This window comes from Dipteris shenzhenensis, chromosome 6 (genome assembly GCF_047967505.1).
Source record: "Dipteris shenzhenensis isolate YYH24624 ecotype China chromosome 6, Dip_SZ_1.0, whole genome shotgun sequence".
Lineage (NCBI taxonomy): Eukaryota > Viridiplantae > Streptophyta > Polypodiopsida > Gleicheniales > Dipteridaceae > Dipteris > Dipteris shenzhenensis.
In genome coordinates, this window is record NC_141601.1 from 57,984,280 (window position 1) to 58,056,368 (window position 72,089).

At 43.5% G+C, this 72,089-nt stretch overlaps 1 protein-coding gene across 1 annotated transcript; it reads right to left on the reverse strand.

Annotated features, from left to right (window-relative positions):
* Nucleotides 1-5,727: 5,727 nt before the first annotated feature.
* LOC147901410 (Transducin/WD40 repeat-like superfamily protein) lies at nucleotides 5,728-25,780 on the reverse strand. The gene is made up of 4 exons (XM_087375867.1): nucleotides 25,181-25,780; nucleotides 24,807-24,988; nucleotides 24,524-24,719; nucleotides 5,728-7,407 (listed from the first exon to the last, which is right to left on the reverse strand). Exons 1-4 carry the CDS (start codon nucleotides 25,301-25,303, stop codon nucleotides 6,385-6,387), a joined length of 1,524 nt encoding a protein of 507 aa, XP_087231993.1. The 5' UTR covers nucleotides 25,304-25,780; the 3' UTR covers nucleotides 5,728-6,384.
* Between the last annotated feature and the right edge of the window lie 46,309 nt (nucleotides 25,781-72,089).

Below are 72,089 nucleotides of genomic sequence, written 5' to 3' on the forward strand. Positions count from 1 at the left end.
GGGCCAGTAAGTTGGACGTGTGTTGTTGGGGTGGTCTGTTGCCTAAATGAGGGGAGTTCGATCGCATCGAAGGGGATGCCACTACGGTGCTTCTTTGTGATGTAGGTCTACCACCCCCTGTAGCTTGATATTTGATATTCATATTATGAATACTTTGCCAATAACTCGCAACCTGTATGCTGCCCTTACCATGTGGAGATTGAGGTGGTGCTTTGTAAGCTCCTCCTCCTTGTTCCAAATGAATGTAGTGTGTGTAGCCCCGTTATAGTTCTATAGGACTTCAGTGACAAGGGACATGTCAATGTAGCAGGGAAAAAGATTGGCCATCTCCTATAGGCCCAGCTCTTGCAAGCAAGGCTAGACTTCATGGCAACGTAGCAAGGCACAGTGTGATAGTGGAGTATGTACTCCTTAGTGGCGCTGAATTTGTACTTCGAATGAATGACCCTGCCCCTGAGTTCATTGAGTCACTGTGCTCCGAGAGGGGAATGTATGGTGCATGTAACTGTATATTCCGTGTCCATTTCTGGCTCTTCAAACTCCTCTGGCCTTCTTTGCTTGGCCCCTGCCATTTGTTGCTGAACCTCGAGGTTAGGATCTTCTTGGAGTTCAGGGTTGGGGTCTTCTCATAGTTCTTCTTTGGGTAGTCGGGAGGGCATTACGATTGAGGCAGGTTGAGAGATGGTGGTTTCCGATGTCTAGGCCGAGGCCATGAGATTAGTTGGGGAAGGGGAGGGAAGGGGATATCGGATTTGAACTCGAAGTCGATGTTAGGATCTTGCGGGATACAATCCTTCAAGCTAGTAACAAGAGAATCGATGGATGACGTGGGTACAGCTACCGATGGCATCCTTTTTATCCCTCTGGGTGCCTTTGTGAGAATGCCCGTCGTGGTACTAGCTTTTTTACCTGGAGTAATGGTTGCAGCAGGGGCGGATGATGAAGCTTAGACCTTGCTGGGTGGATTGTTTTGCATGCTGACCTAGGCAGGTGCTTTGTTGGACTTGGAGGTCGGGGAGATTTCTGACTCTGAGACTCCTGACCCGATTGGGATCACAGAGGTGCAACCGCCGCTGTCAAGGTCCCTGTAGGTTCTCGCCAGTCACAATTTGGCAATTGATGGCCGAACAAACAATCCCAAAAATTCATATGCTGTGAATTATATTGCACCAACAAAAGAACAATGTTCCACAAGCCAATACTTGGCTAGGCAAATAAAGCATGAATAGATGATCTTTGAACTGAAAAAGTTGACTGCTTGAGCAATCCAAGAACACTATTGTGCATCTTTGAACTAGATAACAAACATACCAAGAAAGTCTGCTCCAAATGAAGCTTGAAAGTATGAACAAAAATAGAGATTGTAACCTTTGTTAAAACAGCTTCGAAACAGCAGAATAGCTTCTAAAACAACACTAATGAAAAATCAAATCTATCCCAAAAATGCACTATTTGCAAAGATTTCTCAATAAGAGTGCAGCCTGCTTCAAAATAATAGTGCAACATGTCGTAGTTCTTCTGAATAGCTCCAAATATCTGCACACCTCAAAACCTGCAAAAAACTATAGAAATGCCCTCCAATAGCAAATAGGCTTATGAATGCAACATCTGATGTTTGTATAGGCACAGCTATACCGACAACAAACAGTATAGCTACACGCAATCTAAGAAACCTCTGAAAATGCTCGTGGCTAGTGCAGGGTTTCCAGAAGCAATAGATAGCCTATCAATAGCTGCAGTAGCTCAGAAACCCTTACAACGGGTCAAAAATAGCCAATAAACTATGAAAGCAGCTCCAAAAGTAGGTCGAAGTTGCAGCAGAAACTGTACAATAGCTATTGCACATATTTTAGCAGCAAAACAGATGTAAAATCCCTCAAATCTACAGTAGCACCTATGAAATAGCAATAGAACCTCTAAAACAGCAACAATGGTAGTATAGCTGCAAAACTTCTCCAAATGTGCACCAAAAAATGATGCACATGCCTGTACAGCGAGTAGGATGAAGCAGGTACAAGAAAACACCTCGAATGAAGTTGTTTAGGGTGTTTTTCACAATAGAACTCCTCTCCCAAAAATGCACTATTTGCAAAGATTTCTCAATAAGAGTGCAGCCTGCTTCAAAATAATAGTGCTACATGTCGTAGTTCTTCTGAATAGCTCCAAATATGCACACCTCAAAACCTGCAAAAAACCTATAGAAATGCCCTCCAATAGCAAATAGGCTTATGAATGCAACATCTGATGTTTGTATAGGCACAGCTATACGGACAAAAAACATGACTATACGAATAGTTTTGTATAGCTACACGCAATCTAAGAAACCTCTGAAAATGCTCGTGGCTAGTGCAGGGTTTCTAGAAGCTATAGATAGCCTATCAATAGCTGCAGTAGCTCAGAAACCCTTGAAACGGGTCAAAAATAGCCTATAAACTATGAAAGCAGCTCCAAAAGTAGGTCGAAGTTGCAGCAGAAGCTGTACAATAGCTATTGCACATATTTTAGCAGCAAAACAGATGTAAAATCCCTCAAATCTACAGTAGCACCTATGAAATAGCAATAGAACCTCTAAAACAGCAACAATGGTAGTATAGCTGCAAAACTTCTCCAAATGTGCACCAAAAAATGATGCACATGCCTGTACAGCGAGTAGGATGAAGCAGGTACAAGAAAACACCTCGAATGAAGTTGTTTTTCGCGATAGAACTCCTCTCCCAAGCTAAGAATGGAGTGCAATGCTAGGGACACAAGTAGGCTCTGATACTAATGTGAGTGGAGATGTGAAGCTCTGCTGAAGAGAAGCTGCAAGAATGAAAGTACAAGGGGATGTCAACATAGCAAGACCCTAAAATCTACAATATTTCCAACACAATGCATGTTTCAAAGCACTGGCATTGACCATCCTCAACTCCATTTGTCCATCTCATCCTCGTGCAAAACTTCATCATGTATGGAGTCTATAGAATTTGTCGGATCTTTCACACCATGAGAAACATCTGGTTCAACCTGAGCCCTAAATGCATTGATCACTTTTGCCTTTTGTTTTGCCTAGTTGAGGTACTAAGACATTATCTAGTTCAACCTAAATTATCATGTTCAGCCTTAAATGCATTGATCACTTTGGTCTCTTGTTTAGCCTAGTTGAGGTACTAAGCCATTATCTTCACAACATCAATTTCGAAAGCGGGTAGCAAAGACAGATTAGATTGCATGATTTCATCCTCATCATCATTCCCAATTCCTTCTAGCTAGTTTAGGGCTTCTACATAAACAGCTCTCACTACCTTTTCCAAGGTGGAAATTCGCATCTTCCTTTTCTTTTCTCCCTTTTTGATCGTAATCTGATCATTGGTACAGTTATGCTTAATCTTTGCCTGTTGAAGCCAAGGTTGACCCAAGAGCATCCTGTGTTATCTGAAAATATATTCCATCTTTAAGACGGTAAAGACTATGGGACATGTCATCTCTGCCACCTGGATGTCTAGTCCTCAAACCAGCCTCACAGGCTTAACCCTTGCTTGATCTACCATTTGATAGAAAACCTGACGGGTTCCATTTTAGCAGTGCCCAACTTTTTCAGGTCGCATCTAGTAGGATGTTCACATTGGATCCTCCGTCACGCACTACACCTAAAATATTTTGGCCCCGAATATAGATGCTAACTTCCAGAACCGTCTCGTCCAAATCTAGGCTCACCTACACCTGATAGGTGTTGTGCTACTCCACCACCACACCAATTTGAGATCCCTTAAATTTATACTTCTCTTGGGACTACTCATCAGAGTTGGGAACAAGCTCCCAACTGTCATCTTGTAGATGACATACCGACAACAACCTGATACTCAATACTATTGGCAATAATTTGCCTACTCTCACACTAATCGTCATTTCTCTAGAGATCATACTCTGCTTCCACGTGCCCGTTAAGCTGGCTCTAGGGTAACTCTGTAAACTTCAGCAAGAGTGATGTTTCTTTCACCAAGGCCTTGTGGGTTCTGGTCCAATTCTACCACCATTTCTTGTGGTATTCTGTACTCCCTAGTTCGAAGCTTTACGTTAACCTTTACCAATCACCTCAAATGTCACAGAAAACCACACCTTAGACTCTGCAAATGAGTCACGGCCCATACCGTTCACACCACTCCCTCCACTTGATGGCTAAGGTTATCCTCCAAGGGTTCTACCAATACCATGTTGCTCTCTAGTTCTTAGGATGATCCTTCTGGTTATTTCTTGGAACTTGCTGTACTCTTCTTGATGTTCTAACCAGAAAAGACACTCATTGCAGCGATGCCTCTTACCCAACAGTAACAACAAATTATCATTCAGGGGTCGACAAAACTCCTTCCAAGAGAGTCTCACGTCTACTTGAGAAGTCACTTGGACCACCACAACCATCGGTGTTGGAAGCGTTGGTGTACGCCCTTCGCCTTGCAATTTCACCATTATAATAGCAGTCTTTCGTAGTATGATTTCAAGTACTGACACACATAGCACACTGTTCGTCTTCAGCTGGCACTCGCGCCGAGTATGGTCATGATTATTACGCTGGTAGGGACTTGGTATACCTTCTGATAAGGTAGCCATTTTATCCAGGGCCCACTATCATCTTAGTGACCTACTTGTTAATACCCTTCTTCTGGGGTTTCTTATCTGGTCCCACCCTACTCTTGGACGTATCTTCACTTTTTTTCTTTTTCTTTTTCTCCTTCTGTGGTTCGGGGGCTTTCATGCACTCCGACCGAGCTACAGATTCATCCATCTTGTCGGTGTCAAGTGCTGCCAACACGCCTTTGAACGCTTTTTGCAACCCAAGAATGAACCAGTTTACTAACAGCTGCTCGTCTGGCCATGCCTCACCGAGCCAAAGTCCGAAGCCTACCTGCAAAATTTGCCACCAACTATGCTTACCATCAAGTGCACCATCATTTTTTCCTTCTGAAATCTTTCCAGAAAGGCTAGATTCAGTTCCCATTTGTGAAATAATCATAGCCATAGCAAACATACCATTGCATGGCACTCTGCTTGAGGACAGATCACTCCGTCCTTCATCACCATGGACATCATTGACTGTACAGACAGACTCAAACTCCATGAAATGGATGTCCGGATCTTCTTGGTTGCTTTTCCTTGTTGTCAAAGGGACCTTGCTTGTATCCAATGCCCTTAATGTCCATCTAAGCAGTTGGTATGGCTGGTGCTTCAGGAATATCTGACTCCATCAGATTCACCTCAGATTGCACTTTCAATGTTGGCTACGAGAAGTCCAGAATATCAAAGAAGTCCCTGCTTTCTCTCTGCAGGAGTCATAACAATGTGAATAATTCACACCCTGTGAGAGGTGCACCCAAATACTCTACTCCAACCTCTTCCTCCTTGGTGTTTTCCAAATCCAGTAAAAACCTCATAGACATGCCACTTAACCCCAACACAGAATATACTGCTCCATTCTGCTCAAACAATTGAGCAGTATCCCTCCTCAACAGAATCCAAAAAGTGTTGGTGTTATACACACACTCACTAAATTTTGTATCGAACTAAGAGGAACTAAATTACGCCAAATATCTTCACGCATTACAACACTCAAAAGATTGAGATTACGACAGTGGAAAAGCTCAAAGTATACAAAAGAATAGACATCTGCACTTTATTCTCCTTGTTTGACTGGCCTTACACAGCCTTACATCAACAATAGAATGAACAACGCAATGTGCTTTCACTATCCTCCATATAGGCTACAAATCCCGTAGCAACTAAACTATGATTCCAACAGACAGATCGCACTGGTTCAGATTAAAACGCAACTGTCTGAAACACCTCTTCATGGCTCCAGACTTAACATGGGTTGGCCTTTCCTCGATCCTGCATTGACCTGGAATCAGGGTTGGGAAACCGTTCCAACTCCACTAGGTAAACAGAATGTTTAGCAATTCCTCATTTTGATAGATGAGATTTCTCTTCTTCCGACTGACCAGACGGTAATGTTCTTGTTTGGTCTCCGTCTCAGTCGGAAGGTGATGATTGGTCTTAAATGTGAGTTGACGGTGCCATGTCTTACACTCATCATCATACCAGATTACAGGTAACCTATCCAATAGATGGTGGGCGGGTGGATTTGGTGTAAGGGAGAGACTTAAGAGCGGCATCATGAAGGAAGCGGGTGATCAAAGCGGCTCTCTGTAGCTATCTTTCAACACCATTTGACCATTAGCATGAAGATTACAAGCTTTGCAAAAAGCTACAGCACTACCGCAACATGCAAAGCAGCTTTTATTTTGTATTCCACTCACTGGTGAGAAGTGCCTGAACAATACTTTTCCCCAGTCAATGCCATAAACGTATAAATCAATGGTGAAGAATGTCTGAACAATACTTTTTCCACAGTCAATGCCATAGACAGATAAACCCATTTTTGTCTGTAGTAGCCAATGGTTTCCCAACATCACTCCATGCACAAGCTATCACAGGACTGGAATGCCCCTTCAGGACGCTCTCCACATCATTTTTCCTCTTGCCCCAAACAAGAACCGTACCATCAGCAGAACCAGAAGCGATATAATTTTCATCAGCACTTATGCATGATCTATTCCAGTATGTTGACACTCTGTAACCCTGAGCTTTGAATGTGGCACAAATCTCCATGGTGCGCACGTCAAACAGATTATGCACATTGTCTCTGCCACTTGTCAAAACCGTGTGGCCACTACGAGATATTGACACAGAAGTTATTCCCTGTGCATGTGCTGCTATTTCATTGGCTAGCTTCCCTGTGCGAGTGTCCCAGAAACGAAGATTACCATCCATATGGCCAGAACATATTAAAGATGCATCAATATTTAAACATCCAGCATTACAGTTACTATGACAAACAATAGTGTTGATCCCATAACCTTTCCGTAGGTCCCATATCTTTAAGGTCCTGTCATAAGCTGCACTAATAGCCCTACTATTTGATAGCTTGCTGACATCTACTGCAGAAACTTTCTCTGTGTGGCCTGTTAGTGTATGTTGAATTCTCCCTGAATGAATGTCCCATAAATAGAGCTTCTGATCACTACTAGCACCAAGGACAAATTTATTGTCTGAAGGAAGTGCCAAATCAAGAACAGAACCTAAGCAACCTGAAAGCATTCTTGTTAAGGTACCTAAATCTGTATCCCAGATTTTGACAAGTCGGTCATTTCCACCACTAACCAAAACCTTACTGTTATGCTCAAATTGGGCTGCACAACATCCTCCTTCATGCCCCTGTAATGTGTGTCTCAGTACCGTTGGGTTCTTTAATTCTACATAATCTTCAGCTCCAGTTTCACTGTGTCTTACAATGCCATCCACCTGTTGCCTTGCAAGCTCTTCCAATCTACCAGCTTTCACTCTCTCTATGAGATCCTCGTACATTGCATTTGCCTGCAAAACTCACCAAATGTCACTTCAAGTCATTGGCAATGTAATTTTCTGCAAACCTTAAGAAGTACCATTTTTGTACACTCACAAGAAATTATATAAATTTCATGCAAACAACATATGAACTGCTCTGATAGAAAAGTGGCTTGCACTTACAGTAGAAAAAAAGAGAAAAGACTTGCCTAGGATAGAGAGTTCACAACAAATGCACTCCACACATTCAACCAGAACTCAGAAAACACACAGTGAACTGAACTGCAAATTTATTGCAGCATACAAAATAGTGAACCTTGTTTACGACTGTCACAGTAGGGCTGCAATGAAGACAAGGACACCAGATCTCCACCTCCATGTGCCTCAAGGAGAGGCTTAGGTAAGCTTGGGTAGCCAGGAACGAGTTCAAATGAGGCATTGCAAGTCAGAAAAGCTGTACCTGAGAGGCTGGGCGGGAGAGGTTTATATAGGCAGGACTGCCAGTCTGTAGGCTCACCTGTGAGCTGACCAGACTGGTTGGCCGGTTGACTGGCTGCTGGTGAACTGGCCTGCAGCCTATATAAAGAACCCAAGGCAGGGTTTTTTCCATAACATGGGGGCCTGCTGTACTGCAGCCTCCTGCAGCTCATGCTGCACCAAAGCAGGGCTTGACAGCCCTATAAAACCTAATTACAAAGGATTCCCTCCCCCACGTGCCAGCCCTATAAAACCTAATTACAAAGGATTCCCTCCCCCAGGTGCCTGACCCAAAACAGGGTATAACATCTACATAAAACACCCTCCAGCAGGCCTATTTTCCCCAGATAGGGCTCACAAGAAGGCACTTCCCTATTTCAACACCCACTCTGTGTCCAGCTGTGAGCCTGTACCCATACGCTGAAGTAAATACTCCAGCTGCTCCCCGAGAAATTGCATTCATCAGCAGGACACTTACATTCTCCGTTGTTGAGCAATGAACAAGCTCCACCACACCATCCTCAATCAGCTTCTGGATGAAATGACAATCCACCTCAATACTGGAAGATTGTATGCTATAGCAATGCAACTTTGGCTATCACACTGGATCAATGATCATCCTATGTGTGTCCTAAATCTGCTAACACCTACCTAAGCCAGACAGCCTCACATGGAGCCACTCTTACTGCTGCTTCTATGAATGACACAGCCACCGTCTCCTGCTTCTTGCTTGACCAAGAAATCCAAGCAAGAAACAATTACTGCAGTAAATTGTTGTAATCAACATCTCCATGCCAATCTGAGTCAATATATCATACCCACTAAGACCCGGTATTCAGCATCACAGGTTGCTTGGCAATTCATTGAGCATGTCTTTAAGCATCATGGTTTCCTTCAAGAAATTGTCAGTGACACAGATGCAAAATTTGTGGGTCACTTTTGGCAAGAGTTATTTACAGTAGTGGGTACTTTACTCACACCTAGCACTGTTTACCATCCTGAGACTGATGGACAATCGGAAAAGGTGAACAATGAAAATCAGCGAGCACGGAATCTCTTGGAGAGGATCGATGCCCTTCTGCAGTTGGCAAAAAAGAATCTGCAGGATGCCCAAGCCAAGCAGAAGAAATATGCAAATGGACACAGGAGATATTTGTCTTTCAAAGAGGGAGATTATGTGCATTTGCGTCTCCATAAGAGCCATTATGCCTCACTGAAAGGTTATACCAACACAAAGCTTGCTCATAGGTATTACGGTCCTTACAGGATCATCCGCAAGGTTGGAGAGGTAGCACATCAGTTGGAGCTACCCAATACCCTCCAAGATCCATGATGTTTTCCATGTGTCTTTGCTGAAACCACATGTGGGACAGCATGTCCATGTTCTTCCTGAGTTGCCACCTATGGATGAATAGGGCCACATTTTCTATGTTCTGGAGCGCATCATGGGTTTTAGAGACCATGTACTCCGAAACAAGGCCTACGTAGAGTATCTTATCAAGTGGCGAGAACTCCCTGAGGATGAAAATTCCTGGCAGCCAAAAAGCATTGTCCAGGACCACCCCTATCTCCTACCGGGCTGATTAGTAGTTGCTGTTTGCTGCATTTTTGGACAGCCATACTATGAAATTTTAAGGGCAAAATTCTATGGGAAGAGATGGCTGTAATGAAGGGGGAAAAGGGCCAATTTAGAGGCCCTTTAAAGGCCTTTTAGATGGAAAATGTGGAGGGACTATATAAGTCCCCATCCACCCCCTATTGTACACCTTTGATGTGACATCTAATCCTATCTACTTGGCACTCACTTCCACTTGGCCACCACTCTCGTTCCCCCGGTAATTATTTATTCAGTTCAAGTTGGTACAAGAACATATCGTGTGCACTTAAAAACAAACGACTGGTGCTTCTCCGTGATGCCCACGACTCCCTCGCAAGTGGCTATTGAGGCATCAACAGTACATTGGAGAAGTCAAAACTCTAAGTTTATTGGCCCAAGATGCAGAGAATGTTTACATCTATCTACAAAGTCATCAAATCTGCCAAAAAGTCAAGGTCTCCCACAAGAAGGCAACTGGTTGGTCCTTTTCAAGACGATTTTGTGGAACCCCTTATCAAAAAAAGGTTGAAACAGGTGGGCAAGCGATGCCCCAAGTTATCCTTCACAAGCTTTACACCCTTACCGATTATTAAGAAGATCAATGACGTCTGCGGCTACTATGCATATTGTCTTCCACGTATCAAGGTTGAAGCCTTCCATCATACCAGCACTCAGCGACATCTCAGATGAGCCACAACCCGAAGTGATCGAGGACACGGAAATTATAGAGCCACAACACATTCTTCTCCATGAGTGAAAGCATGGGTCAGGACAAGGCATTCAAGAGTTCTACACCAAGTTCTTAGATCGAGGGACCAATGAGGCGGTATGGTTAGACGAAATGGACTACTTGGAAGTAATGCAGTTACCGCCAAGTTAGGAAGGACAGAATGTCACACGCACCCTTGCACTTACTTGGGTGCATTGTGACACACGGGCTACGTCATCAAGTGCTTAATAGATCCTTTTATAGGTGATGTCGTCGTATGCCGTGACCCCTTTGTGAGCGTAGTCCACGGACAGTCAGGCACGAGCTGCGTAGGTCAGTCTCTCCACCTTCAGTCAAGTCCTTGTTCAATGGTACCGACTAGAGAACTTAGTAGGTTAGTGTTTCTTCTTAGATTTAGTTGTCTAGGTCCTAGCCTAGGATAGGAGCTCCAAAGGGGCCCCCAAAGGCTAGCCTAATGACTAAGGAGGGGACTAGAATAGGCGCCTTTCTAGGCAGCCTTAGCCGCCCCCAAAGTCGGCCAGTAGGGCTGCTTTTAGGGCCCTACCAACCAACCAACCCAACCTATTGGTCAGCCTATTTGGCTGGCCAGATGGCTAGTTTGGGAGGTCTATATAAGGGGCCCTCACCCCCTTCTTTCCCCATTCAGTTCCCCTGCATCCAACCTCAGCTCCGGCCCGTTGTGAAGCATCTGCCCCTGCTCCAGAGATCACCATACAGCAGCAGCAAAATAGCCATACCAGCTCGCGATTCAAGAAGAGGTCTCCACACAGCACTTCAACCAGAGTTTGTCCAACAAACGGCGGAGATTTGGGTGTTTGGTTTCAGCAACTCTTTCAGTTTCTTTCGTAGCTCTTTTCAGTTTACCTTTCAGCTCTCATCTCTCAGCTTTCACTCAGCTCATCTCTCGTATTCTTAGCTCCATCTTTCAGCTCTCACACCTCGTAGTTCATCTCTCGCATGCAATAATGTTGCATGACCATGGACAGCACTAGCCTCATCATAAGCCTCGCACAGTGGTCGACAACGTAAATGTGGGTACCATTGAGGCCTTCGTTGTGGCTTGAACTGTTTCTCAGGCCTTTCGGATCAGCTCTATGTGTTCACAGGTGTCCTCATCAAAGTTGCATTCTGTGCACTCTAGAGGAGTGTTTTTTGTATTTCAAGTTCTCCAAGTTTGAAGCAGATTCTCCCTATATTGGGATAGGCCATTGCCCCTCTGGCAACGTTGGGATCTTGTCACCCGTCTTTTTTCGTACCGTCAAGAACTTGAAAATTCTTGACCCCTCCACATCAGAGTAGATTTTTATACTGATGATTAGGTCCCATGGGTCATTTTTGGCCCCCCAAGGATGATAATAAATTCTACTTCTCTCTCTCTCTCTCTCTCTCTCTCTCTCTCTCTCTCTCTCTCTCTCTCCCCCCCCCGCTCAGCCTCCCCGCCGCTCAGCCTCCGCCGCTATATAGCTCGCCGTACAGGGGGGGTTTTCGTCAGCTGACCCAGCCTCAGTCGCTATATAGCTCGCCATACAGGGGTGGTTTTTCGTCAGCTAACCCAGATCGTCCTACTGCCTGTGTGCCTGCTCTGAAAGCAAACCATGCACCTCATCGAGGCACATACCAATAACCTGTGCAATCCTGTACTGCCCCCTTCTGAATTACAGCATCCATTTGAACATGAAAGCGTAGGCACTCCATGGAATCCACCCTCGTGTCAATATCAACAGCCACGCACCAGGAAGATACCAAGCACTCCATGCTGTCCTTCACCTTCACAAAGATTCCTGACTCCCCGTTGGCCCACATCTCAATGTAAGACATCTTCACTGTGGCTTCTAGGTCGGCATATCTGACCTTAGTAACACATGGAGATGTCACCAAGAGCAGTTCTTCGATTACCACATTAGCTTTGGCTTTTGTGTTACCCTCGAAATCTGAGTCGGACTCCTCCTTGTTTTTCTGATCTGCCTTCTCTCTGCAATCCTTCGCAAAATGGCCTAGCGTGTCACAATCAAAGCACTTTTTCTTCTGCTGCTTCTTGGAAGTGTCCACGTCATCAAAGTCATCCTTCTTGGACTTGCCAACGTTAGGCTTGCCCTTCCCTTTGCCAGCGTAATCCTTTGCCAGCAACGCCTTGTCATCTTTGTCATTGTTGTAGAGCTTCTCCCTAGCTTCTTCCTAGAGCAGTAATGGACCCAATTCCTCAAAAGTCAGAGGTTTGGTATTTTATCCTACTGTCGCAGTCGTAACGAAGCTTTTGAAACTCCAAGGTAGCCTCCTCAGTACCATCAAGGCCAACTGGCAGGAGTCCACCTTCTGACCAACCAATGCTAGTTGATCCCTTACCACCTTGACCTTCGTCCAGTGGTTATGTCCCGAATCGCCTTCATCCATATCCAAGTTGTAGAGCTGATGCTGAAGAAGCAAGATCCGGGATGTGTTATCTATTTTGTACACATCCTTTAAAATGGCCCACATCACTACTGATGTGTCGGTCATCTGGATGTGAGGAAGCACAGAGTCCGCTGTAGTCCCTATGATCAATGCCAAGGCGTGGGCATCTCTATCTTTCCAAGCTTTGAGCTCCTCTCCATCTACTGGTAGAAGTATCTCCCCCTTGTTGTCCACCATATCCTCTGGCTTCGCCTCCGCTCCCGTTGTCAATTTCCACAATTTCTGAGCCACTAAATGACTCTGGATCTTCATCTTCCAGATAGGGTAATTTGTCCCATCTAGTTTCCCAGACTCTCCAAAGTTAGGGATGGTGAAAGAAAGAAAACTAGGGGAGTAGGATGTTGAGATTCCGCATCTCCAGGCGTGGCCAACCGACCAGCCCCCATGCAGCAAGGGGGGCCAGAGGGGGTAGGCTGGCCGACCAGCTGGTCGGCCCAGTTGGCCTGACCGACCAGGCTGGTCGGTCCAGTCAAACTGGCCGACTTCCCCCCCCTTGGCCTGCCCTATAAAAGGGCCTCCTTCCCTTCATTTCCTCCAACACTTCTTGCAGCTCCTCAAGGCTCCAGCATACAGCCTGCTCCTGACCATCCCCTCAGAGCCCCCTCTCAGCTGCTCAGTTGGCTGCCCACACTCCCGCAGCAGATCTTGCCTCTTCAGGGCTCTTGCCTCCCCACTCCAGGCCTCTGCCTCTTCGTTTCAGGCTTCTCCTGCCTCCGTGCTCTCAGGCTTCAGCTTTCTTGTGTTCCCCCTTTTTCTCTGCTTCAGTTCAGCCTCTCCAGCAGCTCCTGTTTTCTATCTTATTCAAGATATCTTGTATTTCAGTTGCTGCCCTGGTTTAAGGGCTGATTTACAGCAGATCAGTGGTGGTACATTTTGTTATCTCTAGTGTTCTCTGTGTGGCTCTATAATTTCAGTTTGTTTGCATCTTCCGCTGCCATTTTAATATGGTATCAGAGCACCAGGTTACTCTCTGATCTGGGAACTTCTATATTGTCCTCGTCAGCAACTCTCCTTCCCACTGACTACAGAGCTTTCTTCTCCCGTCCCTTCTCCCCTGCCTATATAGCATATTTTCCTCCCGAACGCCGGGTTATCAATAGCAGCCTACTGCTTCATCAAGAGCCTCTCCCCCCCTTCCTTCATCGCGCATCGGGTCGGCTCCCGTCTTCACCCGTACGACTTTATTCAGGGGTTTCTGGCAGAACTTATTGGCTCTTGATCTTTGGGTTCGATTGTTGAGATTGGCCCTGTTCTAGACCTTGATCTTCTCTTCAGCCCCTTGTTGCTGTCCATTCCCTGTTTTCAGTTATGGCTGATGAAACAAAGGATTCTACTCCGGATCTTCGCGTATCCCCTATGTCCAGTTTCTTTCAAGAGTCTGACAAGCCTGTACGTATTCCCACTCTTCCTACATTTCCAGATGCTCGGCAGTTAGATGGGACCAATTATTCTCTTTGGAAAATTCAGATGGCGTCTGTATTGGAATCTTATGATCTTGCTGAGTTTGTTGATCCCGGGATCCCTCGTCCGTCACCTGAGGAGGAGCCACATGCTTCTCTTATCTGGGATAAATTGAATGCTCGTGTACGCTCGTTCATCTTTCTCAATTGTCAACCAGGGGTTCTCAATCATATCAAGCATCTTACTTCTGCACGTGCTATTTGGGAATTTCTTGATGGCATGTATCTTCGCGTCACTCCCATGAAACGTATTTCCTTGGAAGTTCAGCTTCGTCGCCTCGATCCAACTACTTCTCCTTCCATACGGGACCACATCAACAAAATGCAGAGCATGCATCAAGACATCCTCCATGCAGGCAAGGCTATCTCCTCCGAAGATATGGCTATTACTCTCTTATCTCATGTTATTACTGACAGTCGATATGCAGCATTCTATTCTTCTCTTATTACCTCTGGCCGCCTCAGCACCATCACTTGAGAGGAACTTGTCCCCATGATGATGGATCAGGAGGAACAGTTCACTAAAACCTCTGATGGTTCTTCTGAGGCTCTTGTGGCCCATCGTCCCAAATCACGATCCAAGAATGCCCCGTCCTCTGCCAATAACTCATCTCCTTCAGATCCCTCCAGTGACCGTCCTGCTCCCAAAGGTAATTGCAATCACTGTGGCACTCCTGGCCATTATTGGCGCAATTGTCCATACCGCAAACACAAACGAGCTGACGCACCTCTGGCCGCTGCGGCTGATGCTTCCCTTACCCCTACTCCTGCCTTTGTTCACCTTGAGCTCTTGAATTCGGTCCCCCTTCCTGCAGCAGAGTCATTGGCTCTCCATAGCTCCGATGCTCGTGAATGGATTGTTGATAGTGGGGCCTCTCGGCATATGACCCCCTCCTCCTCACTGCTCCAGGATCTCACTCCTCATTCTGGTCGTGTCTGCATCGGCGATAAGCACTCTATTCCTGTTCATTCAGAGGGCTCTCTTGATATTATTCCTGATGGCAAAGGGGGTAAACACTCTTCTCGTGTTCTTTATGTTCCGTCTCTCGGCTTTCATCTCCTTTCGGTTCATCAGATTTGTCAAAACAATATGAAAGTTGAGTTTGAAGCAGCCTCTGTCACCATCCGCGATCGTGCCACCGGACAGCCGGTTTGGACCGGCCATTCTACTAATGGTATCTACAAGCTTGTTGCCCTTCCCTCCCTTACAGGAACCTCTCTTGGCGACCTTTGGCATTATCCATTTACACATTGATGCTCTTCATCGTGCTTTCCGTGATCAGCTTGTCCTCGGCCTCCCTAACGTCGGCACTCGCCAAGGTCTCTGTCCCTCTTGCATATTGGGCAAACAACATCGCGAGCCGTTCGCTCATCATGCCTCTCGCCGTGCCACTGTTCCGCTTGGTCTTGTTCACCTCGACCTATGTGGCCCTATGCAGATTATGTCCCTTGGGGGAGCCTCGTACTACATGCTCCTTGTTGATGATTTCAGTCGCTACTCTTGGATCTATTTTCTTTCCCACAAGGATCTGGCTTTCAGTCGTTTCCAGACCTGGCTAGCCATGGTGGAAAAAGAATCCAATCACTCCCTCAAAATTCTTCGTGCTGATAAAGGTGGTGAATTCACCTCTCTCGAGTTTGATCGGTTCTTGAGTAGTCATGGTGTCAAACGGGAATTTGCCAACACAGGTACCCCTTCTGATAATGGTGTGGTTGAACGTAAACATCGTACCGGTGTTGAAATGGCTCGGACCATGCTCACTCACAGTCAACTCCCTCAGTCTCTTTGGGCCGAGGCCATGATGACCGCCATTCATACTCTTAACCGCTCTCCGACATCAGCAGTCCCAAGCATGACCCCTTATCAGGCTTACTATGGATCTAAGCCCGATGTTTCCCATTTTCGAGTATTTGGCTGTGATGCTTATGTTCATATTCCTAAATCTGATCGTGGAAAGCTTGATCCTAAGTCCCACAAGCTCTTGTTCGTAGGCTACAACTCCGTCTCCACTGGCTATCGCCTCTATGATCCTCGCCGCCGCATTATCTCCGTGAGCAGGGATGTTCTTTTCGACGAGCAGGTCCTTCCGACATCCTCCGACTCTCCTCCTGTTCTTGGAGATCCGTCCGATGCCCCGGAGCTCTCTCTCCCTCCACCTGCCTCGTCCCCTGGTACATCACCTCCTATTCTCTCTCCTCCGCCTCCTTCTCCGGCTCCACCCTCGTCTGCTCCTCCTTTGGAACCCCGCTCGGTACGTGTTCCGCGATGGCTCATTGATACTCTCCGCTCCTCCGGTCTTGAGGATCCCTACTCCGAACCACCCCCTGATGATGGGCCTCATCGCTCTCATCGCCATCTCCCACCGTCCTCTTCTGATCCCCTTCATGTCAATTATGCCCTTATGTCTCGCATCCTCGCCACTCGTGAGCCCACTACCGTTCCTCAGGCTCTGGCCCAGCCTCATTGGAAACAGGCTATGGAAGCGGAAATTCATGCTCTTCTTCGGAACCACACCTGGGACCTTGTCCCTCGTCCCTCACATCGTTCCGTCATTGGTGTCCGGTGGATTTTCAAAACAAAATACGCCTCTGATGGTTCTGTCGACAAGTATAAAGCTCGGCTGGTGGCTAAAGGCTATGCCCAACGACCCGGCATCGACTATGGGGAGACCTTTGCACCTACCGCCCGGATGAGCACCATCCGCACGATCCTCGCTCTTGCCGCCCACCATCAGTGGCCCATCTTTCAAATGGACGTCAAATCTGCATTTTTTAATGGTGATCTTCATGAAGAGGTATATGTGGATCAGCCGCCCGGCTTCATTGATTCTCGTTCTCCTTTCATGGTCTGTCGCCTTCGCAAGGCTCTCTACGGTCTCAAGCAAGCTCCTCGGGCCTGGAATCAGCGTATTGATACCTTCTTCTGCCGCCAAGGACTTCTTCGCTCTCTGGCTGATCCCAATCTTTATCTTTTTCATGAAGGACAGCTTCATACCTTCATCATTCTTTATGTGGATGATTTAATCCTCACCGGGAGTCATACCAATCATATCCTTGCCATTAAAGTTGCTCTTCAAACTGAATTTGAGATGACGGATATGGGCCTTCTCCATTTTTTCTTGGGTCTTGAGATTTGGCAGACTAAGAGGGGGTATTTTGTCTCTCAACAACGCTATGTTCAAGAGCTCCTCGAAACTTTCCACATGGCTGACTGTCGGCCCATCACCTCTCCCATGGATCCCAACGCTAAACTCTCTGCTTCTGGGTCCACTGCTTATCCTGATGCCTCCCTTTACCGCTAGCTTGTTGGATCTCTTCTTTGGCTACTTAACACTCGACTGGATCTCGGCTTCTCTGTCGGCACCCTCAGTACCTTCATGCAAACCCCTTCGCTTTCTCATTGGCAAGCTGCTCGACGTCTCCTCCGCTATCTTCAGGGGACCTCTACTTTCGGGCTCTTTTATGCTGCCGGTGGTTCCTCTCCTTCCCCGCTCACTCTCCGAGGTTGGAGTGACTCCGATTGGGCTGGCGACCCCGATTCTCGCCGCTCTACCACGGGCTATGTTTTCTCCTTTGGCTCTGCGGCTATCTCCTGGTCCAGTAAACGCCAACCCACGGTCGCCCTATCTTCCACTGAGGCTGAGTATCGGGCTATGTGTAGTGCCACCTGTGAGGCTGTGTGGCTTCGGCGCCTTCTTCTCGATTGTGGTTTTCAGCAATCCACTTCTACCACACTTTTTTGTGACAATCAAAGCTGTATTGCCCTTGCTCGCAATCCGGTTTTTCATGCTCGGACAAAACACATTGAAATTCAGTACCACTACACGCGAGAGAAGGTTCTTGACGGTACCATTGTGCTCCTCTTCAGCACCACTTCCGACAACGTCGCCGACATATTTACCAAATCTGTTTCTCCTCCCCTTCTCCAACGTCATACCAGCTCTCTGGGTCTTGTGCCACACCCTGGAGCTGAGAGGGGGTGTTGAGATTCCGCATCTCCAGGCGTGGCCAACCGACCAGCCCCCATGCAGCAAGGGGGGCCAGAGGGGGTAGGCTGGCCGACCAGCTGGTCGGCCCAGTTGGCCTGACCGACCAGGCTGGTCGGTCCAGTCAAAGTGGCCGACTTCCCCCCTTGGCCTGCCCTATAAAAGGGCCTCCTTCCCTTCATTTCCTCCAACACTTCTTGCAGCTCCTCAAGGCTCCAGCATACAGCCTGCTCCTGACCATCCCCTCAGAGCCCCCTCTCAACTGCTCAGTTGGCTGCCCACACTCCCGCAGCAGATCTTGCCTCTTCAGGGCTCTTGCCTCCCCACTCCAGGCCTCTGCCTCTTCGTTTCAGGCTTCTCCTGCCTCCGTGCTCTCAGGCTTCAGCTTTCTTGTGTTCCCCCTTTTTCTCTGCTTCAGTTCAGCCTCTCCAGCAGCTCCTGTTTTCTATCTTATTCAAGATATCTTGTATTTCAGTTGCTGCCCTGGTTTAAGGGCTGATTTACAGCAGATCAGTGGTGGTACATTTTGTTATCTCTAGTGTTCTCTGTGTGGCTCTATAATTTCAGTTTGTTTGCATCTTCCGCTGCCATTTTAATATAGGAAGGGAGAGAAGGGGCTGAAGAGCCTTCTGAGATCGATATCTCTGCTGCTAAACCACACAGCCTCCATTTGGCACTTTGCTGAGCACTCCTCAGCCCCAGCCTAGGCTACTTTATGCCAGGTCTTGATCCAGCTCCTAAGGCTGTCCACAATTATGCCTACCCAGCCCTCCTTGCTGACCTAGGATATAGCTCCATAGAAAGCCCACAAGGCTGATCATTATGCTGCCCATGTAGTAGCCAAGCTGCTGCCCACATGGCAGCCCATGTAGACTATTCTTTCCACCTAGATCTGCCCATGTGGCACCAAGATCCTGTGCCGACATGGTAGCCTCTCTCACACCTATACATTCTACGGGTATCCAGCCCCTGCGGCCTCCCCATTTGGGGAGTACAGGTGGGTACTGACCCTCTACCCCAACAAGAAACTTGTGGTTTCAGCCTATGCTTCCACTTCTATTTCAGTTGTCATCAAATGGATGTGATGTGAAATCAGTTTTTGTTTCTATGCATGTTACAATATATATACCTTTGTAAGACTAGAATAAGTCCAATCATACAAATTTAGATTTTTTGTTGTTCTAAAGATCAAAAATCTACAAAGAATATAAAAGAGAAAATGAAAGAGAAGAAAAAAGAGGTAAACAAAAACTTTTATGAAAAACAAAAGGAAGACATACTTAGCAAGCAAAGCAACACTTATGTCGTCATCAGCGCCCAAGCATAAGCAGCTATACTAGGTTTCTAAAGACCCGCGGAGTCTCTTGGGCAAACCCAGTGCTTACTTAAAATATGTCAAATAAACAAAAGAGAAAGAAAACAAGAAATAAAGAAGAAACGAAGCAGGTGACTAAGCAAAAATAAACAAGCAAGTCAAGAAACAAAATCTTCCAAAAAACTAGAATCTCTCTCTCTCTCTCTCTCTCTCTCTCTCTCTCTCTTATTTAAAACATAAAAAGCTAAATGGCCCTTTACACTTATGTATCGTTTCTACAAAGAGGCAAAAATACATTTCTAACTTAGAAAGCACAAGCATGTTACAATCCCTGAAATATGCAATTTTGCTTGACCTTGTGCCTCTTGGTCTTTGCATGGATTTTTTATGTCCACTTATGTTTACTCCATGTTATTCTAACTTACCTCGCAATATCTCAATTTAGCAATGGCTTTGCATCCTATGCAATTTTGCTTGACCCTGTGCCATCCTATGCAATTTTGCTTGACCCTGTGCCTCTTGGTCTTCGCATGGATTTTTTATGTCCACTTATGTTTACTCCATGTTATTCTAACTTACGTCGCAATATCTCAATTTATCAATGGCTTTGCATCCTCACTTTGCTTGCTCATACTCAGGTTAGGATGGCTGCCCCTTTTTTTGGCTGTTGTGCAATTGAGCTCCAATTTTTGGAGAAGAATCAGTCTTGCGGTTTCATGACGCCCTTCCACTTCTATTTGGGTAAATTATCACATGGGTATGATGGGAAAACCGAGTTCATTCCTATGCATGTTCCACTCCCTCAAAAATGCAATTTCGCTCGACCCCGTGCATCTTGGTCCGTATATTGTGCAAACTCCTAACTCTGACATGAATTCTCTGTGTTCACTTATGTTTATGCCATTACCCTTTGTTGAAATGCAGGCTACCACCTGGAAATGAAATTGCAATTTTTGACATCACTTTGCAATTTGTCAAATTTCTACCTCATCTGGCATTACAATTAATTTATCATCAATCGTAGCACCTGAATTCCATTTTTATGTGGTTGTTGTTATTGCATAAATCACACCATTGCTGGCTCTACCCTTTCCGCCACGATTCTGGCCACCAGCCAGCCTCTCCAACTGCTCAGTGAAACTCTGAGCTCCTCTAGTTGATGCAGTTTTTACCACGGAGGTAGGGCTGTTGTGATTCAACTGTGTTCTGCATCGAAATTTCATCTGTTTGCTTGGATCGTGGCAAATATTATTTGGTGAGTCCATCATTCCACAGCTTTAATGATTGGTACTCCTTCATTGCTTGCAGAGAAATTACCTTGATCATGGACATATCTCATAATATTCTTCATTCAACTGCAGATACCTGTTGCCTAAAATCTACTAGGGTAGTCGTCCAAATCCCCACCGCTTGTTCTGCATCAAAATTTCATCTGTTTGCTGGACAGAGGTAGAGTTTAAGATATTATTTGGCAATTCTGCCATTCCACAGCTTTGGATGATCGGTACTTCTTCAAGGTTTGCAGAGAAATTATCTCAATCATGGGCATATCTCATAGTAATCTTCAGTCTACCACATATACCTATTGCCTAAAATCCAGTGGTTTACTTGGTCCAAATCCCCACTGATTATCTCCTTTTCATGGTTCATTATAAAATAGCTGCGATATGTCAAGGTAGAGGCCTCATTCATATTTGTTTATTTGTTCCTTCGTGCATGCTATGAATGGTTAGTAGCATGGTTTCCCTATGTGCACTGCAAACTGTTCCTAATTCAAGCAATTAAATCAAAGTTTGTTCATGAATTTGCATGCTCGCCCTTGACAATACACTCTAGTCAGACTATCTTGCTTAGAACGCCAGAGCTAAAAGTTTAAGGTTACATGTGTTAAATATCTCAATTCTAAGTAATTACTAACATTTGGTAGCAACTGGCTATGCTAGTAACTGAAGCTATATATTTTGTATACTTCTTTATCCTTTCAAAAATATATGTTTGTAATTATTAAAAAAAGACATGTCTTAGATAACTTATTCTTATGATGCTTAAGACACCCATGTCTAAAGGCTGTCTAACATGTTATGTCTTAATATGTCGAACAAACCATTGCACCTCCTCTACCAATATCAACAGCTTTCACGAAATAGGTACCAAGGCATGAGGATACCAATATATGATAGTGGTTAGAGTGGCCTAACTCTAATGGGTCAAAGAGCATGATAGTACACAGGATGTGCTTGGACCCATCATTTTGGAGTGACACCAAAGCCATAGTAAAAACTCTCCATCCTTTATTTGTTGTCTTGCGGTGATTGATATGAAGGAGAGTACTCTTGGCATGCATGTACATTGTTTTGAAGCACCTTCTTGCAGTGCATACAGCTCTTCGATAGACATCTCAATTGTGATTAGAATGGCCTGACTCTACTAGGTCAAAGAGCATGACAGTACAGAAGACATCCTTGGATCACTCATTTTGGAGTCACATGGATGCCATTGTGAAAGCTCTCCATCCTTGAGTATGGGCTTTGGTTCTCAATATTTTGTCTCAGGTGAGATATGTGTCTTTGCCATTCAGTAAAAAAATTTAGGCCTTGATTCTTTTCAAATTACGCTTTCAAAAAATATAATGAATCATGATTTGTAGTTACACGTACTTTCCCTACCTATCTCTAGTTCTCTTATACCTGGTGATGATTTATACTTGCAAATTGGAACCAAAAGAAACGTGTAGTAGGAGCATGTGGGTTCATACTTTTTAATCCATACAAAAACAAGAAATGAGTTAAGCACAAGGCAGCTCAAACGCTTAGTATATTGCAATGTGAGGACATCAATAAGCTGAAAAGCAGGTACAAAGCAAGTAGCTTGGTAATAATGCATGTATCATGTATACAATATCATGTATGTTCTATGATCTGGATTTTAGAATCTAAACATTCTTACGACACATGCTTTATAACTTGAAAGTTGAGTCGTGACTATCGCATGGCATTGGACAACCAGTAACTTTGTTACCAATTAGCAACTTTGTTGCAAGTTAGATCCTACAAGGATCGACATACCCAAGCTGCTCACTTATGCTCCAGCTGAAGTTGAGGAGGAGATATATGCACACTTGCAAAGAAAGCTTGAGACCATAGACATATGAGTGACTCGTTCACATCCTAGGCAGTTATTTCAGCCCAGAGGGACAGAAGGGAGGACAGAGGCAGAGGTGGTGAAGGAGGAACACTAGGTCATGATTGTAGTATCCAATGTGGCACTGGGAGACATCATGGGTGCCGAGATGAGACAGAGGTTGTGACCATTATTCGCAAAATACTCTTTCGTGCTCAAACTTGGAGTGAAAGGAGGAGGAGGAGGAGGAGAAGCTGCTTGCAGTGGAGCCACAGTATGATAGTGAGGGTAACACTATCATTGATGGTGACTTTGGATCCATCAGTGGCAACAACGTAGCAAACTCCAAATTAGGATGAGAGACTAGACGTGACACATGTGACTTGTGATTTGTGACTTGGTGGCACGTGACTTAAGACTTTCATCATTTTTGTGTTTCTTTTATGATATGGATGTATCAGAGTTCACTCACGATACATATGATGATTATGTTGGAATGGTCACCTCCCCATCTGTAAGCCCCCATATGAGGAGAGTGTGGGGGAGGGAGACCTAGGGCAGAAGATGCCCAGAGAAGAGAGAGGGAGGGGGCTGCCACATGGGCAGCACCTCACAGCCAAGAGAGGAGGATCCCTGAAGGAACAGTACAGAACAGCAGCATCTCTAAGTACGGGTGATGACGCGTGGCTGTACGGGACTGTGCAGATCCTTGGACGCGATGACATGGCGCTGAAATCTGGAGGGTGTACGGATCTGTACAGTGCTGGAGAAGGGCCTGGCAGAGGCGCAACATGGCGGGGGTTACCAGCAGCCTGGTCGGCCAGGTATAGGGCTGGTAGGGCTGGTTCCAGCCAGCCTACCATGCCAAGAAAATGGCAGGGCACAGGGGGGCTGGACCCTGTATATATAGGAGGGCATCAGCCCTTGAAGTGAGGGCCAAAAGCCCTAGTTGTGTGGGACAGGGGCCCTGGTTATGAGAGCCCGTTTAGGGCGGTTTCACAGCAGCCTGGTCGGCCTGTTTGGGTCGGCCAGATTGAGGCTGCTGGTCGGTTTTTGCAAGCAGGCCCTGGGCCTATAAAAGAGGGCCATTCAGTCCTCATTCTATATCTTCTGGAGCAGCACTTCAGCCAACAGATAGGAGCAGCACTAGACCAACCTTGTGCCTATATCCAGGATGTGAAGGAGGTACAGAGAAGCTGCAGACTAAATTGAGAAGGGCTGCCCACCTAGGCTGAGGTTCTGTACAGCAAGGTGGAGAGGATCACTCTAGACAGAGAGTCTACATTTGCTCGAGGTGGAGCACGCGGGCTCAGAGATCTAGAAGTGCTTGACATCTAGTAGGAGAACCTTTTATTATTGTATCATGTCATACTTTGTGGACGGACGGAAATATAAAGAGTTGCTTCTATATTTGTTTCTGAGCATTGTCTATTTACTGGCTAGCACATTTATGCACATTAAGTTAAGAAGTCTGTGATTCCACACCCCACACCACACTGTGTGAGCTCCTAGGCAATATTATCAGTCTTTCGCTGTGCGTACCCTCTGTTGAGTCATTTCTAACAGATTAAATCTATCATACTTCAATATTTATAATCTTGCATAGAACTCTAACGCTAAAAGTTTAATAGGTGACGTGTTAGATATTTGAATTCTAAGTAATTACTGATATCTCGCAGCTTCTAGCTATGTTAGTAACGAAAGCAATATATTGTATACTTCTATATAGAATTTTAATTAAGTACTTGTAATAAAAAAGCCATGTGTCCATTTTTAAAACGCTTAAGACACCCGTTGTAAAGCATGTCTAAAGTGTCGTATCTGAATGTGTCCAAAAACCATGCTAAATTTCTTAATGGTGCGCATCCTTTCAAAAGGTTTCACTAGCCATTGTGTCCTATTTGTACCAACCTCTTTGACTTTAATGTATTCTATCATATCCCAAATATAATTATACACTCGTTTACATAATATGTTGTCCTTTATTTCCGAATTTCACAAAGTTCTCACCTCATTCAGACGCTCAGCATCTTGCATCTTCTGAGACATCCAACGATCCAGTAACATCTCATTCTCATGTTCTAGTTTCCTTGATTTCTCTTCAAGCACCTGCACCTGTGCACGAAGTTCTGCGTTCTCATGTGTCAAAATTTCAAGTGCACGTGATCTTTCCTCCAACACTGCTTCCCCCTGCGACGCCCTTTCCCTGCCAAGACTTCTTTAGTAACTTGAGGAGCCTGGAAACCTTAACGTCAAATTCCAATTTTGTATTCGATTTGATTACGAAAAAGACCTGATCAACTGGAAGTCAGCTTGACATTGCTCTAAAAGAGAAGTCTTTTCGGACAATTGTGCTCTCAGCGATTTTGATGCTGCCACTTCTTCCACAAGTTGTTCTGATGCATGTGATTGTGCACGATAACACTGCACCAATTCGTTCTGCAATGCCTGTACTTTCTCTTGTAAGCCTGCACCCTGCCACGAACGGTAAAATAAAATGATCACATAGCTAAGACGGAGCACTTTCATACTATTTATGTGTTAAAAAGGTGGGAACTAAGCCTAAGCTTTTTTTGCATCATAGATCAGGGTCAAACACAATGCTCTATGGAAAAAACACCTGAGGATCAAAACACAAAGCCTACCAGGTATAATCTGGCATCTGACCTGGGAGCTAAGAGCTCGAGAAAGCGCGGTGATAGCAGGAGCATGAGCGCCTTCCTCTAATCTGTGACGTTGACGCAGAGCTTGGCAAGCATGCTGAACTGCGAGAGCCTTCCGCTCTTCCATAGAGTTGGGACGATGGAATACATCAAGTGTTACGTGAAGGGAACGCACGTTTTGTCTAATAAATATTTTAGGCCAATAAATTATTGCCCGAAAATTGACCTACATGAGAATGCATATTGTGCTCTCTGAGAATATGTTCTTGTAGGCCCATTCCGGGTACTTTCCGGGTACCCGAGGCTCCCCACGTGCTGCTGGAGATGGAGGGAGCTGCTGAGCCCAGCATTCCAACCTCAGCAAGAATTCCGTCCCCATGTGTGTGACAGCTGGGGCCAAATTGTACCTTGAAGCCCCTGAACCTGCAATCTCGTCCCCCTGTCCACCAATGGGACAGGATCTTTCCTCCCAGCAGTCCAACGCTGGGCTAGAATCCCACATTTCAAGCTCTCTAAGCTAGCATTTGACTGCCAGGGAGCCCCGCTAAGCCAACTCTCCAGCTCCATGGGGCTGCAAATAAATCCTACTAGTAGGGCTCCCTAGAGCCACTGGCTCGCGCGAGGAGACCCTCTAAGCTGCTAGGAACAATTTCAGGCATACATTTAATTTGAGATAATGAAGAATTATAAGGGAGTGCGATTAACATTCTTTGCTTCTTTGATTGCTTGCTTGTGTTGGTTTAGTCTTCAATGTCTGCGCCTTACTCATTTTGATTTTTTATGAAGCGTTGATATTCAATTGAGGAGGATGCTCATGACTTGATTTGGGAAGAGAGAGAGAGAGAGAGAGGCGAAACTTGAAGAATTATAAGGGTTTAGGGTTTAGGAGTATGAGTGGCGAAACGTGGCCTAAAATAATTGGATGGACACTTTTGAAAAAAAGTGCAAAGGAGAGCACTGCCTGCACCTATGCTAATAAAGAGTACGATTCATTTAGCATTATGACTTAAGTATCTTCAACTTCATATATTTTTGGCTTGACCTGTGTGGGGAAGGGTATCGTTAAGGTGTCCTCTTGGGATTTCAGCACCACTTGTTAGCATCTTTTTAACATTATTAGCTTTACTTCCGGTATGTGTGTAGTCTTGTTAGCATTTTTAAAGCCTTATTAACCTTACTTTCCATGCGTGTAGTCTTATTATCGTCTTTTGAGCCTTATTAGCCTTACTTTCGGTAGACTTGTAGTCTTCATTGGGTGCTCTAGCTCTGACGGTTTCTTACACCCTTCCTTTCGATACGTGTATGCTCTCGATTGGTTGTTGTAGCCCTCACGGGAGCTTATAGTGGTGAAGCGGCATTCACGTGTTGTTTCCTTATTCGTAGAGTGAAGATTTCCCCGACTGTCGACCCTTGCAAGTTCACTCTCCGCTTGTAGCGCTCCACATGCATGCAATTCGTCTCCTTGGTTGACATCGCCCCTCTTGTTTCTACCTTTCGCCTTTCCATGTTGATGATGGGTTCACTAAAGCTCCGAATTACTCTTCGTGTTTGCAGAAGTATTCTCTCCAACCTCACCAATGGGATTCCTAGCTTTTGTTTGATCTTTACTAGTGGCTTCCTCTGTGATCTCATACGTATGTAGCCTTTGTTTGTCTAGGAGGCTACCTACAAAGACATAGACATTGAGAGAGCTGTCATGTTGATACCTCATATAGGTTGTGAGGTATCATGTTCGCGTGTCCTCGATTGGTTGTTCTCTCATATGTTCTTGCACGTGCTATTGCTCCCGACGTTCTCAAAAATCTGTGGTGGTACTGATCGGGAAGACCATATATGGCAACACACAATCAAATGCCACTATGGTGTAGTTGTATATTCTATACTAGCGGACAAATCTGGCCTTACGTAGTTCTTCCTCTCGGACTTTCTTTCGTTTGTTACAGTGTTCAAGTGTAGGCTTCTTTGCTTAAAGAATGCAAGCTCACAACCGTTTGTTGGTGGGCGAAGCAAACCTTCGTTAATGTGGTCAAAGTTGTCACTGAAATTTGCCACAGTTTTCTCATAAGGTTTTTCAATGTCTACAAAAAAGAAGAAATCAGCAAAGGAATTGGAAGGATAATAGAAGTTCATCTAGGCAGAGAATAACACGATGGCAGATCTGGCGATATCCATCGACTCATGACCACTTTCCAAGTTAGCCATGGCTCTAGTGAATGGAACCTTTGCGGTGCTTATCTACACGCATTATTGTACGTACACATGAGTTGGCTCTTTCGATGCAAATATGGAGCAAGCTGTGGAATGTGAGAAGTACACTGATGAATCAAAATGCTATAGCAAAGGTATACATTAATTCACCCAACATAGTTGTCTTTCTGCACTACCATCGCTCTCATCATTCAACGGTCTTGACCTCTACCTATATCCTACGCGTAGAAAATGAAGGTAGCTCCAATGGGGCATCGTCAAGTAAAGACCGTCCTCCAACATTTCTTCTAACTCAAGGCACAAAGAAAAGGGCATGGCAGATCTCCTAGATAGCCACTAAGGAAGCTTATGTAGAAGGTATTATTCTTTTCCCTTCTCTGGTATGTTTTACTTTGGCCGTTTCCTCAAGCAATAGTAAATTGATTTCCCTACCTATTCCAGAAACCAACCCCACACAGAGAAAAAAGAAGCAAAAGACGACGGCATCTCTATCAGAGCAATAGGAGAACAATAATACATTTAAAGCCCGTGACCTGGGAGATCCTATTTGTATTCGAGCAGACTTCACAAACAAGTGAAATTGTGACACTATCACATTGGTTGTCAGGCACCCCTATGCTCACCAATATAGATATATTTTACAGATTGACTCTGTTTTACTATATTGAGAGACCGATAGTGGAAGTGAAGGCTTCCAGTGAGGGGGGAGCTTGTGCTTACTCTCTTCAGGTTAACACTAATACAACTATATTGAGAGGGGAGCCATTAAAAGGTAATGTCTAATTTTTGCCTGAGACCACCATTGCTTGCTATGCTCCATGGGCGTCAAGCATGCTTAAGTCTGGCCATGGCACCATTTCCACTATGATGTTAAATATTGCCTTTGTTGTTGTCAAAGCTGACTCCCAAGCTGGTGTTGCTGATCAACTCATAATAGCTGATAGTCCTCGGGACAAAGACAGAGCTACCATGAGTACTTTTCAAACCCACTTTGTGTTGTCTTCAACTTCATTATGTTATGCTAACTTCGACCTCCAACGCAGTTTTCATTTGTCAATGAGTAGAAGAACATCCTAAGGTGATTGGTCCAAGAATACATCGTGACCAATGCATTGAACAATGTCTCTTTCATGCGAGCACAAAAAACACTAGCAGTGTTCGACTTCATGATCTTAGCAGACATTCTTGAAGGCAGCAAGTGTGAAGAGCTAAAGCAAGTATTTATAAATCAAGTCTCGAAAAGGGGCTACAGACAAAGGGTGAGCGTTTGGACAAAATATGAAGAGGGGAGAGGAGAAGAGTGGAGATGAGGAGAGAGGGCACAGCTAGAGAGCACACCACAAATGACTAAATGTACACTAGATTTAGTTGAAAAAATAGAATATATACAAACCCTTTTAGGGTTACGGTTAGGGGATCTAACCCTTTTCTTTATAGCACTCTATAAGGTTAGTGCTATGCACATATGATCACGTGATGGTGCTATGCACACATGATCACATGATGTTGAGCGTGAACTCTCAGCACCTTCCCTCAAGATCAACATCATGAAGTAGGCCTTCCCTCAAGACGATGATTCTGGGGAATCGAAGAAGGACTGAGCATTACATTCCATCACACCCCTTTAATGGGAATGTCCTTCCTCTGCGTCAAACCAAGAGCTAGTCAGTGTTTCTTGAATAGCTCTTTACCGAGTGGTTTGGTAAAGATGTCTGCAACATTTTCTTTGCTATCACAATGCTGCAGTGTGATGTCACCAAGTAACACTCTTTCTCTGATGAAGTGCTCTCTGACATCAATGTGCTTTGTCCTGGAGCGATATACTGGATTTTTGGCCAATGCTTGAGCCGATTGATTATCATAGTATATTGTTGTTGGCTTTGACTCATCAAAGTAATCTGTTTCTGATAATAGTCTTCTGAGCCATATAGCCTCACATGAACCTCTAGTGAGTGCTCTATATTCTGCTTCAGTCGAAGACAAAGAAACAGTTGGTTGTTTGTTTGACAACCATGATATAGCACCTTGACCAAGGAAAAATGCATATCCCTGTGTCGATCTCCTGGTCTCATGATCTCCGGCATAGTCACTATCATAGTATCCATGCAACCGTGGATGACTTCCTCTGTATTCTATCCCAAATTGTCTTGTACCTTTGATGTATCTCAAGACTCTTTTGGCTGCATTCCAGTGAGACTGTTTTGGATTTGCCATAACTGTGCTAGTGAGCTTACTGCATAACAAATATCTGGCCGTGTGATTGTCAGATATATAAGAGATCCGATGAGTTGCCTGTAGTATCTGTCATTGACTATAGGCTTTTCTGAATCTTTAGTAAGTTTCAAACTCTGTTCCATGGGAGTGGCTGCAATCTTGCAATCTACCATATGAAACTTCTTCAAGAGACTGTCAACATACTTGAGCTGACTCATGAATGTGCTATCTGAATCTCTCCAGAACTCAATTCCAAGACAATAGTGCATAAGTCCAAGATCTTTCATGTCGAACTCTGCAGATAAGTCTTGTTTCAATTTTCTGATGAAGCTATCCTTGCTTCCTGTCACAATCAGATCATCTACGTGCAAAAGTGCAATAGTAATGTCTTCCCCTTGAACTTTGTAGTAGAGAGTATGATCTGCATTGGACTTCATGTATCCCAGATTAGCAAAATACTTGTCAATTCTACTGTACCAACTTTTGGGTGCTTGCTTTAAGCCGTAGAGACTTTTCTTGAGATGGCAAACCTTATTCTCCTTTCCTGGTTCAACATAACCTGCTGGTTGTTGCATGTAGACTTCCTCGTCTAGATAACCATTGAGAAATGCATTCTTGACATCGAGCTGATACACATTCCATTTGCTGAGTGTCACTAGTGATATCAAGAACCGTATGGAATCCATCTTTGCTACTGGAGCATAAGTCTCATCATAGTCTTGACCATATTGTTGTGCAAATCCTTTTGCAACTAGTCTAGCTTTGTATCTCTGAATACTGCCATTTGGATTGTACTTCACTTTGTATACCCATTTGTTGGCTATGGCCTTCTTTCCTGGTGGAAGGTCACATAATTCCCAAGTGTTATTTTTATACAAAGCATCCATTTCTTCATTCATAGCAGTTTGCCATTCTGGCTTGTCTACTGCGTCTTCGAAGTACACTGGCTCTTCTGTAGCCATGATGGTAGTCATAAGAGCATAGTTGGTGGTTTCCACCTGAATTGCTTTTCCTTTCTGAGCATATGTCAATCTGGCTGGTGGTCTGTTTTCCCTAGTAGACCGTATGAGCTGCTGTGGCTCTGCTTGAGGTGTTGCTGGCAATTCTTGCTCTTCTTCATCAACTTGTTCTATAGATAACTGTGAAGTAGATGCTTCTATCTCCTGTGTAGGTGAGGTTTCCCATTCTGATTCCTCATCAAAGATTACATCTCTGGAGATAATGACCTTGTGGTTGATGGGATCATACAATTTGTATGCTTTGCTTTCTTCACTATAGCCAACCATGATGCATTTGCGTGACTTCGCATCCAATTTTCTGCAATGATCATCATGTATGTGAGCATATGCTATGCAACCAAATATGCGGAGATGCCCAATGCATGGCTTGTGTCCAGTGAATGCTTCATAAGGAGTCATACCTTGTATTGGTTCAGTAGGAAGCTGATCAAGCAAGTAGTTAGCTGTAGCTATTGCTTCTGCCAATACTGATTTGGAAGATGCTTTTCACTAAGCATTGCTCTAGCACTGTCTGCTAAAGTCCCATTCTTCCTTTCAGCTATTGCATTCTGTTGAGGAGTATCTGCACATGTGAACTGTCTTCGAATGCCGTGGTTTCTGCAAAAGTTCATGAATGCTGAAGACATGTATTCACCTCCTCTGTCTGATCTCATGACCTTGATCTTTCTGCCTGTCTGGTTTTCTACCAGGGCTTTGAATTCTTGAAATCTGGAAAACACTTCAGATTTCTCTTTCAGAAAGTAGACCCAACAATATCTGCTGTAGTCGTCGATGAAGGTCAAGTAGTAAAGTGAACCATTGATTGCGGGTCAGGGCATAACCCCATACATCTGTATGTATCAAATCAAGAATACCTCGTGCACGAGAGGTACTTCTGACAAAATTGGTTCGCTTTTGTTTGCCGAAGCAGCATGCTTCGCAAACCTTTCCAAGAAACTGTAGCTTCGGAATCCCAATTGCCATATTCTGATTCCTGAGATCTAACAAGTACTTGAAGTTGGCATGACCATATCTCTTGTGCCATTTTGCAGATAGTGGCATCTGTTGCATTTGAGCTGACATGGCATGCGTATCTGGTACTGTAGCTAGCATTTTGTATAAGCGTCCTTCCTTGACACCTTTTGCTACTAGCTGACATCTTTTGGATTTGTCTCTGATAATGCATTCATCACCAGATAATATGACTTTGTAATTGTGTTCCATCATTTGACCTACTGACAAAAGGTTCTTGCTGAGCTTCAGAACATAGAGCACATCTTTGACTAATCCTTTTGTACCAGTGAAATTGTTCATAGGGATAACACCTGTCCCTTGAACTGGATTCGGTGTATTGTCTTTTTTCTGTCCTTCTAATGGTTTCATCTTTGTGAACCATTCCTGATGATTTGTCATATGAGATGATGCACCACTGTCGATGTACCAAGGATCCTGTTCCACTTGGTCGACTTGATAATTGAAATCCTCTTTGGGATTGAAATCAGTGTCTAGGTGCATTGTATCAGTCTGATGCAATTCCTCGCTTGCAAGAAACATATTTCCATGTTCATTTGCAAAATGACTGTGACTAGAATATCCACCACGATGATTTCCTCTTCCTCGAGAATTCCCTCGATTACTGCTGGATTGACCACCTTAGTCGTACTGCTTCTTGCGGCAATCTCTTTCATAGTGTCCAAACTTGTGACAGTAGTTGCACTGAATGTTTGACACATTGGTGGATGCATTCCTCGTCCTTGGAATCTTCCTCGATTGGAATGATTTCCTCTTTGCTGATTCTGATGTTGCTGAGGATGTTGCTGATGCTGATGTTGATTCTGACTTTGATTTTGTTGCTGATGACCACTTTTTTGGTATGATCTACCTCTGTTTCTGCCTTTGCCTCTGCTTCTATCTGAAGCTGTGATTGCCTGATCATTAGAATGACCTTTACGTGCTTGAATGGCCTGAGTCCTGAGTTCTTCACCAAGTAGAACTGACTGAAGTTCTTCCAGTGTCGGAATTTGCCATTGGATGGCAATACTCTAGACTAGATTCTTGTATCCCTCTCCTAGTCCATTCACGATGATTCCCTACATCAAGAAGTAGCCTGTTATCCTTCCTCTCCCAAAATCCTCAAACCCTATTGAAAATAGCATGCCTTTGAGAAGAAGAAGGGCCAATATGCTCATCATCACATTGAAATTTTTTCTTGACAAGCCATGAGATCCACAAAATTGACGTGCAAACTTTATGTGAATGGTAGTCCACTTTTCTGCATTGAATGCTAGTGAGCACTTTGACATTTTTCCAAGCTTTCTTAGCTAGAGGACAAACCATGAATTTATGAAAAACATCCCTTGAGATCCTGGACAATGTTTGCAAAGAGTCAAGACCACCAAAATTTCCTTATGGAAGGCGCTTGGGTTAAAGCTTGCCTTGGTGTAGCCATTTTTGGTGAGGTTCATGGCATTTTTGTATATAGGTATTTGCGTGACCCATAAGTTATGCATTGCTCAATGGAATTAAGCAAACTTTGTCTTCAAGTTGTAGTACACATTCCAAAGTTGAACATGAGATTAAAATGGAAAAAAAATGTGGAATGAGACCATCAAAGCATTACAAGTGCTATGTTGCATGAAGCATGCATCCTCAAGAGTATAGGATAAAATAATTCAAAATTTTAGTTTGCACATACATGCCACCAAGTAATCATTCAAGAGTACACTAGGTGAGCTTCTCCTCAACCTAAGGACACACTTAAATGAATATTAGGTATGGCTTAAGAGGCCTCCAATTTTGTGCTAAAATTATGCACACCCATTTGAGGATAACTTTTTCTTGATTTGTTGAAAACCAAAATGAGTGAAACTACTACATGGTGGTCTTAAAACATTAATAGTTGTTGATATTGTTATCTAGATTCACCCTAGGATGAAAGAATTTGAATATATGCAATTCGTGCATGTGCAAAGATCTTTTAATAAATCCAACACTATTTACAATTTTGTATTGTTTCTTTTTCCATGCACTTGCTTGCTATATGTCCCATAAGCATGCCAAACAGTTGGTTTTGGTCAGATGGTGCTGCCTATCAATTTAAATCAACCCATGGATTCTACTTTATCTCAAGGTTTAAATCCCAGACTAGTCTAAACATGATGTGGAATTTATTTGGGCCTAGCCATGGTAAGGGTGAACTGTTGTTATTAAAGTGATATATATTTAAACACCAATTAACATTTTCTCAAGTAAATCTCAATGATGCCTGTGATGCTATACCATGGCTTACAGACAACCTCTCCACATGGCTACAACCAACATATAGTAGTGCATCGAGGCACGCTTGTGAGGCCATTAAAGGAACTCATAGCTTGTACAACATATGGGGCTTTTCAAACAACCATCTATTCATTATTTTGATAACATTCTTGTGTGCATCATAGGGAATCATGACAATTGTGAAGAGACGGGTGGAAGCGAGTTCAAGGTTTCCCTCTACATGAAGATGGAGTGACAAACAATGGAGAGAGAAAAAAAAACTCACCCCAGTTTGGGGAGTGTTTCGATGACCTCACTAATTGTCTAGAAGAGGAGGATAACTTTGCAGTTGTCATTGCCTCTAGAGACAATGAGGAATATGACCCATACTTTGTGTTGCAGTATACTAAACCCAAGCACAGGGTTGAGGAGGCATTTATTGATCATTAGGGAACAACCTATGAGAAGTGGGATGTAGTAGTTGGAGCTATTTGGTATAGAAAACATCCAAGAGAGGCCACAATTATATTAGGTTAAACAAGAGTCCACAAATATTTGTGTACTCTCATCTAATAAGAGCTATTAAGTTTTAATTGGAAGCTGTGCCTAGATGAAAGAAGGCTAAGAATGTCTTCAAAATGGATTTAGACACGCATGAGCACATCATGGGGTGTCTTGGAGTAGTGGACGAGGATGACTAAGACAATACAAAGAAAATGTATTCTCTTTGCAAGGAAAATGTATTCTAGTTTTCTTGGAAAATGAAAAATGTATCTACAGTCAGCTTGTACAACCACTACACTTGTTTTAGTAAATTCTAAACAACCACTACGCTTGTTTTTGTAAATCCCAAACAACCTTGCGCTTGTTTTTGTAAATCCCAAACAACCGTACACTAGTTTTTAGTAAATCCCAAACAACCACTGTGCTTGTTTTAGTAAATCCCAAACAACCCCTAGTAATCCCAAATGAAGGAAAATGTAAATCCCAAGCGAGGGAAAATGTAAACCTAGGGAAAATGTAAATCCCAAACAACCACCGTGCTTTTTTAGTAAATCCCAACAACCCCATGCTTGTTTTTAGTAAATGCCAAAAAACCCTAGTAATCCCAAAAGAGGGAAAATGTATGCCACTTATCTTCTACAACCACCTGTGTGGTGACCATAAATTCTTTGGCGAATGAGTTATATGCCAGTTTCATATAATACCATGTATCCCACACCAATCACTCATCATCCTCATCACTATTATCATCTTCTTTCTTTATGTTTCCTCAAGTGTTTGGGCTTGCAATGTGTAGGCTCATATCACCCCCTGTGGTGGTGATTATGGACCATCGTGCTGACAAGAATGTGTGTGTGTGTGTGTGTGTGTGCACGCGCATGCATGGGATTTTTAGAACAATGATTGAACTCAAGACCATCTAGTTCAACATTGCAGACTCGCGACTATCTAATTCAAAAGATCCACATTGTAGTATCACCCTTCAAATGGACTGATGTCTATTCCAAGTGGGCAGCTCTAAGAGACCATCTAATTCATAGGCTCAGATTTTGAAGATCCACATTGTAGTATCACCCTTCAAATGGACTGATGTCTATTCCCAAGTGGGCAGCTCTAAGAGACCATCTAATTCATAGGCTCAGATTTTGAAGATCAACATTGCAGATTGGAGACCACATAATTTGCAGGCTCATATTTTCAAGATCCACATTGCAGCTTTAAATGTCCTTCAAATAGATTGATGTCTATTCTTGAGCAGCTTTGAGATTGTGGACTATCAAATTTTATTTGGACATTTAAAGCCATTGGCCTTGTGTTTAAACACCAGCCCTACATGAGAGTGGTCATGACCATCTAAATTCTCGACCTCAGACTAGCTTGCATCATACTATTGTAACAATGATTGTGCACTCAGGACCATCTAATTTGTAGGATCGGATTATTATTGAGCTAGAATCACACTGTAAGAACACTAGGAAATAAAACTATTAGAATTTCTAGTTATCATGCCATTCAAAATGGTTACAAATTTCAATTTTCTAGTTTTCTTGCCATTGAATTATTATAATCTTGGCTCTGATAACCGAGAAATTCTCTGATGGCAACCATCTAATTGCACATCATGGGATATGGAGTTTGAGAAATATATATGAGTGGCCAGACTATGATGTATATGACCACCTACGCTAGGCTAAGCTACCAACAAGGTGGGTGCTAGATGGAATATTTAATTGGGACTCTGCATGTGCCATCACTCCTCCCTCCTCATCTTGACAAGGTGTCATCTAAGGGGGTTCCAGTATGGTGATTGTCTGATCAAAGAAACATCTAGCGATGGATTGTGTAACCATAGTAGTGATAGGCACCTAGAGTCACACAAACTAATGTAAGAAGTGAAGGGGAAAAGAGTGGGAGGGTGACAAGTCCTCCAACGCAGCTATATAAAGGCCTTAAGGGGAGAGAACGATTTTTTGCACCCAAGAAAAGTCCTCTCCTATCCCTTTTCATGCTCTCAAAGCCCCCTTCTACCCTTGTGATGAATCTTCTCCTTTCAACCTCGACTCCCCTTTTGCACGATGCTGCCCAAGTCATGGGATCCATTGTTTTCCTTGGCTCTCCATTCTAAAACACTCCATCAACCATAGCCATAACCAAGGGAGTTACAGAATGGGGAGCCAAGGGAAATGGTCTTAATGAGGGGCTTCCAGAAAAAGTTGGACTGAATTGGTGCTGTGTTCAGAGACCACCATGAAGAGGTAGAGAACCATTCCTAGTAGAGTACACAAGGCACCAGACCCTTCTTTTAGTTTTCCTATGGACCTGTCACCTCTACCATTCCAAAAGGGAATGGTTGAGCCAAGGCACCAGGTGACCTTTTCATTTCCCTCATCACCAAAAAGGTGAGGGAAATGTCAAAAGATGTTGGCGTCTCTCATACCATCATGGTTCCACTCACGAGACTATTGATCAAGGTTTTTCCACTTTTGGGTAGATTTCATGAAGATGTTGGAATGATTGATCCAAGGCTTTCCCATTTCCCTCACCTTTTGGGACAGTTTGGCTGAACAACTTCGGACAAAGTGTCCAAGAAGGTAAGCAAAATGGGACACTTACATTCCGTTATTAGTTGAAAAAGCATTGAGAAAGTGTAAGAAAGTGGTAACAAGGGCAAAACGTGATGCCAGGTCTCACCATCGTGGTGGTCTTTTTTGTTGAGTTGACAAGTGCTAAATGTACTAAAAGAAGTGTCACAAAGACATAACAAGTTCTAACAAGTTCCTCTTTGGGTGTAATCTCTTTTGTTCAACTTTTTCTCTATATGTAGTCTCTTTTGTTTCAACTTTACTATAATACTATTATTGCAAAAACTATTGTTGCTATTACTTCAGTAGTGGAAGTAATTCTAAAGAAGCACAACTTTCCCACATTTACGGTTTACTACAACCAGAGTGGTTGTTGCACAAGGAATTTTTGCAAAACTATTGTTATTGTTGTTACTTTGGTAGTGAAAATGGTTTTAAAGAAGCACAAATGGCATATTTTTGCCCTTATATAGGATTTACTACAACCAGTGTGGTCGTTGGACAAGACATCGTTGCACAAGGAAATACATTTTCCTTGGTTTAGGATTAACTACAAGCAGCACTAACATAGCTCCAAGAACCAACACATTGGTTGCAAGGAAATCCATTTAGAAATTGCAAATTAAACTACAACTAGAGCAATTATTGCACAAGCAATTGTAAAACTATTGTTGCTATTACTTTGGTAGTGAAAATGGTTCTAAAGAAGCACAAATGGCATACTTTTGCCCTCATATAGGATTTACTACAATGAGTGCGGTCATTGCACAAGGACTAAAATAGCTCCAAAATAGGACTAGGTTAGAACTAAAATATCTCTAAGAACCAACATGGTGGTTGCAAGGAAATACATCTAGAAAAATACAACTAAGTATAAAAAAATACAATTGTTGATATCGCACTTGAGGGGTCCCCTTTAGGGGCAAGGGCCATATCAACATGCCCCTGGACAAAATCTGGAATGTCACTAGACAAATATGGCATGTTAATATTGCCCTTAGGGGACCCCTCAAGGGCCATTTTGACTTCAAATTCCCCCCCTCAATGTCAAGGAAATACATTTTCCTTGGTTTAAGATTAACTACAACCAGCACTAAAAAAACTCCTAGAACTAGTGCGGCGTGGTTGCTCTAAGCCAACGTCACCACCTTGTTAGCATGGTGGTCTAGGTGGTCGCACAAGGAAATACTTAATCGTAACTAAAATAACTCCATAACTCCAAGAACTAGCATCATGGTTACTTGAAGCCAATGTCATCACTTGAACTAGCATGGTGATTAGCATGGCAAAAGATTGTGCTATGCAATGATAGAGGTGGCGAAGCTGCACAATGATGGTGGCAAAGATGACAGGTGGCACTGCATAATTTAGTTAGGCCAAAGATTGCGTTGCATGAAGGAGGGCCAAAATGTAGTCTCTGTGCTCATGGAGTAATTGCATGTAGTGCTGTGTGTCGAGCTCTATGGTGTTCAAATTGACAGACTGTGTCTACATTATTATGCTAGTGTGTCTCAGATTGACAAATTGCATCTCATTATTATGCCAGTGTGGCAATCATTACACTGGGAAAAAGTTTGGTGAGAGCATGAGTCTTTCCCAAATTTAAAATATCTCCCACGAGCGCATCATGTTGTGGCCCCAAATTTGATCCTAAACTAGTTGTACGATTGGCTACACCTGACCATGCATTGATCCTAAACTAGTTCTATGATTGGCTACACTCGACCATGCATCAACCGTCTTAGATTTGTCCAAACAGTGCCCTTTCTCCACACCGTATTCAAGCTGTCAGAGCACAGTGTCCTCCTCAAAGCAAGAGGGCATCAAGCGGAGAGAGGAATGGCCTTCCCTCTAGAATTCTTTTAGAATATGAATTTGGTGCCCCCCTTTCCAATGAACTACATACTCTTTCCAACTTGAATCTCCTCAATGAATTATTTGAGTTGCAGTCCCTTCTAAGTTCCCTCTAGTGTTATGCCAAGCATCCCTTCTATACTATATATAATTAATGTTGTTCTCTCTCTCGAAATATATTCTCTCTCTACATGTGTCACCTTCAAAAGGCTCTCAAACAGTGAGGTTTTAAAAGAATGAAGAAATTGCAAGAGGCTTGGAAAGTGGGAGCAGAGGCAAATGAATGTGCAACTACCATTTGGCGATATAGCTACGCACAAGGACCAAAGAAGGCAACCATGCATGCCTGCCACATGGTTGCATGTTGCCCACCAAAATTTGAATCAACACATGCATGCCTTGAGGGATTGAACTCTCCTCTACCATGTATACTTTAATATAAGATTATTCCTTTGTTTTGTGCATCCTTGACCACTTGCCAAGAAGTCCACTTATCTCTAGGTACAATCATGTTGTGCCATAGTAGCAACATGCACTAGTCCATAGATAGTTTAACATGATGCTGGACACTCCCCCAATAAGAAGTTTTTACAAATTAAAATGAAGTGATTTAAACAATTTGAAGATGACAACCAACAGTTGAAAAAATAGATGATATTGGGATACAGGACATGGTCCTCCTTCCTATTTAAAAATTTGACCCCTCCATCCATCAAATTTCTTCCTTGCTTGCTCCCACTCCCATCACTACTTCATTGACACACCAAAGCAAATAAGAATGCACAAAAGTCTAAAAACTTGCCCTTTTCTATTTCTTTACATCCTAATATCTACAAATATGGCAACTTGACCCAAAATGGCATGAAAACTAATTTTGGAATGATTTATCTGAGATCTCACAAAATCTCTTGATACATTACAAGATCTTGCTAATATCCTCGTTAGTATTGCTTGGAGGTCAATTGGTGTCATCAACAAATTGTTGAAAAACCAATTGTTCTCTAAATAATGCCCTTGAGAGAAAGTGACTTTACTTCATTCTCAATTAACCAGCCCAATGCATTACATCCATAGCAAACAAACAAGGCAAAATAGGACATCCTTGTCAGATGGAGTGTTTTAGTAATGTGCCATTCAAACAAAGCCTTGCATACCATTTGACAACAACAAAGAAATGGATGCAATAAATTAAGGGATGTGACTATTATTAGTTCTTGTAACATATGTTGGCCAACCTCTGTGTTAGAATTCTACTCATTAAGATGAGATAAAAGAGAATTACTTTGGGTTAAAACTTAGGTTTTAAAACTCAAGTGGGTTAATTTATTGTTTAAAGAAACTAGGATTGATTTATGAGGTCTAGACAATTCCTCTTTGTCACAATTTCTCTCTTGGGTTGATAAAGGTCACAAGGTCTAGTTTAACCCTTATCATACCTTTTACTCATCATACTCCCATATACCATTTTGCTTATCCAATAATAGTTTAAAATTTCATATCACAAACATTAATGTTAATAAAAAATAATAGTACCCAAGGATAATTGGGATGAAGCATATGAATGAAATAAAGAATTGAACCCATTGAGAGACATATTTCATTATAGGTATGGAGATATAGCATATTATACACCTATAGGAGATACCATCGAATATACAATGGATTATGCCATGGGGTCTCCAAAAACCATCGAGTGTACCATGGATTCATTGGAGAACCTAGAAATATCCATAGCCAATGGTAATTGGCAAGAGACTCCACCATGGGACTTATGGTCAATGACAAGAGTGAAGATAAGCATCCAATTAATGAACCATTGGGAGTCCTTTTTATGCTATACCATTGTCAAGATTGACATTGGACAAGGGACTAGACTTTATTTGAGACTATACTGGCACCAAATTCAAGATCATGGTCAGGGATTCGCATTGGCTATGGGACAGTGAGCTGGAGTCAAGAGTTAATGGGGAGGAGTACTAGGAGACCTCCTTGGATGGAGGGTCTTCCCCATTCCCCAATGTACTCCAACATCCAAATAAGGTGAGGACAAGGGGAGTCCATGGAAAAAGAAGCTAGGCATACTGAGAGAAGCCTGTATTCGGGGTACGTGCTCCAAGGAACGTGAAGAGGCTTCAACCAGCATGCTTGACTATGCATGGACCTCCCACAGGTATTCATGCCTTGAGGTATTTCGTGATTTGGGAGCTCGAGGAGGGAGAGACGTTTCAGTCCCCTCCATGAAGCTCGTAAAGTAAAGGCTTTCATAGCATTTTACTTCATCCACTATGTAGACGTTTTCACTCGAAGCCGCACTTTCTTCTTTAGCTAAGTCTTACTGGAGGAGCAAGGATATACAAGCCTAGTGATAGTGAGCTCCTCCATCTGCTACGGAAGAGATGCATCGTTGATTAGCTCACCCCTCTCGTGCTATTACACTTTTTGCATATGGAGCAAAGAAGGGTCCGCTTGCCACGACAAGCTCCTCCATGCATGCTTGCGTACTCTCCCTTATGTATGCCTCCATGGTAAGCTCCTCCATGCATGCGTACAAGACGCTACCATTATAGACGTGAACAATAGAAGCATGGTCTATTAGACACAACTTCTATGGTACCCAATAGACCATGGAATGGTTGAGTGTCTTTGAGAGACACAGGAAATCTGTATCAATTCCTAGGTGCTACGTATGGGGGGCAGATCTATTAACGGAAACTCGAGGTCCCTAGCAAAAGTTCAAGCACTTACATCCAGTTTTATGGTGAAGAAGTCGAAGACTCGTGAGGAAGGCTTGCCGTGATCTGGAAAATCTAGTAGAGAGCATAGTTGCTAGAAGGGCCAACTCATGAGCAACCCCACAAGCCTTTTTCTCCCTTGATTGTGGATTTTATGTCCCGAGAGTTGTTTTAGTCTTCTTACATTGTTACTCTGAAATGATAAGCTGCCTCCTTGCATGAGTCCTCTTGATGTCATTTTCTTTTCGTCATTGAAGAGGCCATCCTACAGATGTGGGTAGTCATAAATGGGCATACTCGTTATGTTCATTAACAATAGCATCGTTCATTAAGAATGGCACCATTCATGAAACTTATCTACTGGGTCGACTTGCTTTTGGCATAATTGGGATTCATTCTATACCTTTGTTGTGCGATTGGCCTAGCATCTGGCACTAAAGGTAACTTATGTTGACATAATTTAGGAGGAACTCCACTAAAATCTCTATAACTCCATGCAAACACATTCTTCTACCTGAGAAATAAGTCCCTTGTGAGTCCGAGTTGCTTGATGGGTAGATTGGCGATTTCCACTAGGTTTAGCTCTTGTGTAGGTTATGGAACTAATTATTTAGTTTCAAAATGTGTGATTGTTATTGGTACTTCAACAATCCCCCATTATCCTTCAATGTCTTTTGTAAAATTGATCGGGAAAAGGTCCTTCTATTTAGCAATTTGTTCATCTCTCAACTTCTGCTTGATGTCTATAGCTACTTGGAAAATATCTATCTCACCAACAGGTATTATATACAACTCCATTAACCAGGATTTAACATTTTGCAGAAATGGATCTTTGACTTTTAGATTCTTAGGTCGACAACAACTCGAAACCTTTTGAGGGTTAGTAGGTATACATACATCTTGACCTTATTTCTTAATAGTCATCTCTTTTGTACCCCAATCATGGAGAACTTTTGCACTCTTTAGCCAAGGTCTCTCCAATAAAATTGGGTAGGATGCTATTCCATAGTGATCACAATGAAGTTGATGGCATAATAGATTTTGCCTATTGAGATGACCACATCTTGTAGCATGCCCCTAGGATCAACCGGTCATTGATATGCCATGTACACTTAGAATGGTGATGGTTAATCTGATTTGAACTTCAGTCTCTAGGAAATTTCTTCATGAATGATGTTCACTTCTGATCCTCCATACACTATTACACTTGGTATAGGTTTCTTTTTAATCTTGATAGTGATTACTGAAGCTTCTCAATCAGCTATTGGAGTATTAATCACATGCATAGTGGGTAAAGGCTGCACTTCCTTTGGTTGCTCGATAGACTCCTTGATCTATTGAGCAAAGAAGTCATGGTAGCAATAAGGAGCCATTTGCATTAGCTTTGCAAAAGTCAGACTAACTTGCATGTTCTTAAAGGTTTCCCATGCTTGGGCTAGCTCTGTGCTACTCTCCTATGGCATAATGGATTCTACGTCTTTAGAGCCAGATCTCATGCAATCTTAGTGGCCAACTCCTTCTATGCCTTCCAATTGATGTCCTTACCTGAAGTGTCGGTGTATTAAGCTATTGTCACTAACCCTTTTGATCGATGATTACTTGAGCATCAATTGTTTCTAGCAATTTGGCTACAAAACTACCCAATATTCTGGGTCTACCTCTTTTCTCTACATGTTGTTCTTTAAGAATTTTAAGTGTCCCACCCGAATGGGACAATAATAACAAAAAATATTTTCTCCACAATAGAAAATTTTGATTTTAGTTTGGATCATTTTTATCTTTACCATCCTTACCCTTGTCTTTTTTCTCGAGGTGTGGTGGTTTGCTGCTCGGTGCTCGTTCATAGTTTTGCCACTTGGTTCACTGACACTCGGAGATTTTTACCATTAAACCAACAGTTGCAGTCATTATTACCATATTTGGTGCAGTTGTTGAATACTTACTCTTGCATTCCTCTTCCACATGTCCACCTCTGGAACATTTGTTACACCACTTCTCCTTTATTACTTGACTTACCTCGAATGCCCAATTCTTTTAAGGCCTTCTTCAGCTCGATTTTTAACTTATCCTTCTTAGCTAGAGTCTCCTCAATATCACTCTCAAAATCCTTTTTCTTCACTTTGTTTTTCTAAACTTCGCTCTTCTCTAAGGCGATAGCTCGGTAAAGCAGCAGGTTCCTCATAGGTACTAGTCGGATTTGGCTTGCACAAATCTACCTGGGTATATACTATGATTAACTAGGCTCACATAGACTTGTCATCTGAAACATTTGGCACTCTTCCATCCAATGGAAAGTGATCAACAACTTGTACAAGGGGCGAGCAATCTCGGCATAATTGTAGACAAATCTATGATAGTAGCCCATATGTCTAGTAAATCAATATACACCCTTTGCATTAGTGCAGGGCGGTAGCTCCAGGATGAGTTTGATTTTATTATAATCTGTGGAGATCCCATTCTTGGACACAACATGTCCAATTATAACCTTGTGTATGACTCAAATTTGGCATTTGAGTTGGTTGAGGGAGAGTCAGTAGAGGCAAAAACTTTTGAAATGAGCCATAGCTACCTAAGGTGATCATCCCATGAGGAATGTGTTGGGATATGTGTGATGAAGGGCTTGCTAGGTGCATGTGTGCATCCACTAGTAGTCATATGGTTGTGTGTGTGAATGTGTAGGAGAGGCACACTAAGTGCCATAGACCATGACATAGGTGATGATGTAATACAAAGGCCCCCACATGGGGTGGTTCCTATGATTGTGGAGTTCCTATGATTTAGGAGTTACCTCCTTTGATGTAGGGATATATTATCCAAAGAGGCAATTCCAAAGGTTAATAGGGCTTGAAAATCTTGATGAGATAAGGTTGAGAGTGACCGATGGCATAGATGTCAAAAAACTACACAAAAAAAAAAGTTTTGATGCAACCTCGGGAATAGGGACCTAAAAGAAGGAGAACTCACGCTATTTTATAGCGTAAGGTACACGAAGTGTAAATTGAAATATCGAGGTATGGGTCCCTACCAGGTTGGGTAAATCACACCGCAAGGGTCATGCAAAATTGCAACCCTTGATGGCATTGAAATGGATGGTTACATCAACATCAATAAGCTCAAACGCTATTATGGCCCCTTAATGCTCCAAAAATTACAAGCCATCCATTGAGAAAAGGAGCTAAAGAAGAAAGTCACTCGTATGAAACAACAAGCGATAGAGGAAGCTAGGGATTAGTAGGCTAAAGAAAAAAACTTAAGGCTAATAACAATTTGCAAGGAATCCATGGAAGGGTTAAACTCCATGGATGATCTCACTATTGCCCTCACTTGGGTATAGGGAAACTATTTGTTTAGTAGAAGACTTCATTGACCCTGGAGCAAGCCATAACCTTATATCCTACAAGATGTGCACCTAGCTCCTGAAGTTCAAGGTAGCCTTGGAGCCCATGCCTGTCATGGTAAGCGTAGTGAATGAAAAGATCTTGCCCACAATAGGTTGTGTGGAATTACCCAAATGGATGGATCTACTCAATTGATAATGAATCTATATCAAATGGATGGAGCTACTCAATTGATAATGCATCTAAATGCTACTTAACTAAGCAACTACTACTGGTATTCCTATAGAGTGGCAAGACAATTGGATCAAACCCATACATAAAGGGAGAGACAAGCATGATCTCTCTAATCACCAAACTATCATGGTAGGCTTCATCTTTGCAAAGTTGTATGACACAATTATGAAAAAGAAGATCAATCTATGAGCAGAGGAGCATGCAAAAAGGGCCATTGGTCAAGCAAGTTTTTGGTCAAATCACTCAACAATATACCATCTGGCCATGTCTTGGGTGCACCCAACCCCATATTGTGATTCTTAATACAACCCAAGACAAGGCGATCTATTGTAATTCTTTGCACCTACTCCCATGATTTGGCCATTGTAACCAAACAATGGAATGGTTGTGAAAGGAAAGATCAAATATGCACATTATGTAAACGTCATGACATTGAAGATACACTCACATGCTAGGCTTATGCCAACACAAAGGCTCATGGAATCACCCCTAGTCACTTGGTTCTCATTGTAAGATTCTTCTTTACAACTTAGGGCTTAGGAAAGGAATAATTTGGAAATAATAAGATAAGATGGACCATAAGCAATCTAATATTTATGGAATGTAGATAGAAAAATTAGTCAATGAAATGGAATGTCCAAATACATGTTATAAGATGGAACAAATGCTTTTTCAAGCTCTCAAGGATATGACCAACAAAATATTCAAAAGATGACAAGGAGATGTAAAGTAATGCCATGTAATTCTTGGTTTGATGAGGATTGCAAAATAGCTAGGATGGTCTTTTTTTTGTCCCAATTGTTGAAGAGAAGGACCCAAGGCAAAAAATATACAAAAATATGACATCTAGAAAAAGTGTTGAGGAACCATCTCAACATCATATGTTCAATATGTGCATAGTACTAACCCAATAAAGTGCTATAAAGGAAAGGGTTAGAAACCCTAGCCCTAACCCTAAAGAGGTTTGTATATATTCTACTTTTTCAACTAAATCTAGTGTGCAGTTAGTCATTTGTGGTGTGCTCTCTAGCTGTGCTCTCTCTCCTCTTCTCCACTCTTCTCCTCTCCTCTCTCTAGATTTGTTCATGGTGTCAAATCTCCCTTGTCTTCCATTTTGAGACATTGAGATCCATGTGAGAGTGATCGAGAGATTGAGATTGAGTGAGCATCCTTTCATTTAGTTGATGAAATAAAATTTTCCATTTATTTCTGATTTTTCCATTCATTCTTCCGTGAGAATGCATGGTTCTTCAATTCTGTTCATTGTGAGCTCATCGTTGAGTGTTCTTCTTATGGAGAAAGATTTGAAAGTTCTTTGTGAGAAAATCCATACTCAGAGTCTCTTTTGAGAAAGAGAGGTTTTAGTGAGAAAAACTTCTTTCACTAAGGTAGAGAGAGTGAAGAGTTCCTCAGAGCAACAAAGAGCCTACCTATCAGGCTCTACTTTGGCAACAAAGTCCACAAGTATCCTATCTACTCTACAAGCTAAGTGACCAACATCAACTAAGGCAGCAAACTCAAAAGACTAGCAAGGCAGCAACTTAGCCAGCAGAAGCAACATTGCACCATTAGCAACAATGGACTCCCAACTATAGCATCAACAGCAAGCTCCTACATGCAACAACTCAACAAGCTTGCCACTTGACTCCACAGCTACGCGTCAAGCAATAACAAGCTACACAGACATCGCTTAGCAAAAAGGTACTCGGGCTGACATGTTAACTCAGCCTCTACAACAACTATCAACTATAGGATGGGTGATGCAATGACTCTTCCTTGCCATAAGTAGCCAACCCGCATGCAAGCTCACCACCATCAACGGGCCTCTCCATCGACTGACGACAGCCTCTCTATAGAAAAAGCTTAACTAGCCAACATTTTGTGTAGCAACCCTCCATCCAAATCTAGCAAGGTGCATCCTCAAACCATCGACTCTGATGCCTTCACGATTTCCCATGGCTAGCAATGGAATCCCATAGATTTTATTAGGGAATATTTAGATTTCAATGGCATCCCCTTTGTAGTTTTTATGGAATGTTTTCAAGATTCTGTCACCCACATGGGCTTGGCCTTCTCAAGACACATGGCACTACAAAAAATCCAACACATGGTGTAACCAAAACTTGCCATGTGGTAACGCCAAAGGCTTACCTTATTTGCCACATCACCTTATTGTGACAAGTGGCAGTCCCACAAACACTTTTCTACCACATCAGCAATTGTGACACATCATCTTATTTACCGTGTCAGCAGCCACATCAGCCTGTACGATCACCTACGGCATCAATAGGTACAATCAGCATTGACTAGTCAAAGTGCCATATCATCATCATTGACTAGTCAACTACCATGTGGCATAGCCCCTACTAGGCACAGTCTCTTGCTAAGCAATTGTTGCATGCTCCATATGCACATAGGTGCCACCTCATCATAGGGCTCCACTGGCACAAAACCAACTGATGCTAGTTGATCCCTCACCACCTTGACCTTTGTTAAGTGGTCATGTACCTAATCTTCTTCATCCATATCAAGGTTGTAGAGCTGAAGCTGAAGAAGAAAGATCCGGGATGTGTTATCTATCTCATATAGATCCTTCTTAATGGTCCACACCTCTACTGACTTGTCAGCCATTTGGATGTGAGAAAGCACAGAGTCCGCCGTAGTCCCTATGGTCAATGCTTCGGCATGGGCATCTCTGTCTTCCCAAGCTTTGAGCTCCTCTCCATCTATTGCTATGAGTATCTTCCCCTGTTTGTCCACCATATCCTTTGGCTTTGTTTCCACACTTGTTGTGAGTTTCCACAGTTTGCATAGACTCTCCAAAGTTAGGGATGGTGAAAGAAAGAAATCTGGGGGAGGAGGAAGGGAGAGCAGGGGCTGAAGAGGCTGAAGATGCTTCTGAGATCGACATCTCTGCTGCTAAACCACATAGCAAAGTCGAACAAACTCAACCTTCCATAGACTAGAACTCTGAATGCACCTAATTGAAACTGAGTCACCCTCCTTCGCGCAAGGGCACTGTCCTCTAGTCATGGAAGTCTATTGCCAAGAGCTTTTAAACCAATAGAGGGTACGCACAATTGAAGACTGATAGAATAGCCTAGGAGCTCACACAGTGTGTGTGGGGAGGAGTGGAATCACAAACTTCTTAACTTAATGTGCATCATATAGATGTGCAGACTCATCAATAGACAATGAACCAGCCAGATATAGAAGCCACAAAAATAATATATTTCCATCCAAAGCTATGGATACAATACAAAAGAGATAGATCTAGTGTCCCACCAATGGTGTGGTCCTCTGATCTTACCACAAGGTACTTCTACTATCTACCGGATATCTCTACACTCGAGCCCTTGTGCTCCACCTGGACCATCTGTAGACTTTCTATCCAGATCTTCTACCTTACTACCTGTGTACAGCCTAGGTAGGTAGCCCTCTGTGAGCTAAGTTTGTAGCTCTTCAGCCTAGTTCACCTTCTGGTCATAGGCCCAGCTGGTGCTACTCTGCTGCTCCTTCCTGCTCCCTCAAGTTCTACTGCAAAAGATGACTTGTGAGGACTTGGAGGCCCTCCTTTTATAGGCCCAAAGGCCTGCTATAAAACTGACTAGCCAACATCATCTTGGCTGACCAAATTGGCCAACCAGTCTGCTTGCTGGGCTGACCTGGTTGGTTGGTCCAACCTAAACTTTATAAGGGCCCTTGCCAGGCTGCCCTTTATTGTAGTTGTTCCACCATCAACAGGCCCTTTTTGCAAGCCATAGACCTGCCTAGATACCTATCCAACCTAGATGCATTTGCCTCGGATCATCCTACCATGTGTTGCCATCATATAGCCACTCTTGGTCCATGGTCCAGGTCTTGGAACTACCTTGGCATGCTGCCATCTACTATGCCACTTTCTTGCCTCTATCTAGAGCTCCAAATAGCCACTAATCTACTCCTGGACCTGCTTCTATGAGTCACCTTATCCATAGTGCTGATCCATACTCCCAGATGGTTCTAGGTACTTCTCTAGATGTGTTTTCCACATGATAGCCACGATGCTGTCCAATGTGACAACCCCTTTCTCTCTTTTTCTATGGGGTATTGCCCATATGGCAACCCCCTCTCCATGTTCTTTCCTCTGGGCATGCTGCCCACATGGCATCCAAACAGATGTCCATGTGGCAGCTCTTGCCCTAGGTCCACCTCCCCCATGCTCTCCTTATATGGGGGCTTACATATGGGGAGGTGACTTTTCCAACAAATACATCTTTGTATTGTAGAAAGGGTCCTAGGCTTGCTCTAGGATTTTTCTAGGCAATTCCTCATTGATCTCAGGGAGCATTCTTGCTATAGGGAGGCTATGATGCACGAGGATCAGTGCAAGTGGGAGCATGTTATGCAATCAGAGATGATTTCACTCATGAGAAGAATAAGACTTGGGACTTGGTTTCTTTGCCACATAGAAAGAAAGCATTGCCATGTAAATGGGTCTATAAGATGAAGTACAAGGCCCATTTGGTTGCTTAAGGGTTCAAGAAAGGGAAGGGTGTGGACTTTGATGAGATCCTCTCTCCGGTTGTAAAGATGACCACACTTAGATGCGTACTTGGACTTGTGGCAGCAGAGGATATGGAGCTTATGCAGATGGATGTCAATATAGATTTCTTGCATGAGGCCTTTGACATGAAGGATTTGGGACCCACGGATCATATTCTTGATATGTGCATCACGCATAGCATACTCCTTTGGCTTTCACAAAAGGAGTATGTTACAAAAGTGTTGCAACATTTCAATATGGAGGGGGGGAAGGCAGTAAGTACTCCATTGCCTCCATATGTGAAACTGAGTCAGGCAGATAATCCCAAATCAGATGAGAAGAGGGCCATGACAGCCAAGGTTCCTTATGCGTCAGTGGTTGGAGTCTTGTGTATGCTATGATAGCTACTAGACCGAACATTGCATTTGCAGTCGGAGTTGTTAGCCGGTATATGGCTAATCCATGAAAGAGGTATTGGGAGGTAGTTAAATGCATCATGACATACATCGAGGGTACCAAGGAGATGTGTATCATTTTTGGTAGAGGAGAGATTCCTATACCTGGTGTAGCATCATAAATATGTGTAGATGCTACGGGGAACAATAGACAAACGATACATGTAACATCCATGAGAATGGAATACAAATATGCAGGAGAATGATAGAACACTGAAGAACACTGTATTCTAGAGCAATAGCTTGCACAATATCTGTGTACACAATGATCTCAAAATGCTAGTAATAACATGTGTACAAAACCGTCTGACGGTTAGAGAAGTAGCTGTTGAAGACAACAACCACTTGGAGATCTGAACCGTCAACCCTTGTAGCTAACCTACCCTCACACACCCCTTTAGGTCACTGCTACTAACCCGCATGGTTATGCAATAACACATGGCACTCACTGTGGACTATGCGAACCACACATGCACATCCCTTGACTGAAGTCAGATGCCTTACACAATGCAAAGTGTATGTGCAACAATCATTTTAGGCATAGCCTTAGTAGAGAACCAGGTGCGGTAAGTTAAAATCTCACCCTTCACTCAATACACAAGAATACAAAGCATCTCATTCCAAAGAACATCTAGAAAAAACATCCACTATCTATAGTCGAAATGCATGTCTGAATGTCCTTTTTTTATTTCTCCTCCCTGTCCAAAAGCATTCGTGCATTTCAGACATCTTCGATGTTGCCTGTCCAAAAGCAACCACTGTAGTGACATATGCGCTTAGCTACACAACGACACTTTATTCCGCGAGGCCCTTCCACAGCCATCGTCATAGTTCTACTCTTCATCCAAACTAGAAAGGTACTGAACAAGTGCAACAATGCCACCCCTCTTGCTCAGTCCCACATCACTACTCTCAGGCAACTCTATCGGCAATTGCATCGTCGCTCCACTCGAACCAGCATCCGCGGTCATCTCTAGCTGTTGCTTCCGCATGAACATCTTCAATCTTCGATCCTTTTCCAAATCCATCAGCCATTGCAACGGATGAGGCTTGGATCTATCCACTACCTACTATTCACACCACTACTCTATGGGTAATACTTCATCTATCCATGCACCCGGTGGTAATTGATGTTGCCATCATTCTTGTGCCATCGCAGGTCTTTGAATGGCTCATAGGAAGGGGGATCTAGTAACCCCAAAAAAGGTGTGTGCTTATTAAAATACTTCCCCAGAAAGTTATCTGCCTCTTTCCACCAAGGAGGATGAGGAGGTAATGCCAGACTGAAAGAATGGGCACACAATGCCAACCACAGACAAAGTAAACGCCTTTGCTGCTTTAGCGCTTTTGCTATTATAGAGAACGGCTTCCACAATGCCTTCTGGCAGCTCTTCATATTTGGCTTGCCAATCCTCTTCAATCTGTACTGACTCCACACAACAACCACTCCTTTTCCCTTATTCATACCACTGCCACCAAAAGAAGTGCTAGACCCTTTTGGTCCAGAACTAGTTGACACCTGCGGACCCTGTTGCTGACCAGAACCCACACTAGCTCTTGCATCTCCATCTGGCCTGAGTTGTCGTTCATGCGGAACTAGTTCTCGATAGGTCTACGGAACAATAGCCGCACTCCATCTTGCCAAAAGCCTATCCCATTCCGCTCTCACATCACCCTGAAGAGCTTGAATGGAGTTGGGGTCGGAGTGTGCACGAGGGGGACGGGAGTGTGGGGAGAGAGGAGTGTAGGAGCCTAGGAGGAGTAGGAGGGATGGAGGAGTGTTGAGGCGGGTGATCGTAGGGAGGTGGAGGCGAGCAACTGAAGGAGGTAGAGGCAAGCGGTATGTCGAGGAGCGGGCTTTGTTAGCTACATCGCCACGGGCAGGCATTGCGCACCACCGCGTGAGCAGGCACTGCGGATGCGCCACCGCATAGGCGGGCGTTGTGGCTACCTAGCCGCTTGCAAGGGCTTATAAGCCCTTGCTTAGTAGAAGGGCTAAAGCCCTTTAGTTAGAAGTAAGGTAGGGAGTGGAGCGGCCGGCGAGGGGGGTAGAGAGAGAGAGGGGGAATAGAGAGAGAGAGAGAGAGAGAGAGAGAGAGAGAGAGAGAGAGGGGGTAGAAGAGAGAGGGGGGGAGAGAGAGAGAGAGAGAGAGAGAGAGAGAAGGAAAGAGAGAGGGGGTAGAATAGAGGGGGGGTAGAGAGAGAGAGAGAGAGAGAGAGAGAGAGAGAGAGAGAGAGAGAGAGAGAGAAAAGAGGGAGGGGGGTAGAAGAGAGGGGGGGTGGAGAGAGAGAGAGAGAGAGAGAGAAGAGGGAGGTGGGTGGGGTGGAGATGGAGATGGAGGGGGAGGGGTGGAAAAAGGGGGGAGAGGGGGGTGGAGATGGTGGAGAGGGGGGGGTCGTGGAGAGGGGGAGGAGTGGAGGAGGGGGGGGGTGGAGATGGTGGAGAGGGGGCGGGGTGGCGGTGGTGGAGGGGGAGGAGTGGAGAGGGGGGGGGTGGTGGAGATGGAGGAGGGGGGGGGAAGGGGGGTGGTGGTGGAGGGGGAGGAGTGGAGAGGGGGGGGTGGTGGAGATGGAGGAGGAGGGGGGAAGGGGGGTGATGGTGGAGGGGGTGGGGGGGTGAGGGGATGGTGGTGGAGGGGGGGGAAGGGGGGTGGTGTTGGAGGGGGAGGGGTGGAGGGGGTGGGGGGGTGAGGGGATGGTGGTGGAGGGGGGAATGGTGGAGGGGGGGGGGGGGGGGAACTTGATGGACGAAAAACTTTGATGGAAATCCAAAGGGAGGAAGAGATGGTCACCTGAACGCTCTCCAAGTCTTTCTCGATGTAATGGGATTGTTGAGGACGAATGGATGGTGGGTGGATGGCTAGGTTATCGTTGTGAGATGGGCTCGAAGTAACTCACCGTCGTGTGAGGATGGGAGTAGGGTGGTGGTCGATGGAGAGGAAGGAGTGTCTTGTGTAGGGCTCGGAATAGGGAAGAGGATGGAGGCAAGATGTGAAAGAAGAAGAATGAGGGGATGGAGTGGGTTTTTATAGGAAATGGGTGTAGGTTTAGGGAAGCACTACGCATTTGTATCCACTACCTAGCCTGATTTGTTTATCAAGTGGCTTCTTTTTAAGAAATAAAGAAAATTTCTTAAGGTAGTAACCCAAGGTTGATGCTTGGGGTTGATATGTTTGGCTAGAGTTGGAAAAAAATTTACTCTCCTTGCCCTTGAGTGTTATGTTCATGAAAATTCATAGTAGTTTTTTTGTTTTTTACACATACCTGTGTATGTTTACTCATTACTTGAGATGGTCTCCCCGACAGCGATGCCAAATGTTGGCTCTTTCCCACGGCTTCTGTAGGAAGAGCAGGGTTCTCTCAGTATGCAGGGTTCCGAGGCTTTTTGTCACCTACAGATATATCGGGGTTGTCGTTTGTAGTATACGTGTAGCTTAGGACCTCAAGTGGTATTCCAGTGAGAGATGTAGGCTTAAGTGTGGTAAGCAAACATAGTGCATGCATGTGTGAAAGGAACGTGCATCATCATGGTTGAGGTAATGAAGGCTTTTGCCTTCTTTGGGGGTTGCAGGGTTTAGGAGAAGTTTAAGGATTAGAAGGAGGTTCCAAGGTTTAGAAGGAGGTTCCAGGTTTAGAAGGAGGTTCCAAGGTTTAGAAGGAGGTTCCATAGTTTAGAAGGAGGTTCCAAGGTTTAGAAGAGGTTCCAGGGTTAGAAGAAGGATCCAAGGTTCAGGGTAGAGTACATGGTGGAGAACTCATCTCCCTCGTAGATCATGGAGGTTAAGGGTTGAGGAACTAAGGGTTTAGGGGGAGCATAGGAGTGGGAGAGGAAGAAGGTGTAAGAGCATGGGGGAGAGAAGAGAGAGGAGGGAGAAGGAGGAGGAGGGAAGATTACTACGAGTGCAGTAAATTACCAGTCATCAGGCTTGCATGCCCATGAGAGTACTAGAGTGCATGGTAATGAGGGATTAGAGGTGATTAGGCTTCATGATTTACTTTTGTGGGAATTACTACCCAGTGGTTGTGGCTCTCATCAGCCATGTCTATTGTGGCTATGATTCCACCAGGCTGGCAATTAAATTTACTAGCCATCGCTCACCCACCACCGGGCTTAAGCATGCATGATCACTATGAGTGCAGTAAAAATTACCATTCACTGGGGTCGCATGCTCCAATAGAGTACTAGAGTGCATGGTAATGAGTGATTACAACCACATCTGTCCTAGCTACAATTCCACCGAGCTGGCAGTTAAAATTACCAACCATTGCTCACCCACCATTGGGCTTAAGCATGCATGATCACTACGAGTGCAGTAAAAATTACTAGTCACTGGGCTCGCATGCTCAGTAGAGAACTAGAGTGCATGGTAATGAGTGATTAGAGCTTCATAATTTACCTTTGTGGGAATTATTGCCCGATGGTGGTGGCTCTCATCAGCCACATCTGTCGTGGCTAAGATTCCACCAGCCTGGGAGTTAATTACCAGCCACCGGAGTGGCTTGCTCACCCACCACATGGCATCTGCTTCATGATTACCAGCCCATTTGGTGTGGCGCCTAAGATTCTACCGTAGTGGCCTGCAATCAATATGGATGGAACCTCGGGCTTCAACCACCACGGTGGCTCGAACTTTATAATATATAAGATCTGTGGCATTTGGCATTTTACTACGTTGCTCTCATCTGCCCCTACTCTACTACTTTGCTCCACACCCTCTGCTACTTTGCTTCACACCCCTCCTCCAGCTCTTTTCCACCCCTGCTCTACTTTGCTTCACTCTTCCTCCTCCCAATTCTCGTTACTCATCTGCTCCCCTGCTCATCTGCTATTCACCCACTCATCTTCACCATGCCTACTACCACCCCTCCTCGATCCTCTGTGATCCCAATGTTATCTTCCTTCTCATATGAGGTGATTGCATTACACTCACTTGGAGTAGAAATGCTAGTACTAGTGGAGACCCTTCGTTCCCACAATCGACTCCCCCCACATCTGCATGTCACCACCTTAGATGACATGCTCATAGAGGGCCTCTTTATGGTTGTGCTATATGGGTTCCCCCTAGATGTCGACGAAGGCCTCAGTATTTTTAGAGCACTCTCGACTTGTTGGGGGGGCCGTAATCTGAGTTTTGGCAATGTGCATGGTCTTCAGTCTCTCCATCGTATCCTCCTTTGGCTCCCTAGAATTTTTTAATGCAACAAGCTAGACTGGCAGAAAACTGAGTTGTACAAATTTCCTCTTGCTCAGACGAGGCTCTCAGCAATGGCTAGATGTAATCTTTTGGCCTCTAAGGCTCTCAACAATCTTTTGGCTCACTAGATGTAATGTTTTGGTCTCTAAGGCTCTCAGCAATTGCTGAGTTTTTATTACATTTATGTAATCTCTTTTTGTTCAATTTGAGGCTCTCAGTATGCCCTGTTGTTAACTTTTCTATTTGAATGGTTCAATTTTCACTCAATAAATTGTACTTTTGCCCTCATTTATATTTACTGCAACAAGGACTACAATTTCCTTAGTTTAAGACCAAAATAGTGCCCAAATAACTCCAACGACCCATCGTCATGGTTGCATGGAGATACATCTAGAAAAATACAATTAAACTTTCAAAAAATGCAATTGACGATATGGTCCTTGAGGGGTCCCCTCTAGGAGCAAGGGCCATATCGACATGCATTATACAATAGCCTCCTGCATGTCGATATCAACATGCATTATACAATAGCCTCCTGGCTATTGTATAATGCATGTCGATATGGCCCTTGCTCCTAGAGGGGACCCCTCAAGGGCCATATTGTCAATTGCATTTTGCTTGGTTGCACAACGGAATACATTTTCCTTGGTACACAAATATATAACTCCAAGAACCAGCGTGGTGGGTCATAGATCTCTTTCTATTTGCCAGCATGCTAGTCATCATAGACCTCCTCCTATAATACGTAAAAATGTAACGAAGCTATAACTCCAAGGACTTAGCGCGGTGGTCTCTCCAAGAAAACCCTGAATTCTATGAAGATAGTGGGAGAGAAGGAAGGAGTCTCACTTGCGGCTTTCTCACATACACAATGGGGGAATACACACAAAGGTGGAGGCTGAAAACAGTTTTCCTCTTCTTAGTTGTGAAAGCCAAAAGAAGTCTAGTACAAAGAAATAGAAGAACCCTATATGTGGGTCTCAAACCAAACTCAGCTAACTAAGGTGGCATACTAACTGAGCCACGAACTAGAGTACATAAGGATAGCTGTCATCCAGCTATTATTCATGGGCGGTGTACCAACTGCATCTGCAGCTAACAAGTTGGTGACATAAATGCACAACGGTCACCCTGAGAGTGCTCTCAATGGAAGCAAGAACGGAAGAGGGAGAGAGAGAGAGACAGAGAGCCACACAAGTTTTGGTGGGTGCAGAACCACCCTAATCTTCTTTTTCATTCATTTATATATGTGTTTGAATATTGTACATAACCGGGGTAAAGGCATAGTGACCTTTAACCCCCACAACCTCCCACTTAAAGGACAATGTGCCTTTAAGGGAGAACAACCAATGAGCATACTATCCAATGCCCATCAATACACGACAATACTCAAACTACTGACTAGGTAGACTCTTCATCAACATATCTACACGGTTATCATCTGTATGAACCTTGACAAGCTCTATCTGCTTGTCCTCAAGTACCTCCCTATAAAATGGCACCTGACCTCAATGTGTTTGGTCTTTGCATGAAAGACCAGATTCCGTGCTAGCTGAATAGCACTCATGGAATCACTATGCAATGTCGGTACACCTGTATGAATCCCCAAATCTCCCACTAGCCGATCAAGCCATATAGCCTCCTTGCAACCCTCTGTGGCTGCAACATACTCAGCCTCTGTGGTAGACAAAGCAACCCACTTCTGTGCACGAGACATCCACGACACTGCACCACCTGCAAAGGTGAACACATAACCAGAAGTGGATCTCCTACTATCCACATGCCCTGCATAGTTTGAATCTGTGTACCCAAGTACACGCATGTCTCCTCTACCAAAGCAGATGCACATCTCCTTGGTATCCTTCATGTACCTCATGATGCACTTAACTGCCTCCCAATGCCTCTCTCCTGGATTAGCCATATACCGGCTAACAACTCCCACTGCAAATGCAATGTCTAGTCTAGTAGCTATCATAGCATACATAAGACTCCCAACTGCTGATGCATAAGGAATCTTGGCCATCATGGCCCTCTCCTCATCTGATTTGGGACTATCTGTGTGACTCAGTTTCACATATGGAGGCAATGGAGTACTCACTGCCTTCCCCCCCTCCATATTGAACGCTGCAATACTTTTGTAACATACTCTTTTTGTGAAAGCCAAAGGAGTTTCCTACTCCGATCACGCGTGATGCGCATACCAAGAATATGACCTGCAAGTCCCAAATCCTTCATATCAAAGGCCTCATGCAACTTGTCCTTTAATGCATCTAGCTCATAAGTATTCTTGCTAGCCAATAGCATATCATCCACATATAGTGCCAAGATTATCAGGCTATTATCCTTAGCCCTTTTATTGTAGAGGCAGTGATCAATTTCACTCCTTCTAAAACCCTGGGACCGAATGAAAGCATCAAACTTCTGATACCATTCTCTAGGTGCTTGCTTAAGACCATAGAGACTCTTCTTCAGCTTGCAAACTAAATGCTCTTTGCCCTTTTCTTCAAATCCTTCCGGCTGCACCATGTAAATTTCCTCATGCAAATCCCCATGCAAGAAAGCTGTCTTGACATCCATCTGCATAAGCTCCATATCCTCTAATGCCACTAGTCCAAGCATGCATCTAAGTGTGGTCATCTTCACAACCGGAGAGAATATCTCATCAAAGTCCACACCCTTCTCTTGCTTGAACCCTTTAGCGACCAAACGGGCCTTGTACCTAGGCACATCATCACCTGTGACCTTCATTTTGTAGACCCATTTAGATGGCAATGCTTTCTTTCCATGTGGCAAAGAAACCAAGTCCCAAGTCTTATTCTTCATAAGTGAACTCATCTCTGATTGCATAGCATACTCCCACTTGCATTGATCCTCACGCATCATAGCCTCTCTATAGCAAGAAGGCTCCCTGCAATCAGTAAGCATCACATAGTCTACCCCTGGAACAAACCTATCAGGCGGTCTAGACACTCTAGATGATCTTCTCAAGGGCATTTCAGCTTGCTGTCCCACCTGCATATCAGCCACATTTGGCTCATCATTTCCACCAATAGATGATCCATCATCTACCCTTGATTGTATACCTGTGGGAGTACTTGGTGGTACCATTTCTTGCACATTTGGTGCATGGACAACTTGCTGTCTATCAACATATGCAGGTGGATTCACATCTTGGAAAGTGATTCTCCTCATTTCCACATCCCTCATGGGTGCCTTATGCATCTTCTTCTCATTGAAGACTACATCATGGCTGCGTATGACCTTCTTTGCTTCTGGATCCCAGAGATGATAGCCCATCTCTCTACTTTCACCATAACCCAGAAAGATGCATTTCCTAGACTTAGGATCTAGCTTCTTTTGAAGCTCTTTTGGCACATGTGCATATGCCTCACACCCAAATATACGCAAATGAGAGTAAGAGGGCTTCTTGCCACTCCATGCCTCTTCAGGAATACCACCATCCAAACTCTTACTAGGTGATCTATTGATCACATGCACTGCAGTCTTCATTGCCTCAGCCCAAAAACCACCAAAAAGACTTGCATTGGAAAGCATGCATTGCAACCTTTCTTGAATGGTACGATTCATCTTTTCTGCAACTAGATTTTGCTCTGGAGTACGAGGGGATGTAAGCTCCCTCTTAATCCCACATGTATCACAGAAATGCTGAAAGTCATGAGAGAGATACTCTTCACCATTGTCAGTCCGTAGGCATTTAAGCATTCTACCTCACTGATTCTCAACCAAGGCCAGCCATTTCTGAAATACCTGGAACACATCACTCTTCCGAGCTATAGCATAAGCCCACACTTTCCTAGTTGCATCATCAATGAATGTCACATAGTATTCAGCTCCGCCTAATGACCGTGTAGGCATCGGACCACATACGTCTGAATGCACCAAATCAAGCTTTTCAAACTCTTTCTTTCCCCTTATTTTATGGGCTGATTTAGTCTGCTTCCCATAGAGACAGTACTCACAAAATTCAAAATCAGAGAAACTCAAATGCGGTACATAGCCCAAACGGTATAAGAGTTTCATTCCATTCTGGCTCATGTGCCCCAACCTGCAATGCCACAAAGAAGTGCTTGGCTACTCGGTTATTGCAACAACATGATCAAATACCCCTGATACATGTAAGGGATACAAAGTCCCACACTTGGCACCCTTGGCCAAAAGCATAGAGCCCTTCTAAATTTTCCAACTCTGAAAGCCAAAAGTGGTGTGAAAACCAGCATCATCTAGCTGACCCACTGAAATAAGACTCTTGGTCAACTTAGGCACATGTCTCACATGTTTCAAAACAAATGCAAACCCATTTGCAAAAGAAAACTTTATGTCACCTACTCCCACTATGTCACATGCATAGTCATTTCCAAGATGTACACAACCTGTCTTTCCACTGTCATAAGTGGAGAACCATTCCCTATGGGGAGTAACATGGAATGAAGCACCAAAGTCCAAAATCCAATCTTGGGAATATGCATCATCTAAAGTGGTAAGCAACTCTACAGATAAACTAGACATGAAGAGAACGTCATTGTCACTATCATGTGTGACTGCATTGATCTCCTCAATCTTCACTTTTCCTTTGTCCTCCCTTGGACTCTCTTCCTTTTGATTTGCACCCCAATTTGCATTCTTTTTCTTATCCTTTTGCTCTCTTTTCAGCTTGTAGCAATCCTTTTTCATATGGCCCTTCTTGCCACAGTGGTAACACTCAATGTTCCGTGCCCTTGATTTGCTACAAGACTTCCCTCTTTCTTAGGACTTTCCCCTGAACTGTGATCTGCCCCTTTGCACATTTAAGGCTGCATCCTGCTTGTTGTTGTCCATAGAATTCCGTCTAATCTCCTCGGCCAACAAGCTACCCACAACATCATCAAATTTCAGTACTCCACCAGGTGTAGAGTTACTGATAGCTGTACGGAAGGTATCGCATGAGGATGGCAATGAACATAAGAGAAATATTGCCTTAGTCTCCGCATCAAAATTCATCTTCTGAGCCTGAAGCTGGCTGAAAATAATATTGAATTCATTCAAGTGTGAAGCCATGGAGACCCCTTCCTTCATCTGCAGCTCAAACAACCTCTTCATGAGGTAAACTTTATTAGAGGTAGTTTCCTTCTCATAAGTGGCACACAGTTTCTTCCACAAATCTTCCGTAGTCTGCTCATTTACTACTATGAAATAAACTGACTCTGCAAGATAAAGTCTAATAGTAGATTTTGCTAATGCATCCAACTCATTCCAATCATCCTCAGACATATTTGCAGGCTTAGCTTCAATCCCTACCAAGGGTTTAATCTGCTTCTTTTGAATAAGCACATCCCTTATTTGTTCTTTCCACAAAGAAAAGTTTGTCCCATCAAACTTTTTAATGCTAAAAAACTCCTTTTCAGACATGGAAGAGGATGCCATGATGCAAAAGAGCAAAAATCCCAAATGCTAGTCCCTACAAGAGAGAATCACACCAAATACCAGGTGCACCCAAATGTGTATGCCACAATAGAGTGAAATATCACCAAAACTCATGTCTCAAAGCATCTGACTCATGTGCATATACTATGCATCCATATGAGCAAATCTGGCCCAAAAGAAAATGCCAACTGCAATGGCAATCCAAAATACCAATAAGTACCAAATGACTCAAGCATAAACACTGTCCACTAGCATATACATCAATAATATCTCATCCAAGAGAGCATAGCACTATCAGTGCATCACTTACAATGTGTCAAAGCTGTCCCTCAGCATAAAATAGCATCCATATGCAAAGCGTCCATAAAAATAGCATCCCACAAGGCAATTTGGGCCTATCAGCCCATCCAATAAGGACTGCAATGCATCCAAATGGCCTATAAATCATCCACTGCAACCCAATGCACACCACGAATGAGCGCACATTGCTCAAACTACAACCAGAGTGATCTACATAAGGTATGCTCAAGAAATCATGGTCCCACGGTAATGACCGCTACTGAAAATAGAACCTGAGATGTCTCAAAACATGGGCGCCATTACATAATCGGACTCAGCAAGAAAATCTGCAAATATCTCTCTTCTGCCGGAACTCCAAAATCCCAATCGATGAGTGAGAAATGGGAGTCAACACTTATTTACTGCCATGTGGCATAAATCTAAGGTTTCAAAACCTTAGAATGAAAAATGCATAACAGAGAGACGAAATCGAATACACAGAGATCTATAACTCTGAAAATGCTCCACCGAATCGCGCAAGAACTGATAGGTAGGGGTTTTTCGGCATCCAGAACGCAATGGGACAGACGGTTTTGGAAACCATGGTCTCAATCACTAGGTCCAACACACGGGTTGAAAAACGTTTTTGGAAACAGAGCTATTTGTAAACTCCACCGGAGTGCGAATAATGAGCAACATAGAAGTTTTAGGACCTCCTGAATCCACCGGAACTGACAGATTTGCAAATGGTTGCTCCAAACTTGAGTTCCAACACTCGGGTAGAAAAACGCAGAAACTGACACAGTGAGTCAGAAATCCAATGAAATGATCCCAGATTCAAGAATGAAGGTGTTTCCAAGCTCCTGAAGTGAAGTGGACACCAAAAGCAAGCAATAGTTGCCTCTACAAGTCAATACGGAGTCTCTGTCATCGAACGGAACAGGGAAAAGCTCAAAAAATGACTTTTTCTTTTAAAACACTTAACAGGCTCTCAAAACCACTTCGCAAAACCAAAGTGACTTTTCCAAAGGTTCCTCCAAGGTCTCTGCACACTCGAATGCAAGTAAAGTCACCCGCAAAGCTTCCCACAGAGCTTCTCCTTCCTCCCACAGAGCTGCTAAGCTTATAAGCATTCACGCATGCTCAGCTAGATCACCCGGGCTCTGATACCAGTTGAGAGTGCTCTCAACAGAAGCAAAAACGGAAGAGGGAGAGAGAGAGAGACAGAGAGCCACACAAGTTTTGGTGGGTGCAAAACCACCCTAATCTTCTTTTTCATTCATTTATATATGTGTTTGAGTATTGTACATAACCGGGGTAAAGGCACAGTGACCTTTAACCCCCACAACAAGTTTTTGTGGGTGCAGAACCACCCTAATCTTCTTTTTCATTCATTTATATATGTGTTTGAGTATTGTACATAACCGGGGTAAAGGCACAGTGACCTTTAACCCCCACACACCCTGGCGTATCACGAGTGGAGCTCGATATCTCAACACTCCCCCTCGAGCTCAATCCTAATTCCTGCACACCAAGCAGGTCTTTGAACTTGCGCAGCTTCTCTGTGCCCAATGCCTTCGTGAATATGTCAGCTACCTGATCCTCTGTGCTGACATAAACTAGATCAATAAGACCTAGTAAAACCTTCTCCCATACATAGTGATAATGCACCTCAATGTGCTTTGTTCTAGCATGATAGACTGGGTTATTTGCCAAGTGTATACTGCTCATGTTGTCACAATAAATGACAAGTGGCCCATCTGTAGACTAATGCATATCATAAAGTAGCTTATGCGACCAAGCTACCTCACATGCAGCCATTGCTGCACCCCTGTACTCAGCCTCTGTGCTCGATAAGGCAACGGTAGGCTATTTCTTGCTGCTCCAAGTGACTACAACACTTCCAAAAGAGAACACATATCCACTAGTAGATCATCTATCAGAAATACTACCAGCCCAATCAGCATCAGTGTATCCATGCAACTGTATTTGAACCCCTATCTCATAAAATAGTCCATACTTTCAATGTGGACTTCACATACCTTAGTATGCGTCTAGCCGCATCCAAATGCGGTTTCCTTGGAGCTTGCATAAACTGACTTACCAATCCAATAGCATAGCTCAAATCTAGCCTGGTAATAGTCATATAATTCAAAGTTCCTACTATGCGTCTGTACATAGTAGGGTCTTCTAGAAGCTCACCTGCATCTGCGCTCAGCTTCACATTCTGCTCCAAAGGAACTGAAATAGGCTTACAGCCTGTCATCCCATATTTGGACAACATGTCCAATCCATACTGCCTCTGCAAGAGCCGTATCCCACTTGGTGATCTAATCACCTCAATGCCCAAGAAATAACGCAGCTCTCCCAAATCCTTCATCTCAAACTTCTGCTTCAATAGCATTTTCACATGAAGGATATCTTCATCACTATCACCTGTGATGATCAAATCATCAACATAAATGACAAGCAGCATAATACCTTTCTCTGTTTTTCTCACATAAAGTGAGAAATCTGCCTTGGAAATCTGAAAGCCAATAGTGACAAGATATTGTCCTATCTTGTCAAACCATGCTCTAGGTGCTTGCTTCAAGCCATACAAGGCTTTCTTCAACCTCTGCAAACAAACTCAGGATGAACAGCATGAATATAACCTGGTGGCTGCTCCATAAAGACCTCTTCTTGCAAATCACCATGCAAGAAGGCATTCTTTACATCCATCTGATGTAAAGACCATCCCTTTGATGTAGCCATAGCAATGACTGCTCTTACGATTGCCATCCTTGCAACCGGACTGAATGTTTCTTCATAATCAATGCCATATGTCTGTGCATACCCCTTGACAACTAATCTTGCCTTGTATCTGTTCACAGAACCATTTGCATTGTGCTTCACCTTTATAAACCCACTTATAGTACGGTTGCCATCCTTGCAACCGGACTGAATGTTTCTTCATAATCAATGCCATATGTCTGTGCATACCCCTTAACAACTAATCTTGCCTTGTATCTGTTCATAGAACCATTTGCATTGTGCTTCACCTTATAAACCCACTTACAGTACGGTTGCCATCCTTGCAACCGGACTGAATGTTTCTTCATAATCAATGCCATATGTCTGTACATACCCCTTGACAACTAATCTTGCCTTGTATCTGTTCACAGAACCATTTGCATTGTGCTTCACCTTATAAACCCACTTACAGCCAATTGCATTCTTGTCTTTAGGCAAAGGCACCAATTCCCATGTAGCATTTGCTTCCAAGGCATCCATTTCTTCATCCATGGCTTTCTCCCATTTTTCTTTTCCCATGGCTTGCTCAAAAGAAGTGGGTTCTGGTTCCTATATCACTTTGACCATATAGGCATAGTGAATGGCTGTAAATCCATCATATTTCAGCCTATCCACAGGATACCTAGATTTGGTAGACCTGCGCAAAATAGGCTCACTTCCAGGTGCTCTCAAAACATCCTTGGTCTTCCTTACTCCAGGTGTAACAACAGAAGGAATACCCAACTCATCATCAATGCTCTGTTCTGAGCCACTAGATTCACCATCCACATAAGAGTGACCTGCATCCACATCAAACATGGGCTGATCTACCTTCTCTTTTCCTTTTCGTGATACCTGCATACTACTATCTGCATTGCTTTGAGGAGATTCTCCTGATCTCAATCTGCTTGTCCATGGCGGAGTATGTGAACCACTGCTAGAGGACACTGCAAGTCCACTAATATTTTGTGATTGCTGCTGTGAATTCTGTGCAGCATTACCATTTTGTGCATCTACATCATCAATCACATTTATTGGTTTATACCAGCTGCTCATCTCATCAAAAACAACATCTTTGCTCACTGTAAACTTACGAGTAGAAGGGTTATAGCATCTATACCCTTTCTACTGTAGAGAATAACCAATAAAAATGCACTTCTCAGCTTTTGGATCCAACTTGGACCTCAACTCATCTGGCACATGAACATAGGCAATGCAACTTCTCAGCTTTTGGATCCAACTTGGACCTCAACTCATCTGGCACATGAACATAGGCAATGCAACAAAAAATTTTCAAATGAGAAATATCTGGTTTCCTACCAGTATACATCTCCTCTGGCGTCATGCCATGTATTGCTGTAGTGGGAGTCCTATTCATTATGTAAACTGCTGTAGCAACTGCTTCAGCCCAATAATAATCTGGTAGGTCTTTTTCATTTAGCATGGCCCGAGATACCTCTCCAATATGCCTATTTTTCCTGTCTGCAAGTCCATTTTGCTGTGGGGTATGACTGCATGAATATTGCTGCTTTATGCCATGCTCCTGCACGAACCTTGCAAACTCATTTGAGAGGTACTCTCCCCCTCCATCTGACCTTAAGCATTTTATTTGCAGGCCTGTTTCTTTTTCAACCATAGCTTTAAAAGCTTTGAAATGCCCAAACACTTCACTTTTCTTTTTCATAAAATACACCCAAACTTTTCTGCTGTAGTCATCAATAAAAGTGACAAAATAATGATAGCCTCCAATAGATGCAGCTTTAGTAGTCCACACATCAGAGTGGATTGATTCCAATGGCTTCTTACTCTCTTGAACATGTCTAGGAAATGGTTTCCTTGCCTATTTTCCAAATTGACAGGCTTCACATACCTTATGCATTTCTACAACCTTGAATTTAGGCAATCCAGCAACAATATTTTGGGCCTGCATTGATTTAAGTCGTCGTACATTAACATGACCAATCGTTTATGCCAGATATCAATATCTGCAACTACACCGGTCCCATGTGCAAACATTGCTGCGCTCAATTCAGGCATGTCCGCATCCAACGTAAACATCCTGCCCTTCTTCTTTCCTTTTGCTATCAAGCGACCATTATTTTTCATATCCTCAACAAAGCATCCATGAGGATTAAATCTGACCTGCAAGCCCTGCTCAACCATTTGACCAACAGAAACCAGGTTCTTGGTGATATTCGGGACATGAAATACATCAGACAGGTATTTCTTTTTCCCATCCTGCATAGACAAAGGAATTTTACCAATCTGCACAATAGGATGTGCAGTATCATCACCAGTCTCCACAAATCCTAGCCTTTCCATTTTCCTTGCATCCTGCATCCATTCTGCATGACCTGTCATGTGGTTTGATGCACCTGAGTCAACATACCATACATCATTGCTTTCTTCTACTCTTGTCACAGAATTGGACATGTGCTGCACCATAAACAGATGCTCATTTCTGTCATCACCCTATCTACTAGAAGATGCATAATTCCCTTGCTGCAATTTTCCATTCATGATGTCATTCTGCTTTTTATAGCAGTCTTTAGCCATATGACCCATTTTACCACAGTAGTAGCATTCAACATTACTATTTGCATTTTGGCCTCTCTGCCATCCACCACGACCTCTTTGGCTCCCCCTGCCTCTAGAGTTACCACGTCCTCCTCCATAGGACTGGTTTTCTTGAGTTTGCTGCATATTCTGATTTCTACCACGGCCTCCAGATCGGCTTGCTCTACCTCTACCTCTACCTCTTCCAGCATTTGAGTAGAAGACAGTTTCTTTTGAAGTTCCTCCTGAAGAATATGCACCACCATTTCTCTGCTCTTCAGAAATTAGAAGAGAAAACTTCTCCTCAAAATCAGGAAATTTTTCACGGATGGCAATGGATGTGCAGAACTGTGCATAATCCTTTCCTAGACCATTCAAGGTCACAGAAACTAAATCATCATCTTCCACTGGCGACCCAATGGAAGCAAGTGCATCTGCAATTTTCTTCACCTTCATGTGGTAGTCATTGATGCTCATATTTTCTCTCTGCACATTGTGCAACTCCTGCTTGAGCTACATTTTCCTGGCTTGCTGCGTATTTGTGCTGTACATTTTTGCCAAAGTATCCCATGCCTCCTTTGGCGTACTTGCATCCTGAATATGCACAATCATAGAATTTGAAATACTGATAGATAGCCATTACATAACTTTTCTGGCTCTCTCATGCCATCCTTTAAATGTTTGCATTTCTTGTTGATTGGGAACATTAGGAAGAATTGGTTCTTCTTCATTTCCTGTAATGAACTCCCAATAGCCTTTTCCCATAAGGAAATTCGTCATTCTAAACTTCCATGCTTGGAAGTTGTTCTTGTCAAGCTTTTCAATGACAATCTCTGAAAGAGAATCAAATGCCATTACAGAACACTGTAAAAGATTCTGTCACTGCAAAAAACACAGCTTCTGCCTCACAAGGGCAAATCTGCAAAACTGATGAAAGTGGTATTTGACCACACAGTCACTTCCTAGTGACAATTTTGCATGAACAGGCAATAAGGATGATTCTGTAACTCCCAATATCTTTGTGCACAGGCATATGATGCAATTTCTGCGGCAACTTTTCACCGACCTGCGGAGCAGTGGTCACACAGCAAAAACAGGGCCTTTTTCTCAGTGCTTGTGGAGAACTTCCGCCTCCAAAACGGGCCTCGAAATGACCTCGAATCAGAAAAATAAAGTCACCAAGGGCTTTGCCCTTGCCCGCAGCATATACTGCCCTCTCGCCACACCGCAAAGGGCGTCTCAATCTAAGACAATGCACTCTTGCACTTTCCGACTGTGCTACCTGCAGAGATTTGCTCCCAAACTCGAAAAAGGAAAGCAACACTGGTCCTCTTACCAGGACACCACGAACTTGGTTTGCTTTCTTGAGCTCCTTACCACGAACCAGGCTTTGATACCATGTGAAGATAGTGGGAGAGAAGGAAGGAGTCTCACTTGCGGCTTTCTCACATACACAATGGGGGAATACACACAAAGGTGGAGGCTGAAAACAGTTTTCCTCTTCTTAGTTGTGAAAGCCAAGAGAAGTCTAGTACAAAGAAATAGAAGAACCCTATATGTGGGTCTCAAACCAAACTTAGCTAACTAAGGTGGCATACTAACTGAGCCACGAACTAGAGTACATAAGGATAGTTGTCATCTAGCTATTATTCATGGGCGGTGTACCAACCGCATCTGCAGCTAACAAGTTGGTGACATAAATGCACAATGGTCACCCTAGCATATCACGAGTGGAGCTCGATATTTCAATAAATTCTGGGCGATGACAGGTCATCAGGCCAGAGACTGCACTGAGGCGATGCTCAGAATGATAGCAGATCAAATATCTTTGGGTTCTTTGCATTTGTGCCTTATCTACACTGGTAAACAATGGACTTTTGGCATGCCTATTTGGTAGTGTCTCATTATTGCGCCAAAAACCATCGCGCTGGTCTCTTCAAGCCAACCTATGATTTGGATGGGCTGTAGGCAAAGATGCGGCAAAAGGTTGCACAATGACAAGTGGTCAGGGCAGAGACTGCGTTGCAGCAGTGTTCAGAATGATAGATTGCGTCTAATTATTATGCCAAGAACTAGCGCAATGGTCTCTCCAAGACAACCTTAAATTTTAATGATCTGCATGGCTAGGGTGCCTAGTGATAGGTGGCAAAGCTACGACAAAAGGCTACGCGATGATAAGTGGTCAAGTAGCTTAGGCCAGATACTGTGCTACACGAAACAATGTAGAGATGCCGTGTGTTGAGCTATGCGATGTTCAAAACAAATAGATTGTGTCTCGTTAGTACGCTACTATGACTTCATGACGTCGAGAAAATTTTCAACGAGAGTACGGGTTCGCGTAAAATTCAAATATTCACCCAGAAGTGCATCACGTCGCGGCCCCAAAAATGGTTCCTCGACACCCAAGCAAACATTGACCCCATAATCAAACCATTGATATGTACATGGAACTCAATGTCATAGGTTCGAGATATTTAGTATGTGGTGTGATTAATCTCCATGTGAGGGTTTCATGCATGCTCACATTCTTCTATCCTGCCTTTCACCAATGGCTTGTGGGTCTTGCAATTATGGCATACCTAAGGATGAATCTTTTATAGTATCCTACATGGTGGAGAAATACTTGTCATTATGTGGGGGTAGTAATCCCATGATTATCTTTATTTTATTCATGGGGGTGGTAATCCCATGATTATCTTTATTTTATTCATGTTGGTAGAAATACCATGTCTAGAGACTATGTTCCCCAAGTTCACTCCATGTGTAATGAAGAATTGACACTTTAGAAGGTTCAAGGAGATGTTGTACTCTTTGCAGTTTTCCAGTTCCTCTCTTAAGATATTTCAAGTGATCCATTTTACTTGAATGTATGCATAAGTTGTCTAGGAAGACTTGTAGAAGTTTGTTGAGGAATACCTTGAATGTGGTATACATGACCTATTTGAAAGTTGTTGGGACATTGCATAATCCAAATGGCATGACTCTGTAAAATTTGGTGATGGAGAATAGAAGGAAAGCATTGTGGGAGTTGTAGGCAGCATGTCGGTAACACTATATGACATACGTAACTTATTCATGATCAATAGCCTCTTAAATAGGCATGATACAATTTATAAGGAGCCAAAAGATTCCTCCTAAACTAACTGCGTGATTCTCTCAAGCAGCCCATGTGTCTCTCCTCTTATTATCATGGCTTAGATCACACACATACATCACACCAACCACTCAAACATAAACATGCATAGACACACAAACAAGCCCATATGAAGCTCTAAGTCCTCAACAAATGTACTTTAGAGCAACGGTGGAGATGTTTGAGAAAATCTTCATTAGCCATGGTGATTTAGGCTCAAGACTGCAACCATGTGATACAAAAGCTCCTCATCCTTATATTGGTGGTTCTAGTTGAATAACTTGTGCATTCACTTCTGGTAACATCAGATGTGTTCTCTTGCAGTTATCAATTGGAACCAATTCATGTATCCAAATTTTTATGTCACTTTGTGTGCCACCTTCTTTTGGCTTTAGCCCTTTCACTGCAAGAGGGATGCTTAGCTGGTTGTTGTGGTAAAAGAGGTGTCATCAATGTTCTTGGGTACAACACATTTGATTGATCAAGTTTACAAATTTACTTTGACCATAGTATCTCGATACTGGATGATGAACTCATTTGTGCCCTAATCATGGAGTATTGATTCTTCTCTTAGCCATGGTCTTCCCAACAATATTTTGTATGCTATCGATCCTTTGGGAAGATTGAGTATGGTGAATTTTATGGCGAGCATGACTCTAAGATCTTGGTTGGTAATATTCTGCATTCCCCAAAGGTAAATTCATTGAATGGGCCGTCCTCATGGGGGCAACAGTTCCCATTCATCATAGAGTTCCTTCTCTAAGATTTGCCCCACCATTCACAATAGTAGGATATGGGTCTTGGGCTTTATGCTCCAAAGAGATGGTCACATTTTTAAAGATATCTATCCTAAATTTCATCGAAATATCCTTAGCTTCTTCTTCTAGTTATGGGGAACATTGTATAAATTCAATCCATCCCTTGAAACTTTCCCACATTGTGGGGACCAATTTCTTAGTAGGGTTCAAATTGGGATCGTGATTGCACATGGGATATGGGCCATGGGCTTTATGCTCCAAAGGATGGTCACATTGTTCATGCCATCCCTATAATTAAATTTCACGAAAAATATCTTCAACTGCTTATTTTGGTTGTGGAGAGCCTTGTGCAAGCTCAATCCATACGTTGAAACTTTCCCACATTATGGGGTTCTTTTCAATGGGGTTCCAAGCGGGATTTTGACTGGGAAGCTAGTTAGATGAGCTGACGCAACTCCTTCAATTGGGGATGTGGTATAGGGAGATTCATTACCCTTTCGTTGGGTGGAATTTCGATCACCGTTTCTATGATGGGTGGCATCGGTCTCCTAATCTCTGCCACAGATTGTGGATGTTCCCTTTTTTTACCCATTGCCTACGTAATACCTAGCTTTCTCCATTTCTGCATTGAGGTAGGCCTCGTGTTTTGCTTCTTACTCTGCACTGGGTGTTAATGTGCTAGGTGTTTCTTCACTTTGTTTTGCGATGGGCAAGGCCTAGTTATTTGTGGGGCCTTTTCTTTTTGAGTAGGAAGTGGTCACCTCTTTTCCCCTCCTTGTTGGGACACCACACTTTGGGTTGCCACAGTTTGGTTTTTAATGCCAATGGTCCCAAGAGGTACATCTAGCTTTGCTTCATTTGGTTGTTGAGTTTTGTCGTTTAGTAGACAATCCATGCATGTGTGGCCAACTCCACAATCCCTACACATAGGCTGAAATGTGCTTGGCCTACCCGTATAAGGGCAATCAACTATTCAATGATTTTCTCCACATCCGAAGCATGTAATTGATGTTTTGGTTTGTAATAAGTCTCACATATAATTGGCACACACTGGGATGACACCTTCCATGTAGTACATTGGGTACTTTGGCTTGAACTCATATTGCGGCTCTAGGTCTTTAAGTTGGAGGTGTTGTACTGGCATGACTACTGGAATGGGATTGGGAGCTCGGAGATATTGTGGAGGATAAAGATTTCTCAGAGCGGTTAAGGCACTTGGAGGTGTTGTATGACTATTGGAACGAGATTGGGAGATCAGAGTTATTGTGGAGGATTACCTTTTGGAATGAGTCTAGTCCTCAATATTGGGCATTCATTTATTGTGTGGTTGGCCACATAGTGAGGGGACCTTACGTCCTTTGTTCGTGGATCTGTATGCATTGGGGTTTGGGACACGCTCAACTTTTGTTCGATGGCTTGCATTATTTATTCTTTTACCTTTGTGGCCTTCTACTCAATCTTCACTACTACTACTCTTGGAAGAATTATTTTCTTGATGAATGGATTTACCATTATCACTGTCTGTGTTATAATGTCGTCCTCGATGTCTATTTCTCCTCATGAGCATCACTATAATGTTCATAGCTTTTGACCATTTTCACTTCCTTTTGGAAGGGGGCTTTTTTAGGTTAGAAATGAACCAAGCTATTAAGTACTTGTCATTAAGGTGAGTGTCACATCATTACCCGCTTCATTCTTCTCAGGTATGATTTGACCTTTTCTTTTTACTAAGGTGAGTGTCACATCATTACTCGCTTCATTCTTCCTGGGTATGATTTGACCTTTCCTTTTTCTCCCTACTCAGCATTTTCAGGTTGTAGGGCATAGTCATCATGAACTTGATCATAAAGATCCGTAGCCGTTTCCTTCATCAATAGCTCGAGATACCATTCAGAGG

What these genes read in the sequence shown, in the direction of transcription:
- LOC147901410 (XM_087375867.1), bottom strand. Translation starts at nt 25,303, where the DNA reads ATGGAAGAGCGGAAGGCTCTCGCAGTTCAGCATGCTTGCCAAGCTCTG. An exon ending in GCTGACTTCCAGTTGATCAG is followed by an intron (nt 24,720 to 24,806) that starts GTCTTTTTCGTA and finishes AAGTCTTGGCAG; the next exon opens with GGAAAGGGCGTCGCAGGGGG. An exon ending in ATGCTGAGCGTCTGAATGAG is followed by an intron (nt 7,408 to 24,523) that starts GTGAGAACTTTG and finishes TGAGTTTTGCAG; the next exon opens with GCAAATGCAATGTACGAGGA.